The sequence below is a fragment of the Gossypium hirsutum genome, chromosome D02 (assembly GCF_007990345.1).
Source record: "Gossypium hirsutum isolate 1008001.06 chromosome D02, Gossypium_hirsutum_v2.1, whole genome shotgun sequence".
Lineage (NCBI taxonomy): Eukaryota > Viridiplantae > Streptophyta > Magnoliopsida > Malvales > Malvaceae > Gossypium > Gossypium hirsutum.
In genome coordinates this window covers 16,330,737-16,402,825 of record NC_053438.1, presented here as the reverse complement: position 1 = coordinate 16,402,825, position 72,089 = coordinate 16,330,737, and the positions used below count along the sequence as shown (strand labels likewise).

General features: G+C 34.0%; 2 protein-coding genes across 2 annotated transcripts; one reads left to right on the top strand and one right to left on the bottom strand.

The window, feature by feature from the left end:
- Positions 1-46,374: 46,374 nt before the first annotated feature.
- LOC107908007 (uncharacterized) lies at positions 46,375-47,349 on the top strand. Its single transcript, XM_016835293.1, has 2 exons — positions 46,375-46,638; positions 46,759-47,349. Exons 1-2 carry the CDS (start codon positions 46,375-46,377, stop codon positions 47,347-47,349), a joined length of 855 nt encoding a protein of 284 aa, XP_016690782.1.
- Positions 47,350-58,523: 11,174 nt separating this feature from the next.
- Positions 58,524-61,901, bottom strand: LOC107910334 (receptor protein-tyrosine kinase CEPR1). The gene is made up of 2 exons (XM_016838157.2): positions 59,220-61,901; positions 58,524-59,138 (listed from the first exon to the last, which is right to left on the bottom strand). The coding sequence occupies exons 1-2, from the start codon at positions 61,690-61,692 to the stop codon at positions 58,741-58,743; spliced, it is 2,871 nt and encodes a 956-aa protein (XP_016693646.1). The 5' UTR covers positions 61,693-61,901; the 3' UTR covers positions 58,524-58,740.
- Positions 61,902-72,089: the final 10,188 nt, after the last annotated feature.

Genomic DNA, 72,089 nt, shown 5'->3' with positions numbered 1-72,089 from the left:
TATTGGACCGTATGAGATCACTAAAAGAGTGGGACCAGGTGCGTATCGATTGGCATTACCTGCAAAATTGAAAAAAAATGCATGATGTTTTCCATGTTTTGATGCTCAAGAGGTATCGTTCAGATTCGTCTCACATTATTTCAACGGAGGAAATTGAAATTCAACCTGACTTGTCTTATGAGGAAGAATCAGTCGAAATTTTAACCTGCGAGGTGAAAGAGTTGCGTAATAAATGTGTTCTATTAGTAAAAGTTCTATGGGGTAGTCATAGTGTCGAGGAAGCGACTTGGGAGCTAAGAAAAACGATGAGATCTCAATATCCCAATCTCTTTTCAGGTAAATTTCGGGGACAAAATTTATTTAGGGAGGAGAATTATAACGACCTGATATTCAGGGGTAACGAAAAGTGAGGTTCAGGACTCTATTTTCGTAAAACAAACCCGTTAGGTGAATTAGATTTTGGTTAAGTAATTTTTGTGAAATTAGGAGTTGTTTAGATATAGGGACTAAATTGCGTTAAAGTTACAAGTTGAATTATAGATTGTAATAAACTAAAAGGACTAAAGTAGCAAAATGCATTTATTTATATGGAAGTGGAAAATCATTAATGAATGCATATTATATATGTTATAATTATAATAACAATAAGAATAAATAATATGAATCTAATATATATAACTTATAATAATAATAGATAGTGCTTTAAAACAGAACCAAAACCATTCTCTTTTATTTTAACATGCAAACAAATTGAAAGAAAAAAAAAGAATAGAAGAAGAGGCTGACGACACTAAGGGCTTAAAACATTCAAACTTCAATTGGTTAGTCAATTTACTCCATTTTCTTGTAATTTTTATGTTTTTGGAATCCCGATACTTAGAGCTACCCGACCCATGTTATAATTTTTAGGATTTCTTAAGATTTTAGATGTTATCATTGTTGAATAATTTGAGTACTAGGGGTGTCACAAAGTTTAAAGGACTAAACTGTAAGATTTGAAAAATATTTGAAAAAAACCATTTTAAAAAATTAAGAGTGAAATTATGAAATTTACCATATATGGCTTAATCATGCAAATTTTCAAGATATTTTAACAAGTTTAGGGGCTCCAATTGCATAGTATAAAAACGGGGACTAAATTGAAAAAATATCAAAACATGCCCAAAACACTTAGTATGTCATGTCGCGAACACATGAAATTCCTTGTCGCTATGTGCCGTAGACACAACCCTCGTCACGACCACGTAAAATTTCTCATCATGACGCCAATCCCTCATCGTGATGTCCCTTGTATATTTTTGTATAACATCCCCAAAACTTGCATATGACCCTTTGACACTCAATTACACATACCAATTCGTGTATTTAGGAAAATTTCTCTATTCTAACATGTCATATATCTTACATGGATCATTTAAAACATGCTCATTTATATTAAAACATACATTAACATGTTTAAACATTCTGTCCAATTAGCTAAGCTAGCATGCATTCCTAATATTCTAATTCAATTTACTCAACATACCAAATTTTCATATAAGGAAATGCTAAGTGCATTATGGGTCCATACCTTACTGTTTGGTCAATTTGCATTTGTCCAAGCATTCAACAAGTCACTCAAACAATTCTACCAACATTTCACCTAAGCACATGCATACTAGTCATTATACAACATAACCATTCATCTAGCAATGTTCATGCATCAATCCAAAGCAATTCAAAATAAAAAAAAATAGATACAAAAGTACTTAAACATCCCATGGAATGTCCATTTACGAACCAACACAAAAACTAAAGTCTATCCCTTTTAAATTGTCCCACATTGCCTTCCTTATTGAAGTAGAAAACAACACATACTTAAGACATGTTGTCTTGCTTAGGATCACAAGCTTGCCTACTTCTTTTCTTCACTCAAGCTATTTTTTTTCAAAATATACATAAAAGAGTGTGAGCTTTTTCAAGCTCAACGAGTGCTCAAAGATGCCCCAATAATCTACAACATCAAAGGTTAATAGAAAGCATACTAAGCTTGATAACACATATCATCATCAATCATTAATTCAAGTTGATATATTGGCATCTTGCGATTATGAAATATGTATGATGATGCAATACATCAGATAGACGGATCTCCATCACACATATGACTTAAGGAGTCTAAAGTGTAGCTGTAATAGCCTGTTTTTAATGGTGTCAAAAATAGTGGTTTCGAGACCACAAATCTGACGAGTGAGCTTGTAAATATTATTATTTAACATTTACGAGTCAAATATAATATAATGTTGAATTTTTATACGATAAATTTTGTTAATTGAATGAATAGTTAAGTATAAGTGGGTTGTCTCTAAAGTCAAATGGTTTCAAAAAATGAGGTATCGAGACTTCATTTCGGTAAACTAAGACCGTAAATATTTTTATTAAATATTTACAAAATTACAATATAGGTGTATTAAAATTTGGTCTAGAAATTTTGGCATTTGGATAGTGTCGAAACCATTTTTTATTTTTGGAAAAAAACAAAAATTAGTTGTCGACTTTAAAAAAAAACAAAAAATTGGGAGTCGCCATCAATCTTTTATTAAGGTGTGATTGGATCACCTAAAAAATAGCTTTGGTCTACGAGTTTTAAAAAACGGGTTCGGGAGTCAGTTATGTACGATGAAGGACTAGCACCCTCGTAATGCCCAAAAATTAGTACCGAGTTGATTAATCAGTGACTTAATGTCGAGAGTTAATAAATTTGATCCTTAGTTAAATTAAATTATTTATTAAGACTTTCTCATTTTGAAAAAATAAAATATCACACCCAATGCGTTTGGGCACAATATTTTATTCTTTTTAAGATGAGTTGGTCCAAAAAACTCATGTAATAAAATTTAAGAAAATATTTAATTGTTTAAAATTTATGAAGAAATCGCAGCCCAATACGTTAGGGCACGATTTTTTAAAATCCCAAACATTGAATATTTCTTGTATTTTTTAGAAAATCTTTATCTCGAGAAATCAACGCGTCACATCCAATACGTTAGGACCCAACATATTGAATTCCCGATGACAAGTTTTTATTTTATTTTTGATCAAAGAGCAATTCGCGATTGTTAGATTTATCGAAGAAAATTGGAACCCAATACGTTAGGGCTCAATTTCCTTGAAAATCCTAAATACGAGTATTATCTCTATTTTGAAAATTTTCTATTTTTAAATTCGAGTAAAAGATGATGTAATGTTATATGGAATGTATGTATAAATGTCACAATAAAAATACAAAAATTGTATGGAAATAATATAAATAGTAAATAAACAAAATTAATATAAAAAAATAAACAATGACAATGCAAAAATATCAAATGAATAAGCAAAATAAACGAAGGAAATAAACCAAAAAAATATAAAGAATAAAAACGTATACATAAATATATTATAGAAAATGTATGTGTATTTTAAATTATAAAACGTGGAAAGTGTATATGTGTTATAATATGTATATGTATATATATAAAATATAAAGCATATAAAAGTTTTGAAATTAAAATAATAATAAACAAATATGTATGAAGTATATGCATGTATTTATAAAAGTTAAAATATATATATTATATATAAAAAAATGTGTGTATAAATATAGAAATAATAATAATAATAACAATAACAAAAAAATAAAAAATAACTAAATAATGAAATAGCAAAAAAATGGACTAAACTGAAGTAAAAGCGAAAAAATGGGGCAGATTCACAATAAATTTAAAGAAGGGACCAACTTGAATGCGCAAGCAACAATGGAGGACCAAAAGGGAAATTAATCTTGCCTTCCAAAACGCTGCGCAGCGACGGACCCGATTGAAATAAAAATGAAATATGCGGCTAAATTTTAAAAAAAGAAAAATGGGTTTGATTGAAGCGCGTCGCAAAGAGGAGGGACTCAATGCACAAATACCCCTTCAAGGATAGAACGCGCGGATCCTCCCCTTCGGGTCGGGTCACCGAGCGGGTCAATGCACCAAACGGCGTCGTTTTTGTTCCTTCTTTAAGTTCAACAAAACCCTAAAACATTCTGCTTGTTTCTTTTTTTAAAAAAAAAATCACAATAGTCTGCTAAAATTTTTTTTAACCCCACTCCTTGCGCCGCCGCCATTCAAAGTCGTTTCGTGCCTCAGCCCTCCGCTAGGCTTCCGATTTGAGCGAGGCGAATGTGGGCTTCAAGGGCATAGCTTTGAAGGTAAACCCTCCTTTTCTTTTCTGATTTTATTTGTATAAAAACAAAAATAAAATAAAAAATAGAGAGCAAATAAAAAACTCATAATTCACCTTTGTTTTTTCTCCTTTTTTTATTGATTTCTGAATTTTTTTTTACAATATTGAATCTGCTTTTTTATAGAAGTTTATGAAAAAAAAGAAAAAGGTAAGACATATCTTAATGCATTATTTGCTCGCTGATTTTTTGGATTTTCTTGCTATTCTGCCGATATTATTGCCTTTCTTGCCTTGCAGATTTGGAGGAGGCACGCAAGAAGATTCGGCTCGTGCGAAGGGACTTGGCCGCAGCGGCTGATGTTTACCCTAGAAACCCTAGGGATTTTTGAAACTGTTTTGGGCAGTTGGGCCATACTATGATTGGGCCACTGTTTTTAGATTGGGTCTAGGGTTTGGTTAATTAGGCTGCTATTTTGTCTTATTAACTGGGCCATACAGGCCTGCTTGTAATTCGGGCCTTCTAGACCCGGGCCAAAATCGGGTATTACAACTGCCCCTCTTTGCTTGTTGTCATGTAACAGGGACAGAGCAAAGACTAAAAAATGCCTGATTTTGCTCATTGTGCTGGATCTTGATACTCTTCTTCTTCAAGTAGCCTCGTTCCTTCCTACTGCATCTTCAGAGGTATAGGAACCAGTGCTTCAATCTATTCCACTACAACTTCAGGGAGATAAGACTTATAGCTTCAACTTGATCTGCTATCACTTAAAGATGAATTTGATGTGATCTGCTCTGCCACAATCTCTACGAGATAAGACCCATCATTCTAATCCACTCCACTACAACTTTAGGGAGATAGGATTTGTTCATTCAGTCTGCCCCACTGCAATTTTAGGGAGATAAGACCAGATGCGATCTGCTCTCATGTAACTTCAGAGAGATAAGATTGGCCATCTTCAGTCTTTTAAATTACAATGTTTGGGGAACAAGATTCGTCGTCGTAACTTTAATCCGTTCCACTTCAGCTAATCCAAGCCTTAACGCCAGGGAGATAAGATTCGCCATCATGGCTTCAATCTTTTCCATTGCAACATCAAGGCGATAGGACTGATGTCTTCGATCTGCTCCACTGTCGGTGCAGGAAGGTAAGATCTGGTATTTTTAACCTACTCCACTGCTGCTCAGGGAGATAAGGTTCACGATCTTCAACCTATTCCACTGCTAACCAGGGAGATAGGACCTACAATCTTCAATCTATTCCACTGCTGCCCAGGGAGATAGAATTCTCAATCTTCAACCTATTCCACTGCTGACCAGGGAGATAGGATTCACAATCTTTAACCTATTCCACTGCTGTCCAGGGAGATAGGATTCTTTAATCTATTCCACTGCTGCCCAGGGAGATAGAATTCTCAATCTTCAACCTATTCCACTACTGACCAGGGAGATAGGGCTGGGGTCATCAATCTACTTCGCTGTCGGTGCAGGAAGACAAGATTTACTATTTTTTAACCTGCTCCGTTGCAACCCAGGAAGGCAAGGCTGGTGTCTTCAATCTGCTTCGGTGTCGGTGCATGAAAGCAAGATTTGCTATTTTTAACCTGCTCCGCTACAACCCAGGGAGGCAAGGCTGGTGTCTTCGATCTGCTTCACTGTCGGTGCAGGAAGGCAAGATCTGCTATTTTTAACCTGCTCCGCTGCAACCCAGGGAGGCAAGGCAGGTGTCTTTGATCTGCTTCACTGTCGGCGCAGGAAGACAAGATCTGTTATTTTTAACCTGCTCCACTGCAACCCAGGGAGGCAAGGCTGGTGTCTTTGATCTACTTTGCTGTTGGTGCAGGAAGGCCAGATCTGCTATTTTTACTGATCTGCTCTCTGTGGAACATGACCTGTATAATGAAACTATTTATGCCTAATGATTAGGATGGCATAAAATGAATCAAATGCTCCTAACTAGACATGTGTGAATGGTGTTTGCATGAATGCATAGTATTTTTTTCCAAGAATGATCCCACCTAGGTTGTCATTGTTCGAAGATTATTAAGGCTTTAACACTGACGTGCTACAAAGCCTTCTTGCTTGGCTGGCTTTTCTGAAGAAACATTTAGTCAGGTTGCCCCCACTGTAAACCTCAAAGTTTAATCCATTGGGGCGCAAAAATTCATACCATCGTTCTCCCATTGTAACCCAAGGCTAGAAATATATGGCTTTTTCTTGATCCTCTCCTATCACAATTCAAGGATACAGGATCTAAATCTCTCTGGTCCCTTACAACATTCATAGGGTATCGTACCAAAGGCTCATGTATAGATGAAGGCTTTCTTCTCTGAGGAAACCTCTTCCTATTGTCTGGTGATCATTGTTCGCTTGTCTATTTAAACTTTGTCATTTTGTTCAATCAATGTTTTTAACAACAAAATCCAAAGATAAAGTCCTAATTTAGACTCTTCCTTTTCAGATTTCCAACCTTTAACCAAGGTGCATTCTAAACAATAGTCCTGTTTTAGGTTCTTGTATTTTTTAGAGACTTCTAGAGTAATATGCCAAACTTCCCTTGTGAAAGTTTTATTAGTCCATTAATCATTATTCTAATGCAACATGTTTGCAAAAAACAAAATGATGGATAAAATAGAGCTAGTTCTGAGCATAGCTCGAAAGGAATAGATTATCAAAAATAGTAAATAAGGATAGCAAAGAAATTGATTGGGAATGTGTATCTTGGAAAAGAATGAAGTATTCCAAGAATAACAAATTCAATATAAAAATTGGATGCCCTAGATATCGCAGCCTGAGCTTCTCTGTACAAAATTTCTGAAGATCCTTCTGAGTTTGAAATGTGTTTAGGAGATCTACAGTACTCTGTCGATGCCCTAAGATGTTGCTTACCCTTTCCTGATAATTCAGGTATAACAAGATCACCACATGCCCCGATCTGGTTAGAATTCGAGTTGTTCTAATCACCTCGTGCCCCATTCTAATCAATATTTGAGCCGCCCTTTTCAGATTTTCAACTCAAATCCCCTTTGGTCTCAAGGTGCCCTTTGCAGGTTTTCACTTTGGCCTCTCTATTTTTCTTTTCTTTTTTTTTCTTTTTCTTTTTCTTTTTATCACTTTCATTTTTTATTTTTATTTTGACCCTCTTTTTTTTTGAATCTGAACCCATAGGATTAGGCATGTCCTTATTATCCCTTCTGATCGATGCTTTTCCAGATAAGGATTTCAACATAAGATCCTTCCCAACTTGGGATAAAGTTCTTTTTATATGGGAATGATCTTTTTCAATACCAGGTCCCTCTCAAGGAATTTTCTAGGGCGAACCCTTTTTTGTGAGCTCGCATCATTTGCTTTTGGCGCATTTGACCATGATGGTTAACTTTGAACATTCCTCTTCAATCGGACTTGGATCCAAAAAACTCAGAGAGAAGAATCTTATCTTCAATAGGCAAAACCGCGATGGGCCCAAAAGAAAGGCATTGCCCCAGCAGAATTTTTTTTTGAGCAATATGATATTAATCGTGAACAGACTGCAAACTTTTGATATTGTTTTGTTGTTCAAATTTAGTACATTGTCAGATATGATCCTTTTGGCGTTCCATACTGACATATGATTTTCACGAATTTGCTAACTGTCGACTTTGTGACATTGGCATATGAAGCAGCTTTCACTCATTTAGTAAAGTAATTGACGACCACAAAGATGAATCGATGACCGTCAGACTCTTTTGGCGAGATCGACCAAATGACCTTCATGCCCCACATAAGGAGAAGTCATGTATCCCAATGATTCTTTGTAGGGTAAGATCCCTCTCTCGACTTGTTCTACCATCCTTAACAAGTTCGGAAATAGGCTACAATCTATGTCATCTTCAAAGTCATGAGATCCCTCTAAACACATATCTTGCTCAAAAGAAGGTTCGAAATTTGTAGTAATGTCACTCATGTCATTGATATCTGGGGACCCATAGTAAATACCAAAGACTTTACAAAAGAATATATGAATTTATGAATAATTATTTATACAATATAAGAATGATGTGGAAGAAAATCCAAAAGAATGAAAGAATAATTACTCGCAAAGAATGAAAGAATATTGGCTCCAAAAATAAATGCAAAGATGTATTTTATTAGAATAATGATGTTCAGACATGAGCCTATTTCACAAAGGAATTCCTATCATTTTTAAGCTAAAAACAACAATAATGTTCTAAACATTACTCTAAATAAGCTCTAAATACTACAGAGATTTCTTCCGCAATCCAATTATTTTGAACACTCCCAGATTTATAATGACGGATATCTAACTTCCATTTGTGTCTTCCTATATGTCATTGATGTGAACACTTCCCAACATCTCTTCATATATTGCATTCACCCCATTGTCAATCATGACTGGGTAGCGAATTTTCTACATTAAATGAGCCATCCAACTTGACAATACCCATGTTGATGAATTTTTCAACTAGCTTTTTGAATGTAATGGAATTCTCTATTGAGTGTCCTGTAATTCCCGCATGATAATCGCATTCTGCACTTGCGTCGTACCATTTGGGATACGGAGGTTGTGGAGGTTTCACATGTAAAGGAGAAATAACATGCGCATCGAATAAGCTTTGATACAGCTCCTTGTATGACATTGGAATTAGCGTGAACTGGAGTTTTTCAGTACCTTGCTTCACACATGATTCTTGTCTTGATGAACCCTGTTGATTAGCAATCAATTTTCTGTATGTATTCACGCTTTTCACCTCATTTTATTTTTCTTTTGAGGCTTGCCTTCTGTTATTCCCTCCAGCATCAATCTTTCAGTTCCTTATGGCATTTTCAATCATTTCACCATTCATGATTATGTCAGAAAAGCTTTTTGTGGCACTCCCTAACATATGTGTGATGAACGGAGCTTTCAATGTATTTCTGAATAGCATTGTCATTTCCCTTTCCAGGAGCGGTGGCTGAACTTAGACTGCGACCTCCCTCTACCTCTGTGTGTACTGCCTAAAACTTTCACCGGGCTTCTTTTCCATGTTCTGTAGAGTGATTCTATCAGGTACCATGTCAGTTACATGATTATACTGCTTTATGAATGCCTGTGCTAAATCTCTCCATGAATTAATCTTGGTACGACTCAGTTGGTTGTACCACTTGGATGCTACCCCTACGAGGCTATCCTGGAAACAATGTATTAGCAGTTGGTCATTATTAACTTACCCAGTCATCCGCCTACAAAACATAGTAATATGGGCTTCGGGACTACTAGTTCCATTATACTTCTCAAACTCAGGCATTTTGAATTTGTAAGAGAGTACTAAATCCGGAATTAAACTCAAATCTTTAGCGTCCATTCCATGGTAGCTTTTAGTACTTTCCATCGCTCTAAGTTTTTCCTCCAGCCATTTATACTTTTCTTCGAGTTGTTTTGGCAATTCTTCTTTCATTTTCTCAACTGTTTCGTCGAAGTTAGGAATAGTAGGATTAGCAATGTTGTCTTCGGTGTTATACCTGATCTAGCTTGAAAATTCATTGGTGTTACAGCACCATCCTGAAACTGCTGAGGTTTGATGGTGACAGATGATTTGCATGGATATATCTCCACTTGGGTCTGCCCATGTTGAGGGGTAAAGCCTGGGGGATGAAGAAGTCCCTAATTGTCTCTTTCTTCCACATTGAGCACACAGCCCTTTCATTTATCAGTTCTTCCAGTCAACAACTGAGTTAATTGAGCCATCATACTCCATTGAGATTCTATCATCTTATCCATCATTTTTTGCTATTCTCATTTGTTGTTGAAGCTGATCCTGTATCTCCTTTTGGAACTGCTCTAGCCTTTCCATCATTTGATCCATGTCTTCAGTTTTTAATCGAGTACCGTAGTGGTGTTTGGTAGATTGGTTGGGTTCCAGGTTAACTGAGGAATGATTTTAATCGATTAGGCTCTTTTAGTGGACTTTAATGCGTATGATGTCATGTGATGCAAATGCATGCAATGAATGCATAAAGAGACGTTGATTCTGATTCAATTTCATTTAGAAAACTTTACTAGAAAACAAATCTCTTTACATAAAATGGATATTTATACGGCCTTGCCCTCATAGGCGGAGACATTCGATCCTCTTCTTCATTCGAGCGCTAAGATAAATTTCACGAACTCTTTAAAAGGGCTTCTCTTCTATCTCCTTTTCGCTCGATCCGGGTCGCAACTCGTTGCTCACTTATCCTCGTGATGCTTATTGGCTACTCCTTAAGAAAATTCAGTGGCTCTCGAATAATCTTTGTCATCTTGAATCCTTGGGCAACAGAGCCATAGTCGTGTAGTCCTTATCACGTGTTCTTGGACCATATTCGGACAACCATATTGTCATCCATTTTATCAAGAAACCCATTTCCTTATGACAAGCTCTCTATTTAGCAACTGAACGTGAATCAACACCTCTTCTTTAAGATGCAAATGCAATGTAATCATAATAAAAACAACATAAAAACAAGTTAGTACAAAGTAAAAGCAAATAAATAAAGTACCTACTAGGGTGACCTCTAAGGGTTTGGCATAGTTCTACCTAGGGCAAGTTCCTAAGGTTCATTATATGCGGTTTGTTTCTAAAGTAAAGGTACCCGAACCAGCAGATTCCTCGATCTTCACCCATTATAGGCTCATATAGATCAAGTTCGGTTCAGGGGAATACATTTCCCTATGGGTGCACGGAGATAAAAATCTCACGAAGACATAGGTTCGGATGTATCCTGAAAGCGGTCCACTATCCTGCACGGAGGTGAAAACCTCACGAAGGACTAGTTTCTCGCTCCCACTTAGAGGGTAAAATCATTCAACTCATGTAATGTATAATGCAAAAATAACTTAGATCTTGGAAACAATGTATTAGCAGTTGGTCATTATTAACTTACCCAGTCATCCGCCTACAAAACATAGTAATATGGGCTTCGGGACTACTAGTTCCATTATACTTCTCAAACTCAGGAATTTTGAATTTGTAAGGGAGTACTAAATCCGGAATTAAACTCAAATCTTTAGCGTCCATTCCATGGTAGCTTTTAGTACTTTCCATCGCTCTAAGTTTTTCCTCCAGCCATTTATACTTTTCTTCGAGCTGTTTTGGCAATTCTTCTTTCATTTTCTCAACTGTTTCGTCGAAGTCAGGAATAGTAGGATTAGCAAGGTTGTCTTCGGGGTTATACCTGATCTAGCTTGAAAATTTATTGGTGTTACAGCCCCATCCTGAAACTGCTGAGGCTTGATGGTGACAGATGATTTGCATGGATATATCTCCACTTGGGTCTGCCCATGCTGAGGGGTAAAGCCTGAGGGATGAAGAAGTCCCTAATTGTCTCTTTCTTCCACATTGAGCACACAGCCCTTTCATTTATCAGTTCTTCCAGTCAACAACTGAGTTAATTGAGCCATCATACTCCATTGAGATTCTATCATCTTATCCATCATTTTTTGCTATTCATTCATTTGTTGTTGAAGCTGATCTTGTATCTCCTTTTGGAACTGCTCTAGCCTTTCCATCATTTGATCCATGTCTTTAGTTTTTAATCGAGTACCGTAGTGGTGTTTGGTAGATTGGTTGGGCTCCAGGTTAACTGAGGAATGATTTTAATCGATTAGGCTCTTTTAGTGGACTTTAATGCGTATGATGTCATGTGATGCGAATGCATGCAATGAGTGCATAAAGAGACGTTGATTCTGATTCAATTCCATTTAGAAAACTTTACTAGAAAACAAATCTCTTTACATAAAATGGATATTTATACGGCCTTGCCCTCATAGGTAGAGACATCCGATCCTCTTCTTCATTCGAGCGCTAAGATAAATCTCACGAACTCTTTAAAAGGGCTTTTCTTCTATCTCCTTTTCGCTCAGTCCGGGTCGCAACTCGTTGCTCACTTATCCTCGTGATGCTCGTTGGCTTCTCCTTAAGAAAGTTCAGCGGCTCTCGAATAATCTTTGTCGTCTTGAATCCTTGGGCAACAGAGCCATAGTCGTGTAGTCCTTATCACGTGTTCTTGGACCATATTCGGACAACCATATTGTCATCCATTTTATCAAGAAACCCATTTCCTTATGACAAGCTCTCTATTTAGCAACTGAACGTGAATCAACACCTCTTCTTTAAGATGCAAATGCAATGTAATCATAATAAAAACAACATAAAAACTAGTACAAAGTAAAAGCAAATAAATAAAGTACCTACTCGGGTGACCTCTAAGGGTTTGGCATAGTTCTACCTAGGGCAAGTTCCTAAGGTTCATTATATGCGATTTGTTTCTAAAGTAAAGGTACCCAAACCAGCAGATTCCTCGATCTTCACCCATTATAGGCTCATATAGATCAAGTTCGGTTCAGGGGAATACATTTCCCTATGGGTGCACGGAGATGAAAATCTCACGAAGACATAGGTACGGATGTATCCCGAAAGCGGTCCACTATCCTGCACGGAGGTGAAAACCTCACGAAGGACTAGTTTCTCGCTCCCACTTAGAGGGTAAAATCATTCAACTCATGTAATGTATAATGCAAAAATAACTTAGATCAATTAAGCAATAATATAATGAATGCAAAAGGATCTTATGAATTTTTAAAATTTATTTTCTTGACCTTAAGACAAAAATTAATCAACTTTGTGGCTCGACTCTCTTATTTTTAAAAGTCCTTAGTGGAGTCGCCAAGCTGTCGAAACTATTTTTTATTTTTGGAAAAAAAATTAGTTGCCGACTGTAAAAAAAACAAAAATTGGGAGTCGCCACCAATCTTTTATTAAGGTGTGATTGGATCACCTAAAAAATAGCTTTGGTCTACGAGTTTTAAAAAATGGGTTCGGGAGTCAGTTACATACGAGGAAGGACTAGCACCCTCGTAACGCCCAAAAATTGGTACCGAGTTGATTAATCAGTGTCTTAATGTCGAGAGTTAATAAATACGATCCTTAGTTAAATTAAATTATTTATTAAGACTTTCTCATTTTGAAAAAATAAAATATCACACACAATGAGTTAGGGCACAATATTTTATTCTTTTTAAGATGAGTTGGTCCAAAAAACTCGTGTAATAAAATTTAAGAAAGTATTTAATTCTTTAAAATTTATGAAGAAATCGCAGCCTAATACGTTAGGGCACGATTTTTTAAAATCCCAAACATTGAATATTTCCTTTATTTTTAGAAAATCTTTATCTCGAGAAATCAACGCGTCACATCCAATACGTTAGGACACAACATATTGAATTCCCGATGACAAGTTTTTATTTTATTTTTGATCAAAGAGCAATTCTCGATTGTTAAATTTATCGAAGAAAATCGGAACCCAATACGTTAGGGCTCAATTTCCTTGAAAATCCTAAATACGAGTATTATCTCTATTTTGAAAATTTTCTATTTTTAAATTCGAGTAAAAGATGATGTAATGTTATATGGAATGTATGTATAAATGTCACAATAACAAATACAACAATTGTATGGAAATAATATAAATAGTAAATAAACAAAATTAATATAAAAAAATAAACAATGACAATGCAAAAATATCAAATGAATAAGTAAAATAAACGAAGGAAATAAACCAAAAAAATATAAAGAATAAAAACGTATACATAAATATATTATAGAAAATGTATGTGTATTTTAAATTATAAAACGTGGAAAGTGTATATGTGTTATAAAATGTATATGTATATATAAAAAATATAAAGTATATAAAAGTTTTGAAATTAAAATAATAATAAACAAATATGTATGAAGTATATGCATGTATTTATAAAAGTTAAAAATATATATTATATATAAAAAAATGCATATATATACTATAAAAAATGCGTGTATAAATATAGAAATAATAATAATAATAACAAAAAAAGAAATAAAAAAATAACTAAATAATGAAATAGCTAAAAAATGGACTAAACTGAAGTAAAAGCGAAAAAATAGGGCAGATTCGCAATAAATTTAAAGAAGGGACCAACTTGAATGCGCAAGCAACAATGGAGGACCAAAAGGGAAATTAATCCCGCCTTCCAAAACGTTGTGCAGCGACGGACCCGATTGAAATAAAAATGAAATATGCGGCTAAATTTTAAAAAAAAGAAAAATGGGTTTGATTAAAGCACGTCGCAAAGAGGAGGGACTAAATGCACAAATACCCCTTCAAGGATAGAACGCGCGGATCCTCCCCTTCGGGCCGGGTCACCGCGCGGGTCAAGGCACCAAAACCCTAAAACATTCCGCTTCTTTCTTTTTTTGTTCCTTCTTTAAGTTCAACAAAACCCTAAAACATTCCGCTTCTTTCTTTTTTTAAAAAAAATCACAGTAGTCTGCTAAAAATTTTTTTTAACCCCACTCCTTGCGCCGTCACCATTCAAAGCTGTTTCGTGCCTCAGCCCTCCGCTAGGCTTCCGATTTGAGCGAGGCGAATGTGGGCTTCAACGACATAGCTTCGAAGGTAAACCCCCTTTTCTTTTCTGATTTTATTTGTATAAAAACAAAAATAAAATAAAAAACAGAGAGCAGATAAAAAACTCGTAATTCACCTTTGTTTTTTCTCTTTTTTTATTGATTTCTGAAATTTTTTTTACAATATTGAATCTGTTTTTTTATAGCAGTTAATGGAAAAAAAGAAAAAGGTAAGACATATCTTAATGCATTATTTGCTCGCTGATTTTTTGGATTTTCTTGCTATTCTGCCGATATTATTTTGTTGCCTTTCTTGCCTTGAAAATTTGGAGGAGGCACGCACGAAGATTCGGCTCGTGCGAAGGGACTTGGCCGCGGCGGCTGATGTTTACCCTAGAAACCCTAGGGATTTTTGAAATTGTTTTGGGCAGTTGGGCCATACTGTGATTAGGCCACTGTTTTTAGATTGGGTTTAGGGTTTGGTTAATTAGGCTGCTATTTTGTCTTATTAACTGGGCCATACAGGCCTGCTTGTAATTTGGGCCTTTTAGACCCGAGCCAAAATCTTGTATTACAGATAGTTAATGAAGAAAAAGACTAAATTGTAAAATCGTAAAATTTATTTGTTATTAGTTTATTTGAGTTAAATAGCTATGAAACCATATGTTGAGGGATTTAAATGGCATTTAACCCATAATTAAGTATAGTGAATGGTTGTGTTTGTCTTTATGATAATAATATGATAATATTATATTTTAAAATAATAATTAAAAGTTAATTGATAAACAAAAGAAAACAAGATATTGGCATTTTTCATCATCTTTATCCTTAAGCCGATTCCTCCATTAGAGAAGAACCAAAGCTTCGGCTATGGTATTAAATTCTTTTCCATAGTAAGTGTTTTTATTCCGTTTTTAATAATTTTTATGTTTTTGAGATCTAGCTAACTTAGGGACTAATTTGTAAAAATGTTAAATGTTTTGAATTATGCCATTGATGAATGTGTGGTGTTTTTGAAGTTTGATGATAGATTTATAAGTTTGATAATTAAATAGGACTATTTTATAAAGTGGTTCTAGTTTATTTTAAAGTTTAAGGATTAAATTGTTAAAATAGTAAATTTATATGAATTCTTGTAAAATTTAAGTAATTATGGGTTGTATATGTATAAGAGAGAATTTGGGTAGCATGAATTTGGTTTAATTGTGAGAAATTTGAAAGTTTCGGGTTTAGGGACTAAATTGAATAAAAGGTAAAAGTTTAAGGAAAAATGTAAAATGTTGATAAAGGGTTATATATGTCAATTTAAGTGTTTTAAAGTATTTGAATTGGTTAATTTAATGAAAATATTATATTTAGATTAAGAAACAATCCAGTTTGTTGATAATCGCGGGAAAATAAAAGTCGTTGAGTAGTCGTCGTTGAAGTGTTAATAGCTATTGTGATTAGGTAAGTTCATTAAATTGGTTAAATTAATTAGTTGCTTTTCTTGTGATATAATAACTAGTGATATATATGTTATGATTGAGTTCATTTACTTGTTAAATGGTAAGTGATGAAATGGACTAAGTTGTAATACTAATTAAATTAGAGGTTATGTTTGAAAATGGGAAACTACATGGATGAATTCTTGTGATGAAATAATATGTATATAACTAAATGATTTAGATATGAAACACGATCCGTATGAACCTCGTGAATGCTTAGGATACAAAAGACATGTCATTAGGGTTATTTATTGTTTCGGGTGCTGGTCTGGGATGTCCTACCAATAGCTGAGGTCCTACATTTGTTGTGGATTCTCCACAGCTCATTTGAGAAGGCCTATTTTACATCTTGTCTGAGCATTTAAAGTTATAGCTTGTGTGAGCATCGCTCCCTCGTATCCGACGTTATTTCATTTGGTTCATCGGGTGAAAATGAATATATGAAAATAGATATATGAAATGGTTATATGAATCAGTTATATGAAAATAGATATATGAAATAGTTATATGAATCGGTTATATGGAAATAGATATATGAAATGAAACATTGGATATAGATATTAAATGGATAGATGATGGTTGAATTGAGTTTTAAATGTGTTTACTTGTAATTTTTATAACATGATAAAGTTATATGTTTCATATATGTGAACTCATTAACCTTGTGAGATTTGTGGTGTGTATAGGAAATAGTTGAACTCATGACCTTGTTTGTGAAATAAATTGCGAAATGATTTAGTTACAACAATTACGGTAAGTCAAAATTTAAGTTTAATGGAAACTTACTAAGCTTTACCTAAGCTTACTCTACTTGGTTTTTCTTCTTTGTAGATCGTCAAATTCAAGCTGTCGATTGGATTGCTTTTGGAGATCACACTATCGGTAAGCTCTTTAGGTAGTTATACGTTTATTTTGGCTCGATTATAAGTGGCATGTGAATAAGGCTTTGGTATATGCATGTTGGTGATCATTTAGTCATGTTTTGTGCCATTTGAATTATGAAATAAGTTTATTGATGTAAGTCCTTAATGGTATTTTGGTTGGTTTGGTAATTGATGGCATATATGTGCTTGAAACTTAATGCATTTTCGGTTTGTTGAATTGGTGCATACATGATAGGTTAGTTGGTGAAATTCAATTGGTGATAAGTTGATTACTTGTGGTATGTACATATGCTGAATGAACTTAAGCTAGTTAAAGTCTATTTTAGTATAATAACCTTGTATATATAAATCTATAGTTGTGTCTTGATATTGGATATTTGGTATTTGCTAAGTTTAGTATGCTTGAATGTTAAAGAAATGACAAAACTTAATTGGTAATATGCATGTGAATTGAATTGTGGTATGAAATGGTGTAAGAATTGGTTTGAATTGTATTTGATTTGAATTATTGATTTGTTGGTGTCAATGATGGCACATTGGTTGTTTGATATAATTATTAGGTGAATTGGTGTTTTTTATTTGGGAATATGCCTGTTTTGGTATTGGTTTGAATAGCATGAAATGGCATTATAGGTCATTTGGATTGAATGGTATGCAAATTGCTTAAAATAGGTCATTTATGCTACACACCGGCTACCACACGGCCGTGTGTCACACACGGGTGGTTGACACGGCCGTGTGTGCTACACGTTCAGGGTGATTTTATTTCACACGGCCGCAGGTTATTACACGACCTGGCGACACTACCGCGTGACCTTATATTACACGACATCAGGTTACTACATAGTTTGACGACACGGGTGTGTGGCCTGAAGTCGTGGCCTTGCACCACACGGCCTTAGGCTATCACACTGCCTGGCCACACGACCATATGTCCCCTGTTTTGCATTTATACCTGTTAATTTGTAAATGTTTCAGATTGGTCCTGATTTAGTTCTGAATTTGCTCAAAGGCTTCCGTAAGTCCGATTAAGATTTGATTTTGATTGTAATGCATGTTTAACATGGAATTAGTTTGTATTTATTTGTTATTAAGTATTATTGAATAAATTGATTGTGAATGTTCTGGTTTATTGTTGTAGTATTCTATAGCTTAGGTCCAACGACTGGACCGGGTATAGGGTGTTACAGTAGCATAAAGCTAATACTCTCCAACACACCAAATATACCCTTCAAGCACACCAAATATATATACCCTTCAAACACACTAAACATGTCCTCCAAACAAACCATACTCCAAACACAGCAACCCCCAACACACCATAAAGTGATGAGTACTCACAATCCTATGACATGCTAACTATATCCAATGATCTCAAGAGATCACAAGGCCAATATATCCATTTCACACATGTATTTTTTGGTTTATGCACACAGTTATCACATATCATATTTTCCATGTTCATACCAGTTTGACGTTCACATATCATGCACTCTCAAGTTCTATCAGATTGCTCATTGAGCCATATACACTATATTCTCACATGTATTCATAAAAACCAGTAGATCACAAGTCATTTTCTGACATAAACACATCACATATAATCACTTTAACACATCACATACATATTTCACATCATTGAAGCATCATTTGCAAATTAACTTAAGAATAGGTAGAAACACTTAATCTTGGAACTTAAGGTAGGGAATTAGGCTACCTAATCTCCCTTTAACACTTTGAATCGTGCATACTTGCAGCACACCAGATCACTCACCTTAATGAAGATTTGCTTTAAAGCCAAAGCACAAGTAAGCTTTTCCTTTTCCTTGTCCTTGCTTATAGAGGCTCTCAATTGATTTGACACTCTGCATACACATCAAACACAATACAAAAACATTACAAACTACAACAAGCAAATCAAATCACTTTAGAATCACAAATCTAAGCTTCTTAGTCACAATTCTAAAAAATTAGCTAGTTTTACAGAAATAGTTGTTTAACCACTCAAATATCATTTCTAAGCCTAAATTTAGATTTCATACACCTTAAATATCATCTAATTACATATATAAACCATCAATTTTATCTAATTACACGTATCTAATTTTTTTGAAAATCTTAAGCTTGTATAAAAATTAAAATGGGGAAAACGTCCAATTCATTAAAATTCATTAAAGATTTGTTAAATTAAGATGAAATACATTTTAATTAGATCAAAATGAGTTATTTTAAAACAGTAGCTTAGCTTAGTATTACGAGATCTACCATTTTCAAGCCAAAAATCAGTTTAAATCATTAGATCTATTGAGATCTTGATTAAATCATTTAAAACTCAAATTGAAATAACAACTTACTTAGTTTAATCATAAGAAATCAGAATGTTACCTTAATTTGACGAAAAAGACGAGTTATGAGTCAAATTCGAGTTAAAATGAGTGAAGAACTATAGAGAAGTTGACGAAGAAAACTTGAAATTGAAAGAGGAATTTGTGTTTGGAAAGCTTGAAAATCAAAAAGGATGAATCAATTCTGAGAGAAAAGCTCTAATTTGGTGTTTGGGAAAATTTTGAATAAAGAGGGAAAATGATAGGGAAGGGGACGATGGGGGTTTAAATAACCAACCAATTTTTAAAAATTGGGCAATTGCCCTTTTTGCTACCTCTAGTCGCTTCCCTTGTTCAAATTAGTCTTTATTTTCAATTGAAATAGATTTTCTAAATTACTTTCAAATCCGATTTTTCGAACACCTAATTTTAATTCCTAACTTAGATTTCTAATCTCAAATATTATTTTAATAAATAAATTAATTAATTAATTAATCACTATGATCCTAATTTCGGAATTCGACCTAACTCTAGATTCACTAATCCGATTCTACTAACTCGATTTTTGGGATGTGACAGAGCGGATGTGGGAGTAATTAATGAAAGAACGAGGGTTCCCCATAAAAGTAGTTGACTTAAATTATGTATGCTTAAACCCTAAGATTGACGACCCTAGAAGTCATCTAGGTAAAACAAGGTCGAAAGATAAGTTTGCCAAGTAAATCCTAATTTATCCCAGTTTAAAAAGTGAGGTCGAAAGATAAGTGAGTATTTATCGGTTAATTAATCAGTTGGAGGTCGAAAGATAACAATTGGTTAGTTATTAGCCAGTTCACTAAAACCCGAATTTTGAAGTAAATTATGAATATTGAAACGAATTAATCTTTTGCCTGCTATTCGAGATTTTGTTGATTTCTATTTAGTGATTTTAGTTTAGGCTAAAGTAATTAATTAATTTTATTATTGTTTTGGATTTACACTACTAATTTGTAACTCGACTAGATTAGTATTTATTTCCTAGAATTAATTTAATAGTGATTTTCTTCAATCAGCAATCTCTTGAGTACAATCATCGGAATATTTATCAAGTGTTTCATTGTAAAAAAAAATTTATATTACAATTTGACTCGTATACTTGCGGACACCGCTACTCTAGTTTATATATTTTTATTGTAGTATTTACAGTCCAAAAGTTGGCATGTATGATGGCTATCAGATAACCATTGTGTTGATATGCTTGATAGATTAGGGAGTGGTTTTGTTGATCCCCACCTTCCAATACTTGTTTTGTTTTATGTCATCAGCCACTAGAGTGTATGGTACCCATTATACGTGCTGAGACGGCGAGGGATGTTATGAATTGCGACACGTTTGTCAGTTAATTTTTATTTCTCCTTTTCTGGTACATGTATGGGTAAAGTGAAAACCATATGAATCTCCATTTTAGGTTATTCTTTTCTTTGACAAAATCCATTCCCATCCATCCTTTATGTTTAAATTATCCGAATATCCAATTCTGAACTAACACCAACCTTTTTGAAATCTTTTTGTTACCCGCACTGAAAAGGTTAAATTATACAATCACTTTCATAAATTTGGAATTCCCCTAAATATGCTAAAGCTTTCTGTGCCTTTTTAATTTTAAAATTTATTTCTTTATATTTTAATTTTCACACATCTACTTTTTTTATTTGAAAATATTGGTCTATTCCATTAAAGTTAATGGTTTCAAATATAAAATAATTTTTTTAACCCTCAACATTTATATTCTTTTGTCAATTTGGTCATTAATTTTACTTTTTGAAGTTATTTTTCATATTTTTAATAAAAATATAAAAGATTTTAAATTATATTTTTTAAATAAAAAATAATGAAAACATAAAAACTCTTCGAAATTCAAAAAATAAAAATGATTTTAAAAATATAAAATCCAAAATACAATGTTATCTAAACTAAATCAGACTGACTAGTTGAACTGCGAATTGGTTGGGGCATCAGTTCAGTGAGAGGTAAAAAATTGATTGACTCATAAATCGTAGCAAACTAGTTGAACCAAGCTAAAAAAAACTAGTTGAACAAGCAATTGAATTGATTTCAAATGGATTTGACTAATTAGTTCCCAAAACGACTGATCCAATTGGTTCAAAGTAAATAAATTATTAAAAATTAAAAAAATCGGTTCAACTGCCAATTCAATTAGATTTTTTAACTCAATTCAATTTGTTTTTAACAATTCGCGAGTCAACCAATTTTTTACCTCTCATTGGACCGATACGCCAGCCAGTTCCTGGTCGAACTAGTCCAGTCTAGTTTAGCTAACATTGAATTTTAAAAATTTTATATTTTTAAAAAATATTTTTATTTTTATTTTTGAATTTTAAAGAGTTTTAATTTGTTAAATATTATAATTATAGTTTTTTTATGTTTTTTTTGTTTAAAATGTGAAAAAAAATCATTTTTAATTTTTTTTAAAAAAGATAAATTTAAAGAGTATGAACCAAATGACAATAAAGTATAAATGTTGTGGGCTAAAAAGGTTTTAAATTTTTATAAATCAGTTGACTCGCGATCCGGTATAGACTAGTTAAACCAGGCTAAAAATTCAATTGAACTAGCAATTGAACAAAATTTTATAATTTTATAATTTTTAATATTTTCTATTTTTAATTTTTAACAATCTATTTGCTTTAAACCGATCAAATAGGTTGTTATGGGAACCAATTAGCCAGACCATTTTGAAATCAGCTCAACAGCCAATTCAATCAATTTTTTTAGCCTGGTTCAATCAGTCTGTACCAATTTGTGGGTAACCCAATTTTTTATCTCTAAATTTTTTATATTTCATATATTTCTAAATCATTTTTATTTTTTCATAATTTTTTGTTTTTGAAAAATATAATTTTTAAATTTTTATGTTTTTATTTAAAAATATGAAAAAATCTAATTTTAAATTTTTTTATATACTTACAAAGGGTAAGAATCATATTCACAAAAAATTGTAAAATGTTAACTACTAAAAAAAATATTTTACCTTTGACATCATTAAGTTTAATGACAATTAGAGGGGATTAAAATTTTTTACATAAAAAAATATAAGGATTAAATTATTCAAAATTAAATTTCATTCTCATAAGAGTACAGGGACTTTGACAGATTTAAACTTTTGAAATTTAATTTTACACTCTTATTTACAAAAATTTAGTTTTTATTTTTTAGAATTCAAAAATTAAATTCAGTTAATATTATAAAATTTTAATTTTATAAAGTTTATTGATGTGATATTTTAAAATTAAAAAAAAATTCAATAGCCATATAACTAAAATACAGTCACCATTGAATAACAGAGACCTAATATCACTCCCCCATTGATGAAGCTAAAACATTCAAGAGAATATAGATGACAGAACTTCCCCAGGGAAAAGTTTTTAGGGTAATGAGAGAACTGAAGATATAGATGACAGAAAAGACACAGGCAAATGTTTATGGGATCGATATCACGTTGGAAAGAAGTTTCCGGATAGGAACAACTGTAGCTTTACTTTGATTAATCATATGTAGATTTAACATAAAGTAGCAAGGGACACAAGAGCATATCACATGACCAAATCCATGTTTAAGTGAAGAACTGTCCCCTACCTGCAGACATTGTTCTCTTAGCATTAGATGTTTGTATAATGCCAGAAAGAAAAATTGCTCGAGTGAAGCATCGTTGTACGTGTTTGTATAATAACATAGATGTTTGGAAAGAGTTCCAACCCATGGTACAGACATGTCTCAAACATTACTAAACTATGAATGAAAAGAACATTCAATTTTTGTAATTTACTGACCTTTTTTCACAAGAATTTCAGGAAACCTAGGTAAGTTGGTTTCATATTCAAATGTGACAGGAGAATGAACAAGCAAGCTTAATCATTGTCATCAGTTATCAGATCATTGTTATATTGTTAAACCAAAAGGAAGGCACTGAAATTTTGAATCCCAACAATAATGCACCAATATCAGATAAACACATAAAAGATTATCCCATTAGTATACCCAAACCTCAAATTTGACAAACTTTCACTAATTAAGAAGAATCCAACATGAAGACATATCAACAGTAATCATATCAAAGACAAAGAAAATGGTTAAAAATCCAACCCCATTACACGCATGTATAAGTCAAATGCAGGAATGAAATTAAAATACAAACAAATTTCAAATGAAGTCAAATCCCATTAGAGGAAAAATGGAATCATTCCATCCTCAAGTGGTTTGTGCATTTCAAAGGCCCTTAAACCATTTCCTTCTTTAAATTTCCACAAAACTTTATAGAAATCGCCTACATTTTCCAATAAATTTCATGTAGCAAGTAAATGCAAAAATAAAAATAAAAACCATGAAATAGAACTGGAAAAAATGTGGGTATTATCAGAAACAAAGCTACTATATATCTATATTTGTAAGGAACATAGTCAGTCTATGGAAAATTGGGGAAAAAAGCGTACACCATCACCATCATGGCCATTAAATACATTAAAACAGACTCAACATTTCACATACATGTGGGGGGAAAAACACTAATAACAATATCATTAAAACTGCTTCTCAGTCCCATTGTCTTCTTCCTCTGCTTTTCAATGTATGATAATGAATAGCCATGATTGACGGTGAACAGTATGCTCCTCCTGTCTGCCTGGTTCATATATGTATAATATTTAAATTTGCCTGGTTCATCCTGTCTGCCTTAGAGGAAAAGGGGCGGTTTTAGTTTAAACAGGGAGAAACAGAGCTACATTGTACTCTGCCTCTTAACTGTGAATCCATGAAAATGAGATTTGATTTACAAAGGTGTGGAGAGAGAGTACCTCTTGAAAGAACAAAGGCAGGTTGATCATAGAAGCTCACGGCAGCCATTACTGTAACAGGTTTAAGGTTTTGATGGTGGGTATAACTGGGGAAACAAAAGGAAATGAAGCAGCTGTTTCTCTATTTGAGGTTGTCTGGTTTTTGTTGTCGGAAAGAGAAAGCAGAAAAAGCAGGAAGAAGATAAATAGGAAAGAAAAGAAAAGTTGGGTTCAGGAATTTCATATTTGACACATTAATTTCGACAATAATTATTTTTAGGTTATAAATGAATTATATGTTTTTTTTATTTTCTTATTTAAAATAAAAATTTCAGACACCTGTATTTTTTTCGATAATAAAAATATTTAAATTTTCATTTAGATTGATAGTTCACGGCTGTTGGCTCATAGAAATTACCTACAAACCTGTAAGTGATAGGACTTTATTTAGAGAGTTTTCTTTAAATATATAATATGTGCTTGTGTATATGATGTGGGTATATGCCCCTACCATGTATTCGTAAATACTAATTATCTAATTCTACCATATCAAAAAAGAATTACACATTAAGTAGAAATACTACACATTATTTTAATTTCTTATTGCTTATTTTTTAATAAGATTATTCATGATGTCAACATTACATGTTTGAATGTTAAATAAGCAAATAAAGATATTAAATATGGGTTAATAGGTTTTTTTTTTATATGAGATTGTAAAGTTCTCAAAAGTATTTCAAATTACACGGTTTTAAATTTGTCATATGAATACTTTTTTTTTTACAAATATTATATAATCCAATTTAATAGAATTCTTGTCACCAAGTTAATTGTACTTTAGTTATTCAATCAAAATAATAGAAGATTTAAATTCTTAAAATTAAAATTAAAAATATTAAATTTCAAATATATAAGGAGTACAAGGATTGAGAATAGAATTATCCCTCTCTTAAAAAACTAGATAAAAGTCGTTTTCATTTTTATCTTTGGTCTTTTACTACTAAAACTCATCATTTTATCTTTTTAATTTTTCCTGTCCTCTTTGTTTGCATAAGATTTTTTTTTAGCAGTGAACCCACCTGTTAAGTAGTCGTGCATTGTGATAGGAACTCCCAATTCTCTAACACACACAGCCTTTTTCACATGAACCCGTAGTTGTTACAAGCCGCGCAAAGGAGCCCGTGACCAAGGCACACTTTGATCCCTCTTGTTCATTGGGGGTCATTCCCATTACTTTGAAGAGACTCAAGGCCCATCTACTTGAATTCTGGTTAAATTGTAAACATTTCAGTAGTATTTTTACCAAGATAATTATTATAAATCCTAAAGGATAAAGATGTATAAAGTTTAAATCCCTTAGGACTCTCTTATTGTAGATGGAAACTAATCTCAATCATTGATGTAATTTGATCTGTACCATTGGATTTGAGGGATATCAACTATAAATAGAACCCTCTCCCTTTATTTATAATCACTTTACTCAATCTTGAGTTAAAGTATATATTTAGAACATTTACTCAAACAACTTGTGTGCATTGCTTTCTTGTGGCTTTTTCAATTCTCTCGTTGCTCTTTCGCTTTTGAGTTTGCTTTCACTCTATTTTTTGGCACCTTAAAGAATTTCTGGGAGAATTATCACTTTTTAAGAGTTAGGCTAACTTGGGCAGATTTGAAGCAAAGAAATCACCTAAGGTCGCACGGTTTCCTAGACTAAAGTTCTAGCCCTGTGACAGTTGGTATACGAGCTAGTGTTCGAAGGTGCCAGTTAAGATGTCGAAAAAAGTAGATGAGTAGGTTGAGACTATGGAGACCCGTGGAAGGGGCAAGAAAGCCAACAACTTGAAAGATATGTTGTCAGCTTTGGGAAGCAGGGTTGTCAAACTTGAGGGCTCCATGGGTAATATGAAGGAAACCTTTGAGGAAGTTGATGGATGTACCACAGAGTTGGAATCGAGTCAAGATCAGCTCAAAGAACAAGTGGCAGAGGCCTTCAGTGCTAATGTTGATTCGATGCAAGGGGTCTTCAATACCACTATTGGTGAGCTGACTAAAAGGAATGATGCTGTCGAGGCTGTGGTGTCAGCCTTGAAGGAACAAATTGATGAGCTTACGAGGGAGATCAATATCTACAAAGCTTCTTTGGGTAATGGGGTGTTGGCTACCGTACCCAATCCTAAGGTAGATGTCCCGAAGCCGAAAGAGTTCAATGAGGCGAGGTCCGCAAAGGATGTGAACAACTTCTTATGGGAAATGTAGTAATATTTTTGTGTCAAAGGCATCATGGATGATGCTACTAAGGTAAATATTATTGCCGTGTATTTTATTGATGTCTCTTTATTATAGTGGCGTTGTAGGTCCACGGATGAGAGACGAGGTGGTACCGCTAGCGGGACTTGGGAGGAGTTTCAGAGTGAATTCAAAGGGAAATTTTACCCATAGTATGTCAATGATGAGGCTTGTGCTAAGTTGTGTTTGCTTACGCCAACAAGGCATAATTAGAGAGTATTTGCGATAGTTCAGTGAACTAATGCTCCAAATTTCTGATTTGGGTTAAAAAAGAGGCCTTCTTCTCTTTCATGGATGGTTTGAAACTGTGGGCAAAAGCAAAAATTACATTGTTGAGGTTCTAAGAATTTACCAAAGCTATGACTACAATAGAGTCGCTTATGGAGTTAGGTGGCAAAAAGATAGAAAAGTTTGAGTCTTCCAAGCCCAAATTCAAATCAAATGGTAATTGTAGGGGAGAAAAAGAAAAATTTACGAAGAATGGGGATGGTAAGACTCAGATAATGAAAGTTAAGCCCAACAAGAAGTAAGAGAAGATGAAGAAGGAAATGGGGTCAGTGAAATGTTTCCTTTTCGAAGGTCCGCATATTGTACGAGACTATCCAAATTTATACTATTAAATAATATATTAAGTGGGATCGAATCGATTCAGATCAAACTGAAACGGATTAGGTAAGATTATTTAATATTTAGTTATTTAATTTATATTTATTTAATTTAACTGGGTTAAATTATTTATTGAAATTAATTAATTGAGTTATTTTATATTTAAATTTAATTAGTTAATTAATTCAATTAAGTTATTTTGTATTTAGTTTTTTAAAAAATCATTTGAACATATTTCAAAAACGTCTACATGAATCTAAAGCAAGTGGAGAGGCATCAAGTATGATTGAATTAGATGTTTATCCTAAAATGATAGTTGAATGTGTAATTAAGCATAGTTATCCATTTGAATAGGTTGAACATAGAAAAACTAGAGCTTTATGTAGTTAGTTAAATAAGGATTTCAATCTTATTTCTATGAATACTTGTAAGGCTGATTACTTGAAATTACACAATAAAATGAAAGAATTTTTTAAATCTATTTTAGAACAAGTTTCAAGTAACACTTCTTTGACATCTGATATATGGATGTTATACGCATCAGATGGATATCTTTGTTTGACTACTCATTATATTGATGAAGAATGGAAATTGCATACCAAAATTTTGAGTTTCCATCATGTTTCGCCTCTACATTTTGCAAATATCTTGTATAACATCATCATTTATGATTTTTTGTAAGGAAGAAAGGAAAGACAGGCCAAGGTTTAGCAATCAAATGTGACTTGCTATGTTTTTCTATTTCAATTACTATAATTTTACATACAAAGTATAACCCTAAATAAGAAAATATTACTAACTACAACTTGACAAGTTGGCAAGTCTAGGTATATGGGATTACTCATTAGCTGATTTTTGTCTAATCAGCACCGCTCAAATTATCCTATCAAAATAAAGATAAATAAAATAATCTAGCAAATTTGCTAAACAAGTTGACAACTTGTTAGCTTATATCAAAAGCTTCGAGATAGTCCGCAACATCAAAGCTCACATGCCAATCGGCAACACTGTTTACGCCTTGTGTATCCGCTAGTCTTATTCACATTTGGATTGTTCCCCAGATAGTTCTCCAATTGTTGTCATCTTGATAGTTCACCAACTGAAAGTCCGCCAAATAGCTTGTTCGCTAGATAACTCACCCTAATGTTGTCTGCCAAATGTGTGAGCTGTTGCATGAATGGTCATCTAGCAACACTCTTCCTTAGTCTTCATACAACGAATGCCAATTTCATTCCTCAGCTTCTCAAACCTTGCTTTTCCATGAGGCTTAGTTAGAATGTTCACCAATTGACTCTCTATACCACAATGAAATAAAGTCACTTCCTTACTCTGTTCAACTTCTCTTACAAAATAGTACTTGATCTTGAAGTGTTTTGTCTTCCCACGAAAGACAAGATTCTTCATAATTGCAACGATTTTTTGATTGTCATATAAAATATATGTTGCTTCATCATGCACAAGATTCATGTCACTTAAAATTTTTCTCAACCAAATTGCTTGGTGGACCGTTGCTGCTGCAGCCACATACTCCGTCTCAGTCGTGGATTGAACAATAGTTTGTTGCTTATTAGAACTCTAGGAGAATACACCAGAACCAAGTGAGAAGAGATATCTAGAAGTGTTTCGTATATCATCCATTGATCCAGCCCAATCACTGTCTATGTAGCAAACAAGCTTTAATATATCTGCTTTCATGAACCACACGCCAATGTTGGTGGTTCTTTTAATATATCTAACACTCTTTGCAGCCTTAAAATGTGATATATTGAAGTAGTGAATGAACCTTGATAACAGTTTTACTACATACATAATATATGGTCATGTTGTTGTTAAATACAACAAGCAATCGATGAGACTGTTAGAGTATGCCCAAAGATCAATCATGAGATGGTTGTAATAACATACTTGATTTATCATGTTTATTAATATAAGGCGTTACCATTATTATTTTAGTTTCTTTTCTGTGTGTATAAATAAACTGTTTTATAATAATGTCCTAAGAATAATACGATTATTCTTAAAAGATCCTTAGTCAAGTATTATTGTTGGATAGGACAACGATATTGCATTAAGACTAACATGTAGTTGATTGATGATAAAGAGTTGTCATTCATATGGAATGTCAGAATCGATGCATGAATATGTGTGTTAGAGAACAACATATTGGACTGACCCATTATGAGTATGTTTCTTGGATTATTATGTAATTGTCACGACATTACTCATAGTGATTAATATATATATGATTCTCAGACTTGAGATCATCATAATCCCAACATCGTAAGTAGTATATTTTGATACAGTCAAACGTACACCATAACTGTTTGTTCTATAAAGGCTGATGTTGGATATACCACAATCGATGTAGAGAGATATGGTTGGTCGATATAGAATAAGTCCCTCCTACATAATGGGAGTAATATCTTAGGCCACTTGATTAAGTGAGACTAGAAATGCATGGCCATGCTCAAATAAGTTGATATGAGATGTCATACTTATTTGTATATCGTAGTCTGCTTAAGGTATCAAGGAACATGGAATGGACTATACAAGTGTGACTATTCCATGACTTGTGTCCAATCCAGAGATAAAGAACTTAAGGATTATTGTATAAAAGGTTAATCATAAAAAGGTTATGTTGAATCATGATCTCTTGTGACTTAGGTAGCAATGATGCATTGCTAGATGCCACTCATTGTTTGTAACATTGGAATCGTTCTGGTATTACTGCTAACGTTACAGGAACCTACAGGGTCACACCCTATAGTTGAAATGAACGGAATAAACCATAGTTGGTATTGTTTTTGGGTGTCGCTTGAATTAAATTAATTATAGAATTAATTTAATTCGGTAATCAAATTTCCAACACATTATGTACAAGGTTGTTGTACGCATAATGAGGACATGAATTTGGTTAGCATATGAATTCAAATAAATATATGGTTTACCGAAATTATATTATAATTAATGTAATTATAATTTTTGGTTTAAAATATTATTATATTTATTTAATTCCTAAAAACCCTAAAATAAAAGGATATATAAGAATCTCGTTTTTCTTTCTTTTGGGTCTAGCAGCCGTCAAAGAAAAATCACTTTCAAAACTGTTTTGGGGATTTCTTCCGTTCGTAGTCAACTGGGTGGATTATGTAGAGGTCGGAGTCTCGATAGATTGCGGCTTGGTTCGACTGTAGATCAGACTACACGTTGTTGAGAAGTTGTTGTCTACTCAGAATAAACGTTAGGTAATTTTGTAACCTTTTTCACCCCGATTCGTTCCTCACACATGGATCCGTGGTTAGGGTCACCGATTTTTAATTTTTTTCGCCGTAGGGGTGCCGGCAATCCAACAGAGACTTCTGTAATTCTTCTCATTGACTTGCTCAAAATCTCCATTGCTACTAAGCTTTTCTTCATGTGTTATAGGTGTGCTTGCTTATTTGCACCTTTCCATGCAAAACCTTTCCAAGATCTTTAAGGCAAAACTTTGATAACTGATAAATATCCCTTCCTAAACTTGTTGTACTTCCATGCTAAGGAAATAACTCATTTCTCTAAGGTCTGACATCTCAAACATCTTCATCATTTACAGCTTGAATTCTTTCACCAAATCATCACAGGTCCCAATTACAAGCAAGTCATATACATAAAAAGATACTATTAATGCTGTGATATTTTCAACCTTATTCACATAAAAAGTTGGCTCACTGAGGCTTTTCTCAAATCTGAAATTTTGCAAGTAATCATTAATTCTTGCATACCAGACTCTTGAAGCTTGTTTTAGCACATATAAGGCGTTCTTAAACCTGTACACCTTACCTTCATTTCCTTTGATAGTAAAACCAAGAGCTTGCTCCACATAAATTTTTTCTTTCAAGTAGCCATTTAAAAAAGTTAACTTGGCATCTAATTGATGGATCTTCCATCCAATTTGAGCTGCCAAAGTTAACAATAGTCTAATTGTTTCAAGCCTTGCTATTGGAGCAAATGTCTCTAAGTAATCGACACCAAATTGGTGATTGAAACCCTTCATAACAAGTCTTGCCTTCAAACTTTTAAGTGAACCATCAACATTGAGTTTGGTTCTGAACACCAATTTAACACTAATAATTTTTTTATGTGATGGCCTCTCAACAAGCTCCCATGTTTGGTTATTGTGAATCATGCTCATCTCAGCTCGCATTGCATCCATCCAGCCTTCTATTGTTTCAACCTATTTGAAGCTCACAAGTTCAAGAACTGCAACATCAAGCCTTTGATAGATTTCAGCAATTAGACGTGTGCCCCTTACTAGTATGTCATCAAAGTCTTCTTTGATCATCTACAGGTTGTAATTCCTACTCAAGCTCTCCTTGTTCGAGTATCTCAACTTCAGAAGCATCTCATCTCCATGTTTTCTCTTCATCAAACACAACATCCTTTCTCACTACAATTTTCTTGGAAAGAGTGTCATAGATCTTGTACCCCTTTTTATTGCTATTGTATCCAAGGAATATCCTAGGCTGCGATCTCCTCTCGACTTTTCTTTTTTTCACCTATGGAATATGAACAAAACATATACAACCAAATACTTTTAAGTGAGAAACTGAAGGTTTGTACCCGAAACAAGCTTCAAATGGAGTCTTCTCCTTCATAGCCTTGGTTGGAAATATGTTTAACAGATAAACTAAAGTGTTTACTACCTCAGACCATAATTCATTTGGCAGCTTGTTTTCAAACAACAAGCACCTCGCCATGTTCATCACAGTCCTGTTTTTTCTCACATATTCTATTTTACTGTGGAATGTAAATATTTGTGAGCTGGTGATGGATCCCAGCTTTTCACGATAGCTTTCGAACTTGTCTGAAGTGTACTCGATTCCATTATCAGATTTGATTATCTTCAGTTTGTTGTCAATCTAATTTTCAACCAGTACTTTAAACTTCTGAAAAACTTCAGCTACATCAGTTTTTTGTTTCAAAAAATAAACCTAGCAATACCTCGTGAAATCATTAATAAAAAGAATAAAGTATCTAATGTCATTCAAAAAAAAGGTGTCTTCTGTTGGAAAAATTCGGTTTGAAAACGGTTTTCTTGCATAGCAAAAAATTAAAATTTTGAAAATGGACCCAGTTTATGATATTTATAGCAATAAACTCTAACTGAATTCATACATGTGTTTTCAGCTTAGAGATGTTCGTAGTTCTTGGCTTTCAACCAAACGATTTTCTCCACTATTCTCATACCACGACCTGCTTCGAGTGTGGGCTTGAGCCAATTGAATAGAAACACAGAACTAGAAAAGATCCTCTCTTTTATTTGAGGTGAAAAAAAATTCTCTCTTCTTTAATTGAAATATATAAAATTTTTATTCTTAAAAAATATATTTAATAGTTGAAATAAATTCTCTCTATTTCTCGGCAAAATAACAATCTCTCCGAATTCTGTTTTCTGTCCTACTGGTGCCATTTGTTTATAAGAAGAGAAGGTAGAACCCTTGCTGAGTTGTAATGGTTTATTTCAAATAGAAAAACAACTTTCTACTTAGAGTAGGAGTGGGGTGGATGACACACCCTAGTATTGCAACTAGGGTTGCCGCCCCCTTCATGTTACACAAAGGGTTTTAGGCCTCTTTAACATTAGGTCCAATTATGAGTACTTCCTGGCCTTTTTGACCTAGTACTCTGTAATATTCTATATTAAAATTATTCCAAATTTTCTATTTCACAAAATAAACTTTAATATTCTATATTAAATAATTTTCTCATACCTATGTTACCCTTAGTAAAATTTTGAAGATTTTACCTCTTGTAAAATTTTGACAGTTTTACCCCTTGTAAAATTTTGAGAAAATATGTTTAATATTTTACAACTTAACATTTTAGCTGTGACTAAATGATTTTTTTTCATTTTGGGGCATAAAAATAGCTCAAAAACATAAACTCATTCTTCCAATAATTTTTAAGTAATCCATATATAATTGAAAATGAATCATTTCTATTTCTATTTTGGAAACCTACATTCATTTCCAAATGATTCCATTTCTCCATTTGGGAAAGAAACCATAATCATTCCTAAATGTTTCTCATTTCTCCTTTCCAATTATTTCCGTTCATTTCTATTCAAACACACAATTCATTTCTGGTTTCAATGAGCTAGCGGAGGGACCGATTGGACATATGTAATTAGGGCTCAAATTATTTATAATTAAGTTCCATTGTTTCGTGTATTAATTATAAGCTCATTTAGTCATGAAGTCGTTCCATTATAGTATTGTGACTGAGCTTTCCCTAACAACATACCATTATGAAAGCAACTACTTAGTGCTAGTTCAACGACGTTGTCATAAGTGGGTTGCCTTTATAGGATATCCTTGATCTTTTTGGGATAATATCAATTCTCCCAATATGATCCTATTTTTATATCATTTTAACCATTACATATTCATTCATAAAAATTCAATTACTATTGAATAGTAATTAAGTCATTCATCATAAAGACGAAAGACCCATAACCATGTTTACTTTTCATCAACCATGTAATTCCAATGAGAGGATATCATTTACCTATGTCTCGGGCCATGATTCCACTATTTTGAATGGTGTTACGTACTACAAAATTCGTACAACCAAAGCACTAGCTTTCGATTCTTTATCTACTCCAACTCAGGATTTTACTTAAATCAAAGTGTACGAGTCATGCTTACATAGTCCATCGTCCACTTAGGATTTAGGTATGTCACACTATAGATGTCACAAGTGAATAAATCCATAAAAAAAATTTAGAATCTATTCTACTTGGTTCCAATCTGATGTACTATCAGTTTAGTTAGTCACATCTATGTCTCTATCTTCTAGGACTCATCCGCACTGATGCCTAAGACAAGGCATCTCCCTAATTGGACTTAATAGACAACATATTGGTATTTCAATCGGTTTTCTCATTTTCAATTAGACTAAGGACATGCTTAGGTTCATCTACTAATATAAGTTGTCTTTCTATATTACGATCCAACCATGTAATACCGCTTAGTATTAGTTAAAAATTAGACAACCAATGAGCAACATTTGCTTCCATTTTGCTTTGTGTGCACAAACCATTCAAGGACAATAATACAAAGTATATTAATTATAATTAATGAATTTTTTTTATTATCAATCTATTCAAAAAAATTACAAGTTTACTTAGACAAAAATACTATACTTAGGGCACTATATCCAATAGCCTCACAGTTGCCCTAATGAAGTAGATGAGTCATGTTTCACATTCTTGCGCCCCTCCATATGTTCACCACAAAGATTTTTAGCTAATAGTGTCTTGGAAAAACAAATCCTCAGGGTTTGTCATCATATGCAAACTTTGACTACAACCACTATTCCATCAAACACTACTGTCTCCCTTATGATACTTTGTATTAATGTATTTTGTCCTCATATGTTTTCTTTGAGCCTTATCTATATTCACACCGTTACAGCGCCATAGCTTTCCCATACCTCATATTCGACCCTCCATAATAAAGTTAGTCATGCAACCTGCTTTACACTTATTCATACTATGGACCCACCGTCTAGAACAAAACACAGCCCGATGTCAATTTCTTGATACCCCGACATATTTGGAAGTTATAATCAATATATCTAGAATACACAAGCATGTAATCCATCTTTCTCTATAAATACTTAAGTATATGCTTAACTACTTACCAGTGCTTTAGTCTTGGATTCTCCTAATATCAACTTACCAACCCCACTACAAAATAGATATTTGGGCATGTACATAACATAGCATACAGACTTGCTACCTCTGAAGCATAAGGAACCTTTCTCATGTTCTCTCTTTCTTCCGTTATCTTAGGACAGTCCTTTAAAGAAAGATGAAATCTCGATACAGAGGGTTGATTTCCCTTCTTCAAATCGATCATTGCATAACGCTCCAATATCTTGTCTATATATGAAGCCTAAGACAATGTTGTCATTTTGTTCTTTTGATCCCTTAGGATTCGAATGCCTAAAACAAAATTAGTTTCTCCCAACTCCTTCATGCTAAACTATTGGGCTAACCACAGTTGAACTGATGACAATGTCCTTACATCATTCCTAATGAGTAGAATGTCATTGACCTATAGAACGAGAAAAACCACATTTCAATCCCCTAAACATTTGTAAACACAAGGTTCATCTATGTTTTTCTCAAATAAAAAATTCTTGATCATTTGCTCAAATCTTTGATTCTATGAGCGAGATGCTTGTTTAAGTCCATATATGGATCTAAGCAGTTTGCAAACTTTATGCTCATTTCTTTTAGCTATATATTCGATCGGTTGCATCATATAGATGCTCTTTTCAAGATAGACATTAAAAAATGTTGTCTTAACATCCATTTGCTAGTTCTCGTAATCGAGAGTCACCACAAGAGATAAAAATATGCGGATTGACTTGAGCATGGCAACTCGAGGGAAGGTTTCTTCGTAATCGATACCTTATTTCTAAGTATAACATTTTGTACAAGTCTAGCTTTATGACTGGCTGTGCACGTGCGCATTAAAACAACACATTTATATAACAATTTTGAAATCCTAGTTTTACTGCAAGCATACAATGTCAGTTGTAATATTTATAGTTTCAATGGAACATGAAGTATTCCAAGGGGTCGAACCGAAAGAAAGAGGCGATTGAACAATAAATAACATACATAATAGAGTCTAAAAGGCTACTAATACGATTTTATAGTACGAAAATTCATAAAAGTTAAGTTTGTAAGAAAATTAAAGATTCTATTCTAGGGACTAAATTGTAAGAAATATAAAACTAAAGGACTATCCAACAAATAACTAATGGGGGCTGGTTGACCTCGATGTGATTCACTGAGCCTTGAAAAAGAGACATAAATCGCGTAAATTACCAAGTGGCTCTATTTTATCTTCTGATCTCAGTTTCACCGACTTAGACGAATTAGGTTTGATTTATCTTTTGATCTCATCGATTAATCCAGGAGTAATGAACAGGTGCGCGATAAATTACCTTTCAGTCTCACTTTATCTTGATATTCCCTTAGGATTGTCTCTACCTAAGTTATTAGTTCTATTTGTTTAATCTAATTTATTAATATTTATTCATTTTCCAAAGGTTTTAGTTTACCCACATATCCATCAAGCAACCTCATTTGAGGTTTAGCTACTCATACTCAAAGTAAAAGAAATAAACATAAAAACGTAAAACAAGACAGCTATGAAAATAAAGTTTAAGAAAAATATAAAAGTTAAGATTTTTATGAAAGAAAACTAAAATAGAATGAAACCAAAAGTATTTAATAGGAAAATCTAAAGTAAGAAACATAAAGGAAAAAGATTTAACAGATTGAAAGTAAAATAAACTGAAATAAATTAAACTAAACCTAAAACTAAGCTAATGTGTGTGTCTCTCCTCTTTAACAATTTTTGACTATTTTGAAGCGTATTCTAGTTAGTTTTCATTGTAAAAAATTCCCTTATATGGGTCTTGTGTGATTGGTGGAACGGGTAGACAAAGACTACCATTTTTGTCCAAGTTTGTCCCCTTGACGAAGGTGGTATCGCGATACCCCAAAGCGGATATGGCAATACCTCAGGAAGTGTTAAACCTTAGGGTCTTCTTGGGGAAGTGGATATTTATGGAGATACATTAGAGTTATATTAAATTTTGGAAAAGAAATTTTAATGCTTAGTTAGTTAATTGAATAACAAGGACTAAATTGTCAAAGACACAAAAGTTAGTAATTATTGAATTGTGTTGACTTGACAGCTTAAATATTAAAAGAAAAAGGACTTATGATGTAATTAATCCATTAGATATATGTACGGACGGATACAGTTTAGCTAAAATATATGTTTAATTAAAGGGTAAATATGCAAATTAATAATTTTAAATAAAGAAATAAGTAAAATAAAACATTCATCTTCTTCCATAGTGGATTTTTCCACCGAAAATGAATGTTAAAAACATCTTGAAGATTTTGTGGTTTCAAAAATTTTGTAGCTCATGCATGGTAAGAAATTGTTACCCGTTTTTTAGTAATTTTTGTGTTTTTGTAATCGCTACAACTAGGTCTAGCTAACTCGTACCTCCATTTTTGAAACTGTCAAAGATTTTAGATGTTACCATTGATGAATACTTGTTATTTTGGATGTTAATTTTTGAAATGGAAGCTTTGGTTATGAACTAGAATCAGTTTATTAAGTGATTTTTGTTAATTATTAGTTAAGGGATTAAATTGAAAAAATATTAATTTTAAATGGAAATTTTTTGAATTATGAATAATTAAAGATTTTACTAGTCTAGAGTGAAATTTGGCTAGTACAGAAAAGTTGTAAAATTTTGTTAAATTTGGAATTTCTGGTTTAGTGACTAAATTGTAAGAAATGTAAAAGTTTAGGGAAATGTGTAAATAATGAAAACGAGAGGGTCGTATGCATTAAATTGAGTGTGAAACGTATGTGAAACTAATAGAATTTATTTAATTACTATATAGATCAAGAATCAAATAAAAAAAAGACAAAAACCGAGGAAAAGGAAAAATTACAGAGTAGTCCTTGTGTGTTAACCGGAAGTGAATCGTAGGTAAGTTCATAGTGTTTTAACATGTAAATGTAAACTTATAGTTATTATGTTATTATTTTTCTAGTTAATTGTATTTATATATGAGAAATTTTACAGTAACCTATATGATATCTATTATTGCAATTGAATATGTATGGAAATGAATATTTGATGGTTGCAATTCTTGAAATTGCATTTTATTAAAAATAATACATTGGATTATAGTAGGTGTACGGAATTGATGAAGTGCCTCTGAATGGTGAATATTTTTAATAGTAACAAATTTACATGTAATGCCTGGTTGAACGTAGTAAACACTTAGGATACATTTGGCATCCCAATTGGTTAGTATGAGCGCTTGTACGAGTTTGCACTTCAAAGCCTCTGTTATACTTCGGTGTCTCTATTTGCACTTTGGTGCCTTTGATTGCACAATCGTGCCTCTGTTACGCATCTATGATGCTTCTAGTGTGGTGTAGTTACTCGAGTATCTAAGTTAAGTTACTAGTTTATCGACCTATGTAATAATTGAATTACAATATATTTATGTGTTTATATGTTATTGCATATCCACAGTATTGATAAGTGAAAAAAATTATAATGAATTTCTTAATTATATGTATGGATCGTTACATTTAAGAAATGTGATTTATGGTATGAGAAAGTTCTTTAAGATGGAAGTTGTTTTGATATACTTGAATATGTGAGCAATTACTAATGTGAATGGTGAATTGGTATTTAAGGTAAGTTAATTTGATGTGTATCCTATGAGCTTACTAAGATTCTTTAACTTACTTGTTTCATTTATGTTATTTTGTACTTGTCAAGTTTGCGGACTGACTGGATGGATCAATTGGGATGTGGCATGTATATAGGTGTTTTGTTGTAATTATGTAAATGCTATGCTAAAATGGTGTTCCTAGTGAAATGCCTGGTTTGAATGTGTTTGTTTGAAGTGTTTTTGGTTGAGTTGATTACTAATGGTCAAGAGTTAGATGTTAACACTTTGGAATAGTGAACTTTGAGTATGTTTATACTTTGGTCAAATTGGTTAATGGATTGAGCATGAATAGATTACTAATGCTATGTGATTTCTTAGCTAGGCTAGTTGAGTTAATGATCTTTGATTGTGGTGCCTTTGAATGACATATTGGTTTGGTATAGGATCAATGAATTTTTAGCATATAATTGGTGATTTGAATGTGTTTTTGAACCTAGGAAATGATCTAGATATGACATGTCTTGTTGTACAAGGAATGGTGTATGACTTTGATTGATTTAGGACTAAAAATTATGCACATGGCCGTGTGCCACACACGGTCAACTCATACGACTGTGTGTATTTTTTTTTTTAGGTACAGTATCCACATGGCCTGAAACATGGTTGTATGAGTCAAAACAGTTTGTTACACGGTCTAACACACGGTCATGTGACCCAACTTCGAATACTCACACAGTCTGGCACACGGCCTACAACACGACGTGTGGCTGTATTTCGAATCCTCACATGAGTGGACACACGGGTTGGGACACGATTATGTTTCCTAACTTCGGATGTTCACACGGTCTGGGCTATGTCATACGGCCTTGCCACACGGCTGTGTGATCCTTGTTTTGAAAATTTTCAACTTTTTTTTGAAATTTTCTAATTTGTTTCGATTTGACTTCGGATTGTTCTCAAACTATTTTCAGGGTCTAGTAAGCTCGAGTTAAGGCCCATAAGTGTATTTATATCCTGAATTGATTTATTTTTATGTGTTTGTAATTTATTTGGTTAACTATAGTGAATTGAAGTTAAATGTTCTGTTTAGTTCGGTAACACTCCGTAACCTTAATTCGACAACAGAGACAGGATAGGGGGTGTTACATTAGGCCTCTCAATGGTGCTACCGGCCAATTTGGGTCACAAAATAGACAAAAATGAGACATTTTAACTTATTAAACAAAAATATGAAAATAACAAAAAATTACACTAAAGACGCTATTTTGCTCGAGAAAAATCTCTTTAAGTGCATCGGAAAAGCCTAATTTGTCACATCAATTTGTGGCAGATCACCTTATAAGTTTCCCCTTTTCCATTTGTATTTATTTTCCTTTTATAGATCCACTTACACCATATGAGTTTTATCTCTTTCGACAAGTCTATAACTTCCCACACTGAGTTAGAATACATAGAGTCCATCTCAAGCTTCATAGTTATTTCCCAGATCTCAGAATCAGCACTTTGCATTGCTTCGTCATATGTGAGTCGGTCATCATCTGTTTGTTCAACGAACTCAATGTTAAAAAAATTTTTGCTATATTGGAAGAACTCAAGCCTACAAGAGACCCTCCCACTATGACGAAGCACCTATGCTGTTGATTGTTCGCAAATCTACTATTAGGAGTTGGTTCTGGAACCGTTTTAGTAGGGTTTTGTATATTTCCTGAAATTTCCTTGAGTACCTCTTTACTCTGACGTTTAAATTCATTCATGTAACTTTTTTCAAGGAAAGTAACATTAGTGGACACTATAACAATTTGCCATTTTAGGTTATAAAACAAACTACCCTTTATTCCCTTTGGATATCCTACAAACATGCACAATTATATCCGTGAATCCAACTTCCTCGCATCTTTGTCTAATACATGGGTTGGGTACCCCCAAATCATAAAATGATTAAGATTTGGGTTCCTGTCATGCCAAAATTTGTATGGGGTTTTCAATGTTGCTTTAGTTGGCACATCATTCAGAATATAGCAAGTCGTCTGTACAGTATATCCCCAAAAAGAGATTGATAGCTTTGAATAACTTAACATTGAACGTACCATGTCTAACAATAATCAGTTTCTTCTCTCTTCTACGCCATTCTATTGTGGACTATCTGATGCAGTTATCTGGGATAGAATCCCATTCTCTATAAGGTACCTTAGGAACTCATTAGATAAATATGTCACACCTCAATAAGACCGAAGTGTCTTTATGGGTAAACCTAGTAGTTTCTCCACTTTCGCATGAAACTCTTTGAATTTATCAAAGGTTTCACTCTTGCAATGCATAGTACTTGTAACCACCTCTTGCAATAATGCTCATGGAGCCACAAATATCACGACCCAAAAGTTATAGGGGGTTTTCGATCTTCATTCCTTTTGCATTAAAAGATCACTTAGTCATCTTACCTTCCAAGCAAGATTCACATTGTGGAAGATCAACTTTTTCAAGCAAACTTAAGATGTCGTCTTTCACAAGTCTAGTGATTCTTTTTCTGTTAATATGACCAAATCTCAAATTCCAAAGGTACACCTCATTAGACTGAAAAGTTTTAAGTCTTTTATTCAATATTCCAGTATTAAACAGTGTGTACATCTTTGGTTTGATAAAATAGAGATTATTTGACATCCATCAATTACCGATAAGATTGCGATTTCTAAATATTGCAATTCTATTATTAAAAGCCACAGTGAAGTCGTCTTTATATAAAAATGCAACATAAAGTAATTTTCTTTTGAAACTCGGTACATAAAAAATATCTTAAAATAATATTCCTAAAATTATAAATATAAATATTCATATCTTCCATTGCTTCAGCTGCCACACTTGTCTCATTCTTGATCCGCAACAATAAGCTCTTATCTATAAGATATTTTATCTCTTTGAACCGCTATAAAGAAACATAAACATGATTAGTGGTTCCGGAATCAAAGACCCGATGGTCTATTGAATCCTCCACTAAACAAGATTCCATTATAGAAAGTTCCATACTTTTCCTTTGGTAGCTAGATATTCTTTCCACTCTTTGCAGTTCGCCATGAAGTGCCCGTCCTTATTGCAGAAGAAGCATTTAAACTTAGATAAGCCTTTAGGTTTCCTGATTCTCATCCTTTCCACTTGTGGTGTCCCAAAGACCTTAGACTTTCCTTTATTAGCGTGTTTTCCCTTCCCTTTTGAGGAATAAGCCAAAACATTATTTACTTCTGCTATTCGAACCAGTTGACCGTCGTTCAACATCAACTCATAGAACTATAGTTCCTTCATGAGTTGTGTAAATGTTAGATTCTTTTTCCGAAGGTTATAAGCGGCTCGAAAACCAGCAAAATCCTTGGATAGGCTTTTGGACACCATATATATTCGATTGTTCTTATCCAAATTGGCCTCATTATCTATGGCCTCGGCAAAATAACCCATAAGAGTGATCATGTGGTCTTTGACCAAAGTGCTGAGCTTTTTTTAGGCATTCATCAATCTAGTTACAACAGACTACCGAGCCAAGGTAGCTTGGCCCTCGAACGTGTCATCTAGCTTATCTAGAATTGCTTTAACAGTCATACAGCTCGCTAGTTGCTTATAGAGAGTGCTGGTCACACTTGTCAGCATATAACAATGAGTTATCTCATTAGACTCTTCCCATTATTTTCTAGCCTCAACTTGACTTGTCGGAAGGAACTTAGTATCAAGAGCTATTTTAAGTTTCTCACAACTTAGAACAATTATTAGGTTCCTTTTCGATTCCTTATAGTTATTTCCATTCAGTTTGTTTTCAATGAGTATGTTCAATAAGGGAGTAGGTGTCATTTTCGAACTGAAAATAAAATGTTAATATATTTGTATAAGAAAATGTTTGTAACTGTTGCAATAATACTATATGCATTAAGATGATGCATGAGCCTTACATTAAACCTCAAAAAATATTTGTAAGTCATTGAAACAATAATTCCCACACCCATTGAATCAAACCACCGTGGGGGTGATCATGATCAACTAGTAAAAACATGAACTTCCGTCCAATTAGTACATGAACCTAATTCCTTAGGCATTTACACGTGCTAAACAGATATATACATCAAAGTTATATCTTTAACAATTACTAAACAGATATATAAGGAGAAGGGTAATTAAAATAAAATTTTCCGCCAAGGTTTCCATGGTTCTATTTCTAGAAAATAAATGAAAAATAAAAAAATTACATAGTTTTTCATCACAAGACATTCATTGTGTTTTCAACCACCATCGCTCTATCTTTTCCTCGTCATGGACTTCTTATAGGGAAAATTACATTTAAGTCCTATGTCCGTTTTCGGTTCACAAGAATTCTATTAAAAATTTCCTACATGGAGATGATAGTGCATGATCTATTTCTTAAGAATCACAACCTTAGAAAAAAATAACAATTATATGACAAATATATAATATCATGTTCATTCTCATATATTCCCCTAAACATGTAAATAATTACAAGAATGTCAAATCTTATCAAATATCAATAAAAAAGATGAAGAGAGAGATTCGGTCTCGGTTTACACTATAAATATAGCACAAACCAGGCTCTTGATACCAATTGTTGGAAAAAAATCCAGTTTGAAAACAAATTTCTTGCAAAGTTGAAAATTAAAATTTTGAAAACCGACCCGATTTGTGATATTTATAGCAATAAACTCTAACCAAGTTCACACCTGTGTTTTTGGCTTAGCAGACGTCCGTTGTTCTTGACTTTCAACCAAATGATTTTCTTTGCTATTCCTTTTTCCACGAACTACTACAAGTTTGGGCTTGAACCAATTGAATCGAAACACAAAACTAGAAAAAGTTTTCTCTCTTTTATTTAAGATGAATGTAACAACCAGTTTTCAGTGAAGTCAAAAAATTTATTTTTTTAATTTTTTTATCATCAACAGCATGATAGTATTACTGTATAAAAATTTCGTTAAGAAATTTTACCATTTACATGTTCAATTTGATAAAAAAGACTAAATCGTGTAAAGTGCAAAAGTTGAGTTCTAATAGCTAAAGGTATTAAATAGCTGTAGAAATTTAAAGTGCATGTCCTTATATGGTAATTAGACCATATTAGTGATAGTGGATTATAATGGCTTGGCAATTCCTATAATTTTTAAAGTATTAAAAGGTTAAATATGTAAATAGGTATATAAATGTTAAAAATTAAAGAAACAAAATATGCTATCATCTTTTTCTCCCTTATTCAATCGAAACTTCAAAGAAAAGAAGCCATTTTTGGAGACATAGGTTCAACAAGCTCATTTTGTTCAATTAGGTATGCATTTTTTGTCCTATTTTTAATGATTTTTATGTCTCTAGGATCGTTATAGCTTAATCTAGCTAGCCCAGAGACTAATTTGTGAAACTATTACAGTTTTACCATTGATGAACATGCTTGCGATTTGAAGTTTGGTGAAAGAAAATGAATGGTTGTTGTTAGATAAACAACTTTTGTAAATGAATTTTTAGAAAAATTGTCAAATAGGGACTAAATTGAAAATTAAGAAATATTACATGGTGAAATTGTGAAATAATCAAAGTATAGTGCATGATAAAGACCAATTTGATAGTTGGCCATAGTGGGTTATGGTAAAATTGTGTAAATTTCCATTTTTATGAACTATTGCAATAAATTAAAAGTACAAGGGTAAAATGTCAATTTTTCCAAAAATATGTCTTGGAATAAATTGAATGTGAAATATATTGAATTGGGTTAAATTTATCCGTATAGATCCAATCAGACCTCGTACAGAGTTAAATCGAGGCAAAGTAAAAATCTTAGATTAATAGTCTCCGTATCTACGTATACTCGTCGAGGTAAGTTCGTGTAAATAAATTGAGTATTTTTTATGTTTTAATTAAATTATATGTGTGTGATTTACATAATTTCCATGTATAAATATTGACCCAATATCTGATGACGTATGTCGATTACCGAGTCCCGTTTGAACCTTCGAAATTCGTAGGATACGAATGACATGTCATTAGGGTTACTGATTTGGTTGAGGTCTTACATGTGTTGCAGACACACCACAGCTCGTACGAGCTTATCGATTTACAGCTCGCTAGAGCTTACCGATTCTCGACTTGTATGAGCTTATCGATTTATAGCTCATGAGAGCATACGGATTCATAGCTCGTATGAGCATACATGTACAGGAATTGACAGATTATAGTTTAGCACACTATGTGTGAGCTATCCCGAGTATCCAACGATATTCTAAATGGTTCAACGGGAAATATTCTGTTGTAAGATGATATGAGTTCGATACAAACTATTACAGGTATATACATGACATACATGCAAATGATATTACATGTTATATTGAAACATGAAATGGATGATAAATGTGTATGAAACTTGATTAGTGGTTATGTTCATCCATGTTTATTGGCTATTATATGTTTTTTACATGGCTAATATGTTGGTGAATATGTGCTTAGGCATTTGGCCAAATTGAGTTGGGACATGCTATGTTTACTTAACTAAATTATGACTAAATGGTAAGGTGAATTCTATGTTATATGAACTTACTAAGATTAAATGCTTTCTCGGTGTATTTTTCGTGTTTTTAGTGAATCAGAAGATCGTTCAGGTTGAAAGCTTGTCGGAGCTATATCACACTATCCATCAGCTCTTTTGGTACTTTCGGTTGGTTTAATTTTGGTTATAATGGCATGTATAGGTTCTTTTGGCTAAGGTTAGCCTATGTGTTTTTGTTGTGGATATGACCATTTGGTTCGTTTGCGTTTTGGCCTTGTGTTGGTGGAATGATATCTTTTGATGTGTATATAAGTTACCTTATATGGTTGAGGTATGGCTTGTTATGGTAGAATAACTAAAGCTAAAATGGTGGTTTGAATATGCATTTTGTGTAAGCCTTGAATAGTTGTGAATTGGTACTTGTTTGAATGGCTTATTTGGTGTTTTTAGTGCACAAGTTATAAGTAAATTATATGCCTATTTGGAGCTAGTTTTTGTATGTCATATATGGTACATTTTGATATGTTTTTAAAGGGTAAATCAAGTGGCATAATATAGCTTAGTTTTGGTTAAGCCTTTGTTGGTTAAATGATCAAATTGTGTTTATATTTGCACATGTTTATGAATTGTCATTTGAGGTGCCTAAGGGCATATTGGTTGTATGTAAATATACTACATGTTTAATGCTTAATTTTGCTTGTTTTAGATGCATTAATATGGCTTGTTTACATGCACAATGTTGAGTGTAGGTTGATGCCAAATTGGGTGAGAAATATGGCTTGTAAAATAGCCTATTTTCATCCACGCTGGCAGAGATACGGGTATTTGTCTCAACTGTGTGTGACACACGGCCAGTTGACATAGTCGTGTGTCCCCTATAGGTTTCAAAGGGTTGCAAGTCAGGCTTTTACACGGCCTAGCACACAGGCGTGTGCCTTGGCTGTGTGACTAATTCAGAGAGTTACATGGGCACAGACACGGGCTGGGACACAGCCGTGTGTCCCTATTTTGAATGCCCACATGGCCTGAGACACAAGCGTGTCTCCTAACCGTGTGAACCCTACAGCTTTGAAAATTTTCAATGTTTTCTGAAAAATTTTCTAATATTTTTATTTAGTCCCGACTTGTTTCTAATGCATATTTATATCCTCGAGGGCTCGTATAAGGGACAATATGTATATTTTGATATGAATATTGACATGTTATGAAATGTTTCAAATTTATGTCCGTTTGATTTGTAATCTCCGATAATGCTCTAGAACCCTGTTTTGATGACAGATTCAGGTTAACGGTGCTCCACTTATTGGTATCAGACCTACGGTATGGTTAATTCTCAAACTGAACATAGTGTATATGAGTTTAGCTATACATGCCATTATATAACTTGTGATAGTGTTATATCTCCTAACTGTTTGAAACATGTTTTCATATAACAATGACGTCCAACCGTACTAATTCCGATGAAGTAGAGAGTAATGCTCAAACCTCCATTCATGAAGTATCTTTGAGCGGTACGAGGCCCATATCTGAGGGACGGGGAGGAGAGGCTAAGAAAGCCTTCTTCCAAATGATGAATGAATGGTTCATCGAGTTTGTACGGACAAACCCGGCTACTCAACAAGCTTCACCCCTCCTATTCTCCTACCGGTTCCCGTTATTCCTCAAAGTATGCAACCAATCCAAGTTAGTAAGCTATCTATTGATAAGATACGTAAGTACGGGGCTGAAGCATTCCAAGCTACTGCTGAGGATGATCCCGAGGGAGTTGAATTCTGGTTAGAGAATACAATCAGGGTTTTTAATGAGCTATCCTGTATATCGGTTGAATGTGTTAAATGTGCGGTATCGTTACTAAAAGATTTGGCTTACCAATGGTTGAATAAGTTGATTTAATTTGTGCCAAGAGAGCGAATGACTTGGGAATTCTTTCAAATAGAGTTCCAAAAGAAATACATCAATCAGAGGTTTTTAGATCAGAAACGTAAAGAATTTCTAGAGCTTAAACAGGGCTATATGACAGTATCAGAATATGAGCGGGAATTTGTCAAATTGAGCAAATATGCACGAAAATGTATTCCGACTAAGACCACTATATGTAAAAGATTCAAAGAAGGGTTAAACGAGTACATTAAGCTTCTAGTAGAAATTCTTGAATTGAAAGAGTTCGTTGTACTGGTTGATTGGGCACATAAGGTCGAAGAACTGAGGAAAGAGAAAAGACGTGCTGATTTTGAAGCTAGAGACTTGAGAAAGAGATTGACTGGGATGTCCTATCAGTCAGTACCAAAGAAATCAAAAGAATATCACAACCATTCTACTACTTCTATGGGATATTCTAGTAGAGACAGAGGTACCCGACACTCTAGTCCTAAACCTCAGGCTACATCTATAGCGAGTGTGGGTTGTGTCAGAGATGCTAGACCTGAGTGTAAGCATTGTAACAGACCATATTATGGTGAGTGTCGAGTGAAGAGAGGGGCGCGTTTCAGGTGTGGTTCCTTAAACCACTGTATTAAAGATTGTCTAAAAAAATCAGAGAAACAGAAAGCTTAGACCAAGAGGTCGAGCAATACTGCTGTGAGAGGTAGACCACCTTGTAATCTTGGAAATGTGAGCGGTAGTCGTGGTGTTACAAAAGTCTCTACTGTGAGATCTGAGGAATGAGCACCAACTAGAGCTTATGTTATTCGCACGTTCGAGGATGCTTATACGCCAGATGTTATTACTGGTACATTTTTTATTTATGATACTAATGTAACTGTTTTGATTTATCTAGGATCAACCCATTCATATGTTTGCAAGGATTTAGCATCTAGTAAAAATTTACCTGTTGAGTCCACTGAATTCATGGTTAAAGTATTGAACCCCCTAGGTCAGTACTTACTAGTTGATAAAGTCTGTAAGAATTATCCTTTGATGACTTAGGGTTATAATTTCCTGGTTGATTTGATGTTATTACCGTTTGATGAATTTGATGTGATTCTGGATATGGATTGGCTAACTCTGAAGATGCTATTGTAAACTGTAGACGAAATCTTATCATATTAAAATTTCAAAATGGTGAGACGCTTCGTATTAAATAAGAGAATCCGAGAGGGTTGCCTATTATGATATCAACTTTGTCAACGCAGAAATATGTGAGCAAATGTTGCAATGCTTATCTTGCTTATGTATTGGATACTAAAGTGTCTGATCAAAGCTTGAATCAATGCTAGTGGTTTGCGAGTATCCCAATGTGTTTCTAGAGGAGTTACATGGATTATCACCGGTCAGAGAGGTTAAGTTTGCTATAGAACTTGTACTGGGAACATCACCTATATCAATAGCACCTGACAGAAAGGCTCCTACCGAGTTAAAAGAGTTAAAAGCATAGTTACAAGAGTTGAAAGATAGGGGTTTGGCTCGACCTAGTTTTTCACCTTGGGGTGCATCAGTTCTATTTGTTAAGAAAAAGGACAGATCGATGAGATTGAGTATAGACTACCGTCAGCTCAACAAGGTTACAATCAAGAATAAATATCTAGTATCTGGTATTGATGATATGTTCGATCAGTTGAAAGGTGCCACAGTATTCTCGAAGATTGATCTTCGTTCTGGCTAATATCAACTATGAGTGAAAGATTTGGATGTGCCAAAAACTGCATTTAAAACCAAGTACGAACATTAGGAATTTCTTGTGGTGCCGTTTGGTTTAACTAACGCACCTGCAATATTTATAGATTTGATGAACAAAATATCTAGACCGTATTTAAACAGATTTGTTGTGGTATTTATTAACGACATTTTGATCTATTCTCAAGACGAGTCCGAACATGCTGAACATTTGAGAACTTTTTTGCAAACTCTGCGAGATAAACAATTGTTTGCCCAATTTAGCAAATGTGTGTTTGGCTCCGAGAAATCAGTTTTTTGGGGCATATAGTATCAGCTGAAGGCATCAGAGTTGATCCGAGTAAAATTTAAACAGTTGTTGATTAGAAAGCACCGAGAAATGTATATGAAGTTAGAAGTTTTCTAGGATTAGCGGGCTATTACCGAAAATCCGTCAAAGGGTTTTCAATGATAGCTACACTGATAACATGACTATTATAGAAAGATGTGAAGTTTGAATGGTCTGATAAATGTCAATAAAGTTTTAATCAGTTGAAAGCATTGTTGACCAAAACACCAGTTCTGGTTCAGCCTAAATGGTCTGATTGGCTGAGTTATATACTTCTAACATTGTCAGATTACACGGAGTGCCAGTCTCCATTATTTTGAATAGAGATCCGCATTGTTGACTAAAGGAATTTTTAGTAAAATTGTCAAATAGGGACTAAATTGAAAAATAAGAAATATTACATGGTGAAATTGTGAAATAATTAAAGTATAGTGCATGCCAAGGACCTATTTGATAGTCGACCATAGTGGGTTGTGGTAAAATTGTGTAAATTTCTATTTTTATGAGCTAGTGACTAAATTGTAATAAATTAAAAGTATAGGCATTTTGCCAAAAATATGTGCTGGACAAAATTGAATGTGAAATATATTGAATTGGGTTAAATTTATCCGTATAGATCCAATCAGACCTCGTACGGAGTTAGATCGAGGCAAAGAGAAAATCTCAGATCAATCGCCTCCGTATCAACATATACTCGTCGAGGTACGTTCGTTTAATTAAATTGAGTATTTATATGTTTTAATTGAATTATATGTGTGTGATTTTTATAATTTTCACGTATAAATATTGATCGCGTATCCGATGACGTATATTGATTACCGAATCCCGTTTGAACCTTAGTAATTTGTAGGATACAAATGACATGTTATTAGGGTTACCGATTTGGTTGAGGTCCTGCATGTGTTGCGGACACACCATAGCTCGTATGAGCTTACCGATTTACAGCTCGTGAGAGCATACCGATTCATAGCTCGTACGAGCATACATGTACAGGAATTGACGGATTATAGTTTAGCACACTATGTGTGAGCTATCTCGAGTATCCAACGATATTCTAAATGGTTCAACGGGCAACATTTTGTTACGAGATGATATAAGTTCGATACAAACTATTATAGGTATATATATGACATACATGCAAATGATATTACATGTTATATTGAAACATGAAATGGATGATGCATGTATATAAAACTTGATTAGTGGTTATATTCATCCATGTTTATTGGTTAGTATATGTTTTTTACATGGCTAATATGTTGGTGAATATGTGCTTAGGCATTTGGACAAATTGAGTTGGGATATGCTATGTTTACTTACCTAAATTGTGACTAAATGGTAAGTTGAATTCTCTGTTATACGAACTTACTAAGCTTAAATGTTTCCTCGGTGTATTTTTCGTGTTTTTAGTGAATCGAAAGCTTGTTCAGGTAGTAATCTTGTCGGAACTATATCACACTATCCATCAGCTCTTTTGGTACTTTCAGTTGATTTAATTTTGGTTATAATGGCATGTATAGGTTATTTTGGCTAATGTTAGCCTATGTGTTTTGATTGTAGATATGACCATTTGGTTCGTTTGCATTTTGGCATTGTGTTGGTGAAATGATATATTTTGATGTGTATATAAGTTGTCTTATATGGTTGAGGTATGGCTTGTTATGGTAGAATAACAGAAGGTAAAATGGTGGTTTGAATATGCATTTTGTGTAAGCCTTGAATAGTTGTGAATTGGTACTTGTTTGAATTACTTATTTGGTGATTTTAGTGCACAAGTTATATGTAAATTATATGACTATTTGGAGCTAGTCTTTGTATGCCATACATGTTACATTTTGGTATGGTTTTCAAGGGTAAATCAAGTGGCGTAATATAGCTTAGTTTTGGTTAAGCCTTTTATGGTTAAATGATCAAATTGTATTTATATTTGCACATGTTTATGAATTGTCATTTGATGTGCCTAAGGGCATATTGGTTGTATGTAAATATACTACATGTTTAATGCTTAATTTTTCTTGTTTTGGATGCGTTAATATGGCTTGTTTATATGCACAATGTTGAGTGTAGGTTGATGCCAAATTGGGTGAGAAATATGGCTTGTAAAATAGTCTGTTTTGTCCACATGGGTAAAGACATGGGCGTGTGTCTTAACCATGTATGACATGGCCGTGTGTCCCCTGTAGTTTTGAAAGGGTTGCAAGTCAAGCTATTACACGGCCTAGCACACGGCCTGGCACACGGACGTGTAAGGTTACTTTAAAGGGTACAGATCCTAGCACATGGGTTTGTAGCTTGGCCGTGTGACCCTAGTTTTTAAAGGGTTGCAAGTTAGAGAGTTACACGGGCTAGGAGACGGCCGTGTGTCCCTGCTTCAAATGGTCTCACGGGCGTGTCTCTTGACTGTGTGAGTCACACGGCTGTGTGACCCCTGCAACTTTGTAAATTTTCAATATTTTTCAAAAAAAATTTTGAGATTTCGATTTAGTCCTGACTTATTTCTGATGCATATTTAGGGCCTCGAGGGCTCGTATAAGGGACAATATTTATGTTTTGAATTGTTTTTTATATGAATATTGACTTGTTATGAAATGTTTGAAATTTATGCCCGTTTGATTTGTAATCTCTGGTAATGCTTTGTATCCCTGTTCCGGTGACAGATTCGAGTTAAGGGTGTTACAGCGATAATGAAAATTCTCTCTTCTTTAATAGAATTGTTATTATGGAAAAATATATTTAATAGTAGAGAATAAATTCCCTCTATTTTCGGGCAGAGTAACAATCTTTCCAAATTCTATTTTTTGCCTTACCGGTGCCATCTATTTATAAGAAGAGAATGTAGAACTCTTATTAAGTTGTAGTGTTTTATTTCAATAGAAAAACAACTTCCTACTTAGTGTATGACTGGGGCAGATGGCACACCCTAGTATTCCTACTAGGGTTGCCGCCCCTCCATATTATATAAGAGGTTTTAGGCCTCTTTCACATCAGGTCCAATTACGAATACTTCTTGGGCCTTTTGACCTAGTACTCTATAATGTAATCAACCTAATTTTGTTTTTCTATTTCCCAAAATAAACTTTAACATTATATATTAAACATTTTTCTCAACCCTATTTTACACCTAGTAAAATTTTGACGATTTTACCATCAGTAAATTTTGATGACTTTACCTCTAGTAAAATTTCTAGAAAATATTTTTAATATTTTACAACTCAACATGTTCACTATAATCGAATGGTTTATTTTCATTTTAGGGCTTTAAAACAGCTCGAAAACATAAACTCATTCTTCCAATCATTTTTAAGTAATCCAAATAGAATTGTAAATGAATCATTTCCATTTTTATTTTGGAAACCTACATTCATTTACAAATGATTCCATTTTTCTATTTTCGAAAAAAACCATCATCATTCTTGAATGCTTCTCTTTTCCTATTCATTCCATTCATTTCTATTCAAACACACAATTCATTTCTAGTTTCAACAAGCTAGCGGAGGGACCGATTGGACATATGTATTTAGGGCACAAATGATTTATAATTAAGTTTCAGCTTTTCGCGTATTAATTATAAGCTTATTCAGTCACAAAGTCATTCCACTATAGTATCGTGATTGAGCTTTCGCTAACAACATACCATTATGAAAGCAATTACTTAGTGCTCGTCTAATGACACTATCATAAGTGTGTTACCCTCATAGGAGTCCTTGATCTCTTTGCGATAATATTCGCTCTCCCAATATGATCTTATTTTATCTCATGGTAACCATTACATCTTCCTTCGTGAAAAGTTAATTACTATTGAATAGTAATTAAGTCATTTATCACAAAGACGAAAGACCCATGACCATGTTTACTTTTCATCAACCATGTAATGCCAATGAGAAGATATCATTTACCTTTGTCTCAGGAAATGAATTCCACCGTTATGAATGACGCTGCGTACTGCAGAAATTGTACACCCAACAGACTAGCTTTTAGTTTCTTATCTATTCGAACTCAAGATTTTACTTACATCAAAATGTACGATTTACGTATACATAGTCTGCCATCCACTCAGGATTTAGGTATGCCACACTATGAATGTCACAAGTGAAAAAATCCATAAACGGATTTAGGATCAATTCTTCTTTGGTCCAGTCTAATGTACTATCAGTCTAGTCAACCAATGATAGACGAATTATTAGTCTTTCAATTGATTTGCTCATTTTCTGTTAGACTAAGGACATGTTTAGGTTGGTCTACTAATATAGTTTGTCTTTTCATATTACGATCTGCCCACGTAATACTACTTAGTATTAGTTAAACATTAGACAACCAATGAGTAACATTTGCTTCCATTTTTCTTTACGTGCAAAAATTGTTGAAGGAAAATAATAAAAATTACATTAATTGTAATCAATAAAATTTTTTATTAATCAATCTGTTCGAGAAAAAATTATAAGTGTACTTAGATGAAAACTACTACACTTAGGGCACCAGATCCAACATCTTCATAGGTCTACATACATCAGAGTAGACCAAATGTAGTTTTTCATTGGCACGCTAGGCTTTATTTGTTGGACATGGAAGCCTCGTCTGCTTCCCAAGTTGACAGACTTCGCAGGTGCCACCCTGCTATTCAATTATGGTCATATTCTCAACTAAATTTGTCTTACACATTTGATTAAGGGACTTATTGTTCACATGTCTCAATATTTTGTGCCAAATATTTGTTTCATCAACTGAACGTGTATAGGCATTTGAGGTTACCAAGTTCTAGTCCAACACAAAGCTTTTGTCTTTTATTGAAACTATTACAACTTCTTATCTCAATGAATCAAATATTATGAAACCACTATCTTTAAAAGTAACAATCTTTTTCTTCTTAAGTAATTGACCAATGCTAAGGAGATTATGATATATTTCAAGAACTAAAAGAACATCTAAAATTACTTTAGTACCTAATGATGTGTTCATTAGCACATCACATTTGCACTTAGCTTGAATGCGTTCACCATTTCCAATCCTCACTTTGAAATGCAATTTCTAGAAATCTTTCTAAAGATGTTTTCATCTGAGGTCATATGATTGGTACATCCACTATCAATTAACCAAACCTTTGCGACTCTACTTCTTGATGCAAAACATGAAGCTTCGAAGACTTGCTCCTCCTGAGCATAGTTCCCATTAGTAGTCTGAGCCTGAGCATTATGTTGATGTAGTCCTTGTTATTGTGTTCACATTTTGTTCTTGCATACACTCTCTATGTGGCCAAGCTGTTTGTAAGCTCTACACTGTATGTCTAGTCTGAACCAATAATATTTCTCCAAATGAGTGGTCTTTTTGCAATGAGAACAAGGCAGATTCTTCTTTTTTCTACTGCATGTCATTGAATTTTCCTTCTTTTCTGCTCAGCCTTTCTTTTCTTTATAATTCTAGGAGCTCAAGCCTTCCCTATTTCTGGGTTGAAAGGCTCCCTCAACATGCTCCTTTTTCCTTGCTGCTCTCATTTGTTCTTAAGTATACAGGGCATTTATTAGCTCTGATCGAGAGATTGTGAGCAGGTCTTTTGAGTCTTCAAGAGAAGATATTTTTTACTCATACCTCTCTAGAAGTGTTGTGATGACTTTCTCAACTACCCTACTATAAGCAAATTGATCTCTAAGTAATCTGATGTTGTTTACAACAACCATGGTTTTGTCAGAATACTATTTGACAGTCTCATACTCCTTTATCTTCAGGTTCTCAAAATCCCTCCTCAATTGTTGCCTTTTCTCTATATCTTGAAACTCTTATTTCATCTTATCCAAAGCTTGCTTTGGAGTCTCGCAAGCCATGATCCTAGTGAAGATCACATCAAAAACACCATTCTAAAGACACAACATTGCCTAAAACTTCTTAGCACGATCATTACTATGATGTCTGATTAGTGTTATCGTTGGATTGGCTCTCAATGGTGGTGGCTCGACATTTGCATTCACAACCTCCCATAAGTCGTAAGCTTGTAGGTAGGTCTTCACCTTAACTACCCAAATATGATAGTTTTCATTGTTAAAAACTAGTGATATTTTTCATTGTTAAAAACTAGTGGTAGAGGAGGTGTAAAACTAGCTGAAGACATTTTTACAGTAATAGAAAAAATGGCCCTTAAAGATGACTTATTCTATATACTAATTGTTAGTTTTTCTTTGTAAGGAAGAAAGGAAAGATAGACCAAGGTAGCAATCAAATGCGACTTGCTATATTTTCTGTTTATATTACTATAATTTACATACAAAGTATAACCTTAAATAAGAAACTATTACCAACTACAACTTCATAAGTTGGCAAGTCTAGGTACATGGGATTACTCATTGTCTGATTTCTGTCTAATTCGCACCACTCAAATTATCCCATCAAAAAAAAGATAAATAAAATAATCTAACAACTTTTCTAAACAAGTTGACAACTTATTAGCTTATATCAAAAGCTTCGACATAGTCCGCAGCATCAAAGCTCACATGTCAATCTGCAAGATAGTTTACGCCTTGTGTATCCATGAGTCTTATTCACATTTGGATAGTTCACTAGATAGTCCACCAATGATTGTTTGCTTGATAGTTGGCCAATTGACTGTCTGCCAAATAGTTTGTTCGCCAGATAACTTGCACCAATGTTGTCCACCAAATGTGCAAGTTGTTGCATGAATAGCCATCTCGCAACACTTTGGTACTTTCTTTTGCAGCCATACTTGACTCTCTTGTAAGCTACAACTATTGTAGTTCGTCTTCTCACAATTAGGTCTACAATATGAAAATAAGTGAATAAATATATGTGAACAAAAGAATAGGCATTTTGAAGAGTATCAATTTATTTCAACTAATTACATAGAGAAAAGTAGTCAAAGAATGAGTTCTGAAGACATGAAAGTAAGTTATATTTATTATATGTTTATTAAATTCATAATTAAAAATTTAACATGTAGATTATCATATGATACTTTTATGTTGTTGATTTCAATTTTCGATTTAATTCAAATAAATCGTAGTTTGATGTCTATTTAGATGAAGTTGGAGAGGACTACTATAAGTACATGAATATTCTTGATTATTGGAAAGGAAATCAATTTCGATATCCTAACCTTGCACGAGTAGCACAAGATGTTCTAAGCATTCTAATTATTATTTGCTTCATAATCAACATTTAGCATGGGTGGTAGAGTTGAAGTTCTCTTTTGTCTGAAAATGCAGAAATGTTGATTACCACTTGAAATTGGTTATGGATATGAAGGTAAGATTTTTTTTTTCTTTTATGAAACTATATTATATGTCTATTAGTTTAGATGATGAAAAGAATGCAATCAAATTTGGAAGGAAGATTGTTTAACTTTATTTATATTTTGAGGATTAGAAGCTCTTAGCTTGTAAGTATATTTATAAAACTTTTTATATTAGCTTTGAAATAAATAAATAAATAACAATAAAGTTCGATGTATAATAATATTTGCTTTGATCTTAATTTGTAGGCTTGACTTTTGGAAACAAACGACTGAATTTAAAAGTTTTATAAATTGCTTAAGTTTCGTTATTTTCAGTTTTCACTAGTTGTGTGCATTTTTATTTATTAAATAATATTACTTAGTTGCAATTTGATTATTTCTTTTTAGTATTAAATTCGAGTTAGGGTTTAGGTTAGTTTCGGGTTTGGATTTTTTTAAGTGCAGATTTTTTGAGTTCAATTTTTTTTTGTTCAAATTTTATCATGTTCAAGTATTTTTGAGTTCAAGCTTATTCGGGTAGAGTCTTTTCGTATTCCAATTTTTAACTTCTTAATCAAATTGAACTTCAAACAAGTTCAAGCTCGGATTTTTCAAATCAAACTTTCAAGCTCAGACTCGAGCTCATTTTGTCACCTCTAACTAGACCTGGACCTTCCACAAATTGGAAAGTTTTGTGAAATTGATTATCTTCGTCTGGAAGATTTGTTCTAGTTGCCTTTCTATGCATATTGAACTATGGAAAAGAAACTTGAAGATGGACAATATGTGCCCCCTATGTAACGAAAGGAGGAAAATGTTGATAATCTTTTCATATGCTGTAGTTTTGCAAGAGCTACCTGGTTTGGCTCCTTCCTAACTTTTTGCATTGATCACATGCATTTGGACATGGTAGTGGCCCAATGTTAATAACAAAAACTCTCAAGAGGCAAGATATTTTTACTCAAAATTTATTACCATCTTCTAGGCTAATTGGAAACAAAGAAATAACGTGGTTTTCAAACTTATGTATCAAAAAAATTACTAGCACATAAAGCTTTCTTTATATATAATATAAACTTGTTGCTTGTTGTGTATTGCAATCAGTCATTCACATCATCATCCAACTTTATTTTCCAAAATTATGCTTTTCTTGCTGTCAATTGTCTAGCCCTACATTGACCATTTTACTACATTTGCTTTTATCATTTAGGCACTAAGTCGCAACTCAACTCAGCAATCCATAATTATTATTATTATTTTAAAGTTACTTAGTAATCACATTAAACTTCAATACCTAAAGTTGATCCGAGTTGAACTCATAAATAGAGAATATTTTCTCATTTTTTTTTTCATTTATAAGACTTGAATTCAAAATTTTAAAAAGAACATTAAACTCTTTATCACTTGACCTAATAACATTGATTCAATAAAATTCATCATTAGGTACTTTCTTCCCCTTTTTTCTTTGTGCTAAAAGCTTTATATAAACATTATTCCCTGATATAATAGGCCATCAATTTGAATGGAATACTACTGTTTTCGGATTGGTTTTTATAGTTTGCTTCTTGTATTTTATTTGAAAGTTCCTATGAATTGAGATTTTATAACTTCAAATCCATTCGACTTAACATAAATTTATATTTACTAAAAAATATATTTTTATTTAATATTAATTATAAAACATTTTAAATTTTATACCTAAATAGACTAAGCCTAACCTAAACTTCTCTTATATCATGGAAAGGAGCTTGTAATATCATGGCCAAGCTATGCTTTATTTTATTTTATCTTATTTTGTTGTTGGAAGGAAAGGCCAAAGTTTTCTTTTGATACCATGCTCACTTTTTTTAAAAACATCTTTTTTTTATTTTTAATATGGACTCACCACCATGCCCATAAGACAAATATTTTTTTTTCTCCAATGAATCTCATTCTGCTTATGGGGGACCCCTCAAAACACTCACAAAGTTGAAACTACACAAACTCAAATTCCCAACTATACTCTGCATTCATTGATGCAAATAGCTTAAATCATTTCATATGTAACCCCTTAGTCCATTCTTTTCATATTTATCTCCATTCTTGATATTTCGGTAAATATTTATAAATTTTTAAAAGGTAATTTGAAATAAAAACTTGGATGAAGTCTTTATTAGACAAATGGAGGAATCCTATTTCCTCCCATCAAATACCATTAATAAATTTAAAAGGGTTATCCAACTTGTGAGTGGATTTTCATGGCTCACTATCAACGGTTAAGCAAGCAAAGCTGGGGAGCCTTTGAATCCTCAACCAATACCCTTCTATTTGGACCCCAACAGGAGAATCATGCCTCCCTTTTTATATTCAGAATCACAAGCCCCACTAAAATGCATCATAAAAATTATATATACTCGGATTTGAGCGTAAGCATTCGACCACGGTATGTGTTCAATTTTAAAATATTTTCATGAGTATTCGAAAAAATCATACATTTATATCTCAAATTCAAAAACATGTCAATCATGAAATGTCAAAAATGAATAATTTTTAAAAAAGCGAAGAACATATTTTAAAGGAAAATTCCAAATATAAAGAGAAAGAAAAGCTATTCAATGATTACATAAAGCAACTATAGTGATTAAAATTCCTGGTCCCTTACACGAGATGGAAACAAAATAAAAAAGATGGAGAGAATCTACAACCCACCTATCAAGTATATAGAAAAGAAAAAGCTTAAATTGTTCTTTAGGGTTGGTTCCCTACTATTCTATTAAAAACTAGAGGCTAACTTTACCTAAAAACTACATCATATATCTGATTGGTTCTTTATTTTGTTGACATTCGCTGCTTCTTTGATCTTACTTGGTGACTCACAAGAAGAATCTAATCTGAAAGGCTCTGATTCAATCAACAACTGAACAACCTCGTTCATGGTTGGACGTTGTGATGTATTCTTGCTTGTACACCGCATTGCAATCCTTAGAACTTTAACCATTTCCTCCTTGAATGTCTTGGACAACTTCTTGTCTAACACCTCCACAACACCTTCCTTTGTCTCCAGTTTCGCCGAGATCCAGAGCACGATGTTCTTGTTTTCTCCGAAATCGGTCTCCACTGGTTTTTTTCCGGTTATTAGTTCCATTAAGACCACTCCGAAACTATACACGTCGCACTTGGTTGTCGCTTTATTTGAATATGCATATTCTGCAAAACGGACATATATGAATTAACGAGAAATAAAGTCGTAAAGAACTTGATTGAACTCGAATTGAGTGAGAATATTACCAGGGGCCAAGTAGCCATAGGTGCCTGCAATGACAGTAGTGGTAGAATCTTTCCCTCCTCTAGCTTGCAAAACCTTGGCTATTCCGAAATCTGCAACTTTCGGATGGTAATCGACGTCGAGTAGGATGTTAGTCGACTTGATGTCTCGGTGAATGATGGGTGGCAAAATATCATGGTGAAGATATGCCAAACCCTGTGCAACCCCGAGTGCGATTCGATGTCGAATCGGCCAATCCAGATCGAACCTTCCATTATGGAGAGCATCCCAAAGGTTACCATTCAACATGTATTCATAAACCAACAGGTTACAATCCAAGTTCGAAAAGTAACTATGCAGTTTGACTATGTTCTTGTGCCTTATGTTTCCTAGAGTTTCGACCTCTGTCTTCAATCCTTTGTCGAAAACCAACTGATCTTTGGAACCCGAGTCTTTATATGTTTTGCTCCATAGTTTCTTCACCGCAACAACATGTCCGTTCTGCAATTCGATTCTATACACTGTGCCAGATCCTCCATGGCCTACAATGTTCTTATCAACCATTGCTTCAAGGATCTCATGTTGGTTAAAACATATCCTATGGAAGCTTTTCACATCATATGAAAAGAATGATGAGGACAAGGTCTCATCATGTTCCATTACAGCTCTTTGTTTACTCAAACGACGTTTGAGTAACAAGACAGCTGCAATTGTAATGGCTAAGACAGAAACTATGATTGCCCACATCGAGTTTAGCTTCTTTTCGTTGTAAAAGTGTGAACATATGGGGAAATTTTGGACATGGATTGGAGCACAAAGACCTGGATTGCCTGAAAAGCTTTCAACCAACCCTCCTTTAATCAATGACAGAGGGATTGGACCAGAAAGTTGATTGTTTGAAAAGTTCATGGAGTTAGGCAAAAGCTCTCTCAGACTCTCTGGAATGTTACCAGTCAAGTGATTGTTGGAAAGATCAAGAACATTAAGAGATTTCAACAAAGAAAACGATTCGGGGATCCCAGAACTGAGATTGTTACCTTGCAACATAAGTAAATTCAGATTCTTTAGATTCCCAATTTGTGAAGGAATTGAACCAGACAAAAGATTGTTGCTGAGGTCAATCTTGACCAGGTTGACAGCTCCAGAGATTCCAGGAGGTAAAAAGCCAGACACCTTATTGTTCTGCAAGAACAGTTCGGATAAATTCCTAGCATTTCCAAATGAATTTGGGAAACGACCCGTGAAACTATTGTCAGCTAAATCAATGATCGAAACATGTGGGAGCCCGAACAGTCCTTCATGGATCCATCCCTCCAAATGGTTATTAGAAACTCGAAACCTTAAAAGGGATTTGCAGTTTGCATAACTTTCAGGCAAGTTCCCAGAAAGCTTGTTATCTAACATAAGCAAATACAACAGTTTACCTCCTCGACAAACCTCTGCCGGTATTGGACCTGTAATATTGTTCTCCGACAAGTCGAGAGCAATCATAGGCGCCGAACGCCCCAGATTTCGTGGAACCTGTCCCGATAAGTAGTTTCCATAAAGTGAAAGGATTGTCAAAGTTGTTGACTCTGCAATTTCACCAGGGATTTCTCCTGTAAGACTGTTGTTATAAATCTGAAGGAATTGAAGTTTTGGAAGTCGACATATAGACACTGGAATGTTTCCACTCAATCGATTCACCGACATGTCCAAATCTATAAGCTCTGTCAGGTTTCCAAGTTCTTCGGGTATTGTCCCAGATAAGTACTGGTTGTAATACAGTTCAAGCTGCTTCAAGTTCTTCAGCAATCCAAGCTCCTTAGGAATTTGACCGGACAGGAAATTCCCACTCAACTCGAGATCCACAAGCGATGTCACGTTTCCGATTGATGCTGGGATCCGACCATACAACATGCATGTCGTGAAAACCATAATTCTGAGCTTGGAAAGCCTGGAAATGTTGTCCGGAAGTTGCCATGGCTTTAATTTATCGTTTTCATTAAAGTAGAGCACCTCGAGATTGGTAAGATTAGTTATGGACATGGGGAAATCGCCTATGAAGCGATTGTACGACAAGTCAAGAACACGTAAAGAGACCAGTTTGGAGAAATCCGGAAGCTTTGTTCTTAAATATATGGAACTCATATTGAACACTTCCAGGGAAGAACAATTCACGATTCCGTTCAGAAAGTTGCCATGGAAATTGTTGCGGCTGATATCCAGAACACGAAGCTCCGGCAGATGAAAGCACACGTCGTCGGGAAAGATGCCGGACAGTGACCAGCCGGTGAAGTTAAGAACTTCAACATAGCCTCGATCGTTGCAGTTAACTCCGGTGAAATTGCAATAAGGTTTCCCTCCAATAACATCCCAATCAGATAAGGCCTTTCCCGATAAAGATGCTTTCATTAAGTTGAAGAACTTGGATTGATCATGTTTCATGGCTCGACAAGACAAAAACATAAAACTAAACAACACAGCTAGAAGGAGAAAATCAGCTTTTGATGCCATATTTCAAACAACAAATAAAAAAGAGAAAAGATGGTAGTTAATTAAACCTGGTGTTTCAGAGAAGAAGGTGAAGAAGATGGTATATAAATAAGCTGGTTGAGGGGATTATTTGGTACAGCGGTAATATGCCTGGACAACACTCCTCATGTAATATTTATCGTGATTTGTGATTTTTTGAGAAAGAGGATTTTGATCTAAGTTTATACCCACTTGCTGATGTAGAGGAATAACATCAATTGTAGTACTTTATATGGATTCGATGTTAGAATAATCTGCAGTTGATCTTGATCAATGAGGACCCCTTTGATGCCATCAGTCCAAAGTTCCTAAAATGGTAGGCTACCAATATTGCCACTTATAATTTTATTTAAGCAAAATGATCATGTTTACAATGTTCCAAAAGCAAATTTCGTTTCTGGCATTACATGACAGATATTACGATTCGCTTGCATGCTGTACTTGCTGCAATATATTATACTTTATGGGGTCATATGTACAATATGCTGTTAGAAAAAGGTTCATTAATGAGTGGTAAAATGAACCTAAATCTGAAAATTCATCTATAACCCATGAATTCAAACTTGAAATTACATAATCCGATATAATTATTGTGTTACTCTTTACTTAATTTATTTATCAATGAAATCTACTATCACAAATGTTGACAGATAACCTTGTTACGATAATTACCATCATCGGCCCAAAGCCCGAATGGATTTGGGTCGGATTGTAATGCACTCGTAGGCCATGCTTGCAAATCGAGCTCGCTCTCAAAGCCCGAATGTATTTGAGCTGGATTGTAATGATCTCGCAGGTCAAGCTCGCTCTCCCGCGAGGTTACACGTGCATAAAACCTTATAAACACATGTTGGGTCTAGGGTAGGATACATGTCTACATGCATGAAGTCTACCTAGCATATCATGTCAGTGAACAATACCTATATCATATAAATGTGCAGATACCACTACCTGAGAAAAATAGAGAAAAACACTCAACAATTTGGTGCAGTGAGTGTAAAGAATTTCTAATCTTCGAATTTTCAGTTTGTAAGAAAGAAAAATGGCTCATCCCAATAAAAATTTTCCCACCAATTTTTTCACTAGAGAACTTGGAGTCTCTGGTACAAGAAATCAAGCTAGTGAAGCAGATTTATTTGTTGGTTGGTTTGCTGATCGGCCGGAGAATTTGGGTAATTTAACTCGTGCATGAGCCTCAAACTCGCTTGACTTAAATATCCCTGTTGGTCAGGGGTTGTCACTTTCTCTGATCAATAGGCATCTCCACAACAATTTATTGCTCTTCAAGAGAAAATGAGATTAATGAGGGAGCAGATGGCCATGCAAGATTTAAGAATTGAGCAACAACAAGCATTTCAACAGGAATTTTTGAGACAAAACGATGAGCTAAGGAAAAAGGTACATTCTAATAATTCTTATCTTCATGTTAGTAGTGGCATGCATGAGGAAGGTCTTGGATGCATACAAAACCATGGCAGAATGAGATAGATGCCCTATGTAGGGATGTACGGGCTTTACATCTTGATTATAAAGACATGGATTGACTATTCTGTTCTAACAATCCCCTAGCTTCTAAGATTGCAACAGTAAGCTTATCAGCTGACTTTAGGGTCTCTAACGAAATATTTGAAGGTAGGAGGGATCCTCGAGCATATCTCATGTAGTACAATGATTATATGAATGTGTTGGAAGCCTTTGATTCTGCGAAGTGTAAGGCTTTTTCAACAACCTTAAAAGGAAGTGCAAATGATTAGTATTTATCCCTCCCACAAGGTTCCATCCAAAGTTTTTCACAGTCGGGTCAGATGTTTTTATAGAGGTTTCGGGCACATAGGGCAATAATAAGTATGCATATAGGCTTAATTTCCGTCAAATAGAGAGAAGAGGAAAGCTTGCAAGATTATATCAAGTGTTTTCACGCAGCAACGTTAAATACAAAAAATTTGCAGGACCAGTGGATCATATATGCTTTTATTATAGGATTTTTAAATGAGCATGTGCAATACTCATTCACTGATAACAGGCCGCAGAGCTTGGCTGATTTGTATGAGAGGGTTCACAAGTTTGCTGAGGTAGAAAAGATCAAGAGAGCAGCCTGAGCTAATTTCCAGCGGGATGACAGACATTCAAGGAATATAGAGGGAGTTCATAGTTGCCAAGGATCATCTTCTTATTTTCTGCGTATACAAGGTGGGAGACAACAAAAGGGACAATCACAAAATGAATCATCCAAAGCGTTTCAAAGGCCTCAGCCTAACCACGCAATGAGGGACCCTTCTTATGGTAAATTCGAGACTTATACTCCTTTGAATGCCACGTGTGCCTATATCCTTAGCCAAGTAAAGAGTCTTGGCATCTTGTCAACTCCTCCACCTATGAGGCATAATGCAAAAAGGTCGAGCTCGAAAGACAGGTGTGATTTCCACTAAGATGGGGGACATAAGACAAAATTATTCTTCCTTAAAAGACGCTATTAATGAAGCAATCAAGAATGGTGAACTTAAATATTTTGTTGCTCAGAATATTGATCAACTAAGGTATAGTTTAAAGATTGAGGCTAGGGGTAAGAAAAAGGTGAGAAGAACTATTCATGTGATAATTGGGATAGTTGAAGACTGGGCGACATCCAATGTGAAGAGGAAGGCTCACCTTAAGAGAATTATTTCAGTTATCTCACCAAGAAGGTTGAACCAACAAGAAGAATAGAGGTTGGACTTTAGTAATGAATAGGTAGAGTTAGTTTATGACGATAGAGAAACGGCCCGATTGTTGTGTCGGCAGCCATTGCAGGCTTTGAGGTAAAGAGGATACTAGTTGATAGTGTCCGTGTTGTTGAGGTGTTAACTTAGGAGGCTTATTAAAAAATATAGTTGAAAGTGAAAGCATTAAAAAAGGTGAGCCCGTTATATGGTTTTGGAAACCATATTGTTGAGGTAAAGGGTTGTATCACTTTACCTGTTATCTTAGGGGATGGGGAGCACACCGTGAAAGAGTATATCCAGTTTTTTGTGGTTGATCGTCCCATGACATACAACACTATTTTCGACCATCCCATAATGAGAATGGCTAAAATGATGACGGCAACTTTCTTTATGAAGATCAAATTTCCTACAAAAATGGGGGTAGGCTTCATGCAATTTGATCAGCGAACAACCACGCAGTGCCACATGTTATTAGTAAAGTAAACACTTGAACAAGTGCAACAAGGATAAAGGTCGCAACAAGCAAGCGTGGAATGTGAGGTTTTGGATTTAGACAGTTTGGATGCAATGAGTAAAGAGAAAGTTAAGAAACCAGAAGCAGCAAAAGCTATGGAAACATTACAATGATACAGAAAAGATAGTAAGAATTTCGTCAGCATTAACAGCAGAGGAAAATGAAGATTTGGCTCATTGCTTAAGGGAAAATTCTGATGTTTTTGCATGGTTAGCCGCGAATATACTTGGGGTGGACCCTCAAGTAATGGTTCACAAGTTAAATGTTCTTCTTGAGATTAAACCAGTTAAGCAGAAGAAGAAAAAAGTTTGCTCCGCAAGAGGATAAAGTTGTAAGGCAAGAGGTGGGAAAGCTGTTGTTAGCAAGATTTATTAGATAGGCCATGTACACTGATTGGGTTTCGAATGTGGTGATGGTGAAAAAGACTAATGGTAAGTGGAGGATGTGTATTGACTTCACCAACCTTAACAAAGCTTACCCTAAATATAGTTGTCCCTTACCTTCAATTGGTAGGTTGGTTGATGTGTCCTTGGGGCATAATTTTATCAGTTTTATGGATGCTTTCTCAGGCTATAATCAGATATCTATGGCCTTAGAGGATCAGGATAAGACAACCTTCATTATTCAGAATGACTTTTTTGCTATCAGGTCATGCCTTTCGTTTTAAAGAATGCAGGTGCGACCTATCAGAGGTTGGTAAATAGGATTTTTAAGGAGTAAATCAGATGGAGTATTGAAGTTTACATTGATGATATGTTAGTAAAAAGTTCTACTTTGAAAGGGCTTGTTAGAGATCTGTCAGAGGCATTCACAGTTCTGCGAGCTCACAACATGAAGCTTAATCTTGAAAAGTGTGCTTTTGGTGTTAGAGTTGGCAAATTTTTAGGCTTCATGGTCTGAAATAGGGGAATTGAAGTTAATCCAAAAAAGATTCGTACCATCTTGGATATGCCTCCCCTGAAGACAATTAAAGATATACAATGTTTAATGGAAAGGGTGGTCGCACTAACAGATTTGTCTCCAGAATGCCAGATAAATGTTTGCCCTTTTTCAAAGCCCTAAGAACTTCTTTTTCTTGGACTGAAAAGTGTCAGATGGCTTTTAAAAAACCTAAGGAATACCTTACATCCCCATCATTGTTGATGTCACCTCACATAGGACAAGCTCTATATGTTTATTTGGCGACCTCAGAGGAGACGATTGTGGTTGTTTTAATCTGGGCAGAAAGAGCTCGCCAATACCCGATTTACTACGTCAGTAGCAGAACGAGGAGAAAAGGTATTTGAAAATAGAAAAACTTATTTTTGCTCTGATTTTTGCAACTCACAAATTACGTCCCTAGTTTCAAGCTCATCCCATTGTTGTCATGACAAATAAACCCATTAAGGATATACTATCCAAAGCTGACACTTCAAGAAGGATGACAAAGTGGGGAATCGAGTTAGCCGAATTTGGTGTGGTGTATGCTCCGAGAATCACGATAAAGGTTCAAATTCTAGCTGACTTTATGGTAGAATATTCCTTTGAGAAGTCTGCTGATCTTACGGGTAATTCATAATTTGAAATATCAAATCATGAATAGTTAATGAAATTAAATTTTTCTGGTGTTTATTATCTCTTGATAAGACTTATAGTTATTACATATTCAATTTACTATATTTTATGGCAACTTATGACAAATACATATTCTGTTTTTTTTTTCATTTATTGCACGGAACATAGTAAGTAGTTCGCCACAGAGGAATGTAAATGTGGCTAATAGTTCAAAGAGTTGGATAGTTTACATTAATGGCTTTACAACAAAGACGGGGTTAGAGGAAAGAGTATTTCTAATTGACCCTGATAAAATGAATGGAAGTATGGACTCTCTTTTAGTTTCCAAACATCCAACAATGTTGCAGAGTATGAAGCCCTAATATCAGGATTACAATTAGCTCATCAGCTTGGAGCAAAGGATCTGGTTGTACACACAGATTCGTAGTTACTAGCTAAGTAGATGGGTGGTAAATATGAAGTAAATGAATCAATTTTGAAAAAATATCATTCTATAGTAGCTCGGCTACTCATAGGGTTTGATAAAGTACAAGTAAAATAACTATCGAGAAAAGATAACACTCAAGCAGATGTCTTGTAAAAATTAGCATAATCTGTTCTTATCAAACAATGGGGAAAAGTTTTTCTGGAATATAGAGATTTCTCAAGCTACGACATGCCCCAAATTTTTAGCTAGATCAAGAGGGAATGTGGATGACCCCCATTATACGAACATTACAAGGTGATGCAAATCATTTTGACAAGAAAGAGCTCGCCAAACTACAACAAAAGGTTGCAAGGTATGACGTTATTATTTAGATCTTGAATACTTATGAACTAGTAGGTTATCCTAATGTTGATTGATTAATGCCTATTAACTAGAGAATTATTCTTTTTTTGGTCAATTAAAATAATTTGTTTTATTGTGTAACTATTAGATATACCCATTTAGAGGGTGTACTTTATAGAAAGGGATATTCCCAACCATTGCTACAATGTTTGACGCCCTCAAAGGCAGACTATGTGATAAGGGAGATTCCCAAAAGAATTTGTGGTGACCATTTGGGTGGCAGACTCCTCGCCCAAAAATTTTTTAGGTAGGATTACTACTAGCCAACAGTGCAGAAGGACACATAACATATGGTTCGCACTTGCGATTCTTGTCAAAGATATGCTCAAGTACAACGATCACCACCAGAGCCTTTGCAGATTATGAAGGGTCATTGACCATTCGCAGCCCCTTTTCGTACGCACTTCAATTATATTCTAAATATTCTACTAAAAAATAAAAAACTAAAAAGTGGGTAAAAACATCTATCTTCTCTGCGAATCGTTTTTTGAACAATGGAGTCCATGAAAAAATTAAGCGCTAGAAAAATCAACTCTCTCCCTATATATATATTTTATGATTATTTTGTCTTTATCTCAACGAACAGATCAAATCAGGAATTCCTTTCATTTTTCTGGTATTCAATCGGATTGGAATATGTAATATCATAATAATGGTAGAAATTGAATTATTTTTTTTATATTCTATACAAAAACAAAACTCCATGCGGCGAAATGGGAGTATAACCCTGAAAACAAAAGCGCATTTCAACGGATCCAATCGCTCTTTTTTTTTCTTGGATAAGAATAAAATAAACAAAACCCCATTTTCTTAATTAATCCTCGCGGGTAGATTGATTTTTGATTGATTCTATATAAATAGATATAAAATAAAAAATTTCTATTTATTCGAAATCTATAATTTCGAATTTCTATTTAGAATAAATAGAATTTCGAATTAAAAGTTTTTTTATTTCTAAAATTCTAATAAATATTAGATATTAGTTAGATATTAGAATTCCTTTTATTTAGAAAAATCCGAAATGAAGTCTAGTGAATTGATATTTTGGGTTCATTTCCAATAGCTACAACATAAAAGAATTCCATTGTGATTGTTGTAGATTATTTTACTAAATAGGTAGAAGATGAAGCCTTAGCTACAACTATAGAAAAACAAATTGAGTCATTTCTTTGGAAGACTGTTGTGTACATATTCGAAATCCCTCGCCTAATCATAACAAATAATGGAACACAATTCTAAGGGAATTTAATTTTTTTTGTAGGGATTTACAAATTGCTTTGGCCTAAAGCTCTATAGAGACTCCCCAAACAAATGGTCAAGTAGAGGCCAAGAATAAAAAAAATTCTAACAGCCTTGAAGAAGAAGGTTGATGATGCCAAAGCTGCTTGGTTAAAGGAACTACTAGGAATTATTTGGGCCTTGCGAACATCGCCTCACACAGTGACATGGAAGGCCACATTTTCACTTGTCTATGGAGCAGAAGCGATGACTCCTGCAAACATACGTATGAACTCACATGGAACGTTACATTTTGTTGAAAGTGCTCATCAACATGCCATGAGACTTAGCTTGGATCTCGTTGATGAAATTAGAGAAATAGCAGAAGTCCGGACTATTGCGCAAGCTCAACAAGTAGCCCTCTATTATAATTCTAAAGTGAAAAACAAGCACTTTCAAGTGGGTGATCTTGTTCTCTGAAATACTGAGGCTAGTCTTCCAGCAGCGCAACAGGGAAAGATGGCTCTAAACTAAGAATGACCCTACAAGGTGATAGAAAAAAATAGGTTATGGAGTCTACAAGTTAGCAAAAATGGAAAGTCCTATTCTACTACAAACATGGAATGCTTTCCATTTGAAGAAGTATTACGTATGAACAAATTCTTTTCTTCAATAAAAAAGTATTCTATACAAGTACTGATATTATAAAGGTTAGCTGATTTAAGATCGCAACCTAAGTTTCTTTGAGTTAGCTGATTTAATATCGCAACTCTTGAAATAGTTTGATGACCTACGTTCACAACTGGTATTATAAGGGTTAGCCGATTTAAGATCGCAACCTAAGTTTCTTTGAGTTAGCTAATTTAAGATCGCAACTCCTAAAATAGTTCGATGACCTACGTTCACAGTTGATATTATAAAGGTTAGTTGATTTAAGATTGCAACTTGTAAAACAACTCGATGACCTACGTTCACAGCTGATATTATAAAGGTTAGCTGATTTAATATCGTAACTCCTAAAACTACTCGATCACATCTGATATTATAAAGGTTAGTTTATTTAAGATCGCAACCTAATTTTATTTTACTTTGCTACTTTAAGAATGCAACTTTTAAATTTAGCATACTTTTTTATCGACAAGGATTCAGTGACCTCAAGTCATGATCCAAGTATAATAAATTCAAAGTTATGAATGATTTCCTTAAAGTTAATCATCTTGGTAACTTTTGTTACTTAATGTATTTTTATGTTAACAATATGGTTATGTGACGGTTTACAATAAGTCAGCAACTAAACACATCGCTACATTAATGAGGATCAAACTAAGATATTCATTTTTCATTTAAAGAAAATAAGCAAAATACAACAAGGACAATCAAATCATGAATTGTTATTTGTTTCTAAAGGGTCAATTAACATTTCATCTTATTCCCCATCATGCCCCTCGCGTTCATTGCCTTGTCCTTCATTCAAGGGAGCAACGCTGGCACTAGTGGCATTTTCATGAGTAGAGCTTGTCTCGATAAGATCTCCAGCAAGGAAAAAATTTGGTGAGTTTTTCTATTTTGATGCAAATTCCTCCCAGGTTATTCCAAAGGAAAAGTAGACATCGAAATCCATATCACTAGCATTTAGCTCGCTAAGAGCATCGAAGTTTACTCTTTAAGCGTCAAAAGGACCACCAACTATTTGAGCATGTAACAAAAGTTAGCCTTCAAATCTGGCAGGTATTCTTGTAAGCTCTACATGGTTTCCCTCTTGTATTTCTCCATAGTTTCCTCATGGCTCTTCGTTAAGTTAGCCACCACAGTTTTATGCTCCCCATCCATCTTCCTTAAGCCAACTTCCAACGTTGGTTTATCTACTTGCTCACTAGCGATCACTCTATGTAATTTCTCTACCTCCTTTTCAACAATAGCAAGTAGATCTCCCAGCCTTTGGTTTTCTTCTGACAATCTTTTATTTTCCTCAACCAAATAGCATAATGTTCATGTGCGTATTCCAATGCTTTCCTAATGAACTAATACATATTTTCATTTTCCCTTCTCATAATCTCTACCTTGTTAATACCCTCAATAAGGCCCAAGCTAGCAACGCAAGCTTCATTTAACATCACTTGCAAAAAGACTACCAACTCTTGCATTGAAGGCTTCCTGTTGTTCGTAGATGATTCACCTGGACATAAAAACCCTTTTGTCTCCTCAAGAAAGAGAGAATTCCATTGATTCGCTAATTCACTAGGGCTGAAGGGAAACTTATTTACACTGAGCTGCTCGCGAAAAGGGGACAATGTCCTGTACCACCACCAAGAATATTAAATTTCACAGAACCACCAGGAGGCCATGATCAATTGTAATTCCAAAAGTACGGTCGGTAGTTGTCCTTGGTGGTGATAGACAGTTAATAGGAGAAGTAGCAAGAGGCAAACTTACAGCAGGAGCTATAAAGATAGGAGTAACGTCATGAGGAACTTTAGTACGATCCCCTCTTCTCTTTCGATGGAGCTCTCTTCGTGGATTGCCTTCGTCTTCGCTACTTAGAACAATGTTAGCAGTTCCAATAGCAGTTTTATGTTTCTTTCTATTGCTTACATTACCATCTCTAATAGTGACACCAGAAGGTCCTCCTTGCACACTTTGCATATATGAGCATACGTCCATGTATTCGTCAATTTCTCTTGATAAGCTGGTGGATTCCTCATGTAATACCCCGAAAATTTTTACAGTAAGATCTTATTTTTGATATAGTAAGGAAGTAAAGTGACAAAAAGGAGAATTTTGAGTTATGACAACATTGGGAAGTATATTATGACATATTAATTCAAGAAAGGATTAAATTGTAAAAGTGAGAAAAGTTTTGTTACCCAATAGTAAATACTCAAAATTTGAGGGGTTAAAATGTAAATATGAAAAAGTTGAAAATCAATAGTGTAAATATTTTAAGGGTGGAATAATCTAGAACCTAAGAAAAATGGATGAATTGGGACCAAATTGAATAGATGAAGAATTATGATGGACCAAATTGTAATTTTGCCAAATTAAGTGATGACTCAAGGATGGAATTTTAGAAGATCTAAAGGGCAAAATGGTCAATTAGAAGAGAGAGAAATCTAGAAAATAATGATGATGTTGGAGATATTTTAGATTAAATAAATAAATATTAGTTTATTATATTTTGATTTGATTTTTTTTCTTAATGATATTTTATTATTTTATTTAGTGTATATATATATGTGGAAAGAAAGATGGAAGCCATCATCTCACCATTTTTCCATGCATCAACGTTAGAAGAAGAGAGAAAGAAAGAAAGTTTTCTTTCTTTACAATTTGGTCCTCACACCAAAAATTCACCATTTTTACTTAGAATTCAAAGAAATTTCCATAGCCACCAAGAGAGAAAATTGATAAGGAGACTATGGGGAGCTAAAATATCAAGCTAGATTCAAGAAATAGAGGCTAGAGGAGAGAGAAAATCAAGTTAAAGATTGAAATCAATAGAGCAAGGTAAGAACATCAAGATTCCAATATATTTTTGAGTTTGATATTATTGAAAAAGTATGAA

Coding starts and splice junctions, on each gene's coding strand:
- LOC107908007 (XM_016835293.1), top strand. CDS start 46,375: ATGGTTCATCGAGTTTGTACGGACAAACCCGGCTACTCAACAAGCTTC. Junction 46,639..46,758: donor TTGAATGTGTTAAATGTGCG/GTATCGTTACTA, acceptor TACATCAATCAG/AGGTTTTTAGATCAGAAACG.
- LOC107910334 (XM_016838157.2), bottom strand. CDS start 61,692: ATGGCATCAAAAGCTGATTTTCTCCTTCTAGCTGTGTTGTTTAGTTTT. Junction 59,139..59,219: donor CTATGGCTACTTGGCCCCTG/GTAATATTCTCA, acceptor TCCGTTTTGCAG/AATATGCATATTCAAATAAA.